General features: G+C 46.0%; 1 protein-coding gene across 2 annotated transcripts; it reads left to right on the top strand.

The window, feature by feature from the left end:
* Nucleotides 1-21,658: 21,658 nt before the first annotated feature.
* Nucleotides 21,659-60,334, top strand: LOC138480810 (G-protein coupled receptor 12-like). Of its 2 annotated transcripts, none has more exons than XM_069612559.1 (2): nucleotides 21,659-22,079; nucleotides 48,251-60,334. In XM_069612559.1, the coding sequence occupies exon 2, from the start codon at nucleotides 48,258-48,260 to the stop codon at nucleotides 49,293-49,295; it is 1,038 nt and encodes a 345-aa protein (XP_069468660.1). In that variant the 5' UTR covers nucleotides 21,659-22,079; nucleotides 48,251-48,257; the 3' UTR covers nucleotides 49,296-60,334. The 2 variants fall into 2 exon arrangements, with proteins under 2 accessions (XP_069468660.1, XP_069468661.1); XM_069612560.1 differs by lacking the exon at nucleotides 21,659-22,079 and adding an exon at nucleotides 46,346-46,588.
* The last annotated feature ends 11,755 nt before the right edge of the window (nucleotides 60,335-72,089 follow it).

Genomic DNA, 72,089 nt, shown 5'->3' on the forward strand with positions numbered 1-72,089 from the left:
GCATGCTCCGGAGGTCTTCGCACTGCATTCCGGCATCTGAAAGACAAAAGCTTACCAGCTCTTCGCACGCTCCGGAGGCCTTCGGCGCTGCATCCCGCATCTGAAAGACAAAAGAAGGTGCGTTTAAAGACATTGGGCAACTTTATTACTCACGTGCCATTACTCCTTCCCACGCAGAATCCAGTGGGTATTCCAGCACCCTTCAGCTTCTCTAAAGCTCCGAACTTGTACCTGCAAGATAAAAGGGACAGTTAGTGCGCATCGTGAAGCAGGCTACAAGCGCTTACTTAGGTGCTTCCAGGCGCTTCTATTCCTCACGCGGGTTCGATCCTCAACTCTCATCAGCCCGCCATCCGCCATCGCCGGAACCCTGCAAAATAAGAGATATCATTACAAAAGACTTTTAAGACATTTGAAGTGCCCAGAACTTACCGTTCGTGCAGTTAACGACGGACAGCAGTCCTCTGAGGTCAAGAGGCCTGCACCCTTATCCAGTGAAGAAACTGGTTACGGCACCCTGCTCCGAGGCAGATGGAGAGCTTGGCGTTCACTTACCTAAGGTGAGGGCGTTAACCTTTGGGGTTCTACAGGAGAAGAAAAAGGGAAGAGGAGAGAGGCACCCAATAACCCCAGTTCATTAATCCCATATTTTCTATCTGCAGACATCTTACTCTTCGAGTCAGACATACAGTGCACAGAGGTCCAGCCCAAAGAGCCAACCGTGTGTTACACATCACCTTTGAAGATACGGCATTCACCCAGTCAAGACCGGCGCCTCTGCGGGAATCAGGTGAGCGTTACAGAACGCAAAGCCTACCGCAAAACTCCCACCCAGGCGCTATGGAAACCTCGGATACCGACCAGCTAGCCCAGTTACTTGGGGAATTAAGAGCAGATGTGCATGCAGCCCGTCAGGAAACGAATGCTCTAAGAAGGGAACTGATTATTTCCAAGGAGCGAACAGACGATCTCGCTAGACAATTGCTACAGTCACAAGCCGGACAAACTCCGTTACCCGCATCAGGGGCAAATCTTCCTTCAACATCCTCTACGAACCCAGTACAGATCAATCTACCTGGGAATGTACCTCTGGCTCCGCCCGAATGATTTTCTGGTGACCCAAAGAGGTTTGCAGTATTTATTAATCAGTGCCGGTTGCACTTCTTATGCCGGCCAGCAGCCTTTCCAACTGATCAAGCTAAGGTAGCTTTCGTGCTTTCGTACCTTAGTGGCAATGCGGCAGACTGGTCGATCCCTCTAGTTAATCAAGATGATCCGGTTCTCCATGATTTTCAAGCTTTTCAGCTCAGTATGGAAAAACTGTTTGCAAGACATTCACAGGGGCAGGCCTTGGACAATGAGCTCCTTTCATTGTGACAGGGTAATCAAGACCTTTTGGCTTATATTGCGTCTTTCAACAGACTGATAGTGGAAACTCGATGGCCTGAGGACAAAAGGATTACGCTGTTTTATAGAGGTCTACGTGGAGAGCTCAAAGATGTGTTAGCCCAAGTAGTGAATCCCCCGCAAGACTGTTCGGACTATATTGACTTAGTCGTTCAAATTGACCACAGACTGCAGACAGGAAGGCCGATCGTTCCAAGTTTGATGCTCGAGTATTTTCCAAACCACCAACTCCTACCAAAGGAGTAGACTCCGGGGAACCCATGCAAATAGGGGGCCTGAAAAGACCACTAACACAAAAGGAGCGGGAAAGGAGAAAACCGCTGCAATTATGCCTCTATTGCGGAAACTCGGGGCACTTTCTTCCAGACTGTCCGGTGAAACCAGCCAAGAAGGCAGTAGGAGCTGCAGTTACCAGGGTCACAAACTCTGAGCAGGGAAACGACCTCGCCCGACAAGAATAGAGGTCCTTTTGCTGAGCGTTAAAACCAGTTCCGTGACCTCGCATTTCGTGATACCTATGGTCCTCATTAGCCCTGAACATCCGGATCGATTACATGCGATTGAAGCTTACGTCGACAGCGGTGCCATCGGCAATTATGTGGATCATGAAATGGTTTTGAGGATGAATGTGACTCTTTGTCCAAAGGCTGTAAAGGACGTCATTACTACTGTGGATGGTACGGAGATAGCCTCCGGACCAGTAACACATACCACCCAAGAAGTGACGCTAGTAAGTCAAGATGGACACCATGAGAAGATCGTGTTCGATGTGATCAAGGCCCCTCAGTTCCAGATTATTCTAGGAATTCCTTGGTTAGAGAAGCACAATCCTCAGATCGATTGGCGAGCAAGAACGGTTCAGTTTCCAGAATGTGTCTCTACTTGTCACACTCGACCTGGTGTTGCACTGGCAGCAATTTCCTCGGAGGCTCCCCAGTTACCTCCTGAATACCTAGAATTCCAAGATGTTTTCCGGAAGGATCAGGCTAACTCTCTACCTCCTCATAGGTTTTATGACTGCCAGATAGACCTGATACCTGGATCTACTCCTCCTTGTAGTAGAATTTATGCCCTCACCGAGCCTGAGAATCTTCACCTCCGACAATACCTGGATCAATACCTAGCGAATGGGTTTATTCGTCCTTCCAAGTCCCCTGCTTCCTCAGCTTTGTTCTTCGTTCCAAAAAAAGAAGGGGACCTTAGAACTTGTATAGATTATCGCGCCCTGAACCAGATCACCGTTAAGAATAGATATCCGTTACCTTTGATCCCTGAACTCCTGGACCAAGTCAGAAAAGCATGCATATATACAAAGCTGGATCTTAGAGGAGCCTACCACTTGGTACGAGTAAAAGAGGGCGATGAATGGAAGACGGCCTTCCGCACCAAGTATGGGCTATTTGAATATCAGGTCATGCCCTTCGGACTTTGCAATGCCCCGGCCGCCTTTCAATATTTTATGAACGATGTCCTCAGAGAGCTCATAGATGTGTGTGTTGTTGTTTACATTGACGACATCCTCGTTTATTCTTCATCGGAAACTGAACATCGGAAACACGTGAAAATGGTCCTCGAGAGATTGCGTCAACACAAACTTTTCGCTAAATTGGAAAAATGTGTTTTCAACGTGACTGAAGTTGAATTCTTGGGATTCATATTATCACCTAGCGGAGTGCGTATGGATTCAAAGAAGGTCGATGCAATTCTCAAATGGCCATCGCCATCCTCCGTAAAAGGTGTTCAAAGCATGTTAGGCTTCGCTAACTTTTACCGCAGGTTTATCCCCGAATTCTCTCGAATAGTCCAGCCCATCACCGCCTTGTTAAAGAAAAACAAACGTTTTGAATGGTCTACCGAGACGGAACAAGCTTTCCAGAATTTGAAGACTAGATTTATCTCTGCACCGATCTTAAAACATCCTCACCCAGAACTCCCATACATCGTTGAAACTGATGCTTCGAGCCTTGCCATGGGGGCAGTTCTATCACAAAAGGACCCAGTAACCAATCAGTTGCATCCTGTGGCATTTTGGTCCCGCAAATTCTCGCCTCCTGAAATCAATTACACTATTACTGATAAGGAACTTCTAGCTATCAAGTCCGCCTTTAAGGCTTGGCGGCATTATCTTCTGGGGGCCCGACACACTGTTAATGTGATTACAGATCACCGAAACCTGCAATATTTGAAAACCGCAAAAGCTCAATCCTCTAGGCAACTCCGTTGGGCCCTATTCTTTGCCGAGTTTGACTTCATAATTACCTATCGACCTGGTACAAAAAACGGTAAAGCTGATGCCCTTTCTCGGATGGGAGTGGAAGAACATTTGATCAATCCTAAACCTATACCTATCATTCCCGAACAAAGAATTCTAGGTGTAATCGCCACACAATCCATAGAGGAAGTTAAGGATAAAGCCAGGCTACTGGTAACTCCAGCAGACATACAGAATTGGCATCTGCAGGGAAAGGACTTTACGGTGAAGGACAACCTATTATATTTCCAAAAACGGTTATACCTGCCCAGCACAGATTTACAGAAAAAGGTAATCTCTTGTTATCACGATTCTTTAATGGAAGGACATCCCGGTATGACCAAGACCTCGGAAAAGATCAAGCGCTACTTCTGGTGGCCGTCTTGGAAAAAAGATATCAGAGACTTTATAATGTCCTGTGGAATATGCGCCCAAAACAAGAGTCAAAAGGAAAAACCAGCCGGCCTCTTACGCCCTATTGACATCCCGCCTCGCCCTTGGCATACGCTTTCTATGGACTTCATCACCGATCTACCTCCATGCTCCGGATACAATACGATCCTAGTAATCGTGGACCTATTCTCCAAGATGGCGCATTTCATTCCACTCAAAGGCTTACCAACAGCAGCAACTCTGGCCCGAGAATTTCTCGAAAACATCGTCCGACTGCACGGTTTTCCTTCAGTTCTAATTTCGGATCGAGGTAGTCAATTTATTTCTCATTTTTGGCGAAGTTGCTGTCGGTCGGCTCAAATTGATGTGAGACTTTCGACCAGCCACCACCCTCAAACCGACGGACAAACCGAGAGGACCAATCAAACTCTGGAACAGTATTTGCGCTGCATGCTACAACAAACTGAAAAAACTTGGAAAGATATCCTTTGGATAGCCGAATATGCCTACAATAACTCTGTCCACTCGGGAACTGGGAAGACCCCGTTTTTTCTTTTATACGGTAGTCACCCTCGAACCTCGGAGTTGGATCCACTCCAAGATCTTGGAACACCAGCAGTAGACCACCTGCATTCTACAATCACCCAAGCCTTTAAGGAAGCCGTTTCTCACCTTCAAAGGGCTAAAGAACAATACAAGAAAGGAGCAGACCAACATCGGAAGGAAGCCCCCCAATATCAAGTAGGAGATCAAGTCTGGTTATCCACCAAATATCTACCTCTAAAAGGACCACGCACATTCAACCCAAGATACCTTGGTCCCTATTCCATCACTACCATAGTAAATCCAGTAGCGGTCAAGTTGGACTTGCCCCCTCACATGAAAATACATCCGGTCTTCTACGTCTCTCTATTATAACCCGTGCAACCTCAAACCCGACTAACTACATCTCCAAAACCTATTCTAGTTGATGGAGAACTCGAGTTTGAAGTCAAAAGCATCCTGGATTCCAAGATCTCCAAATCTAAACTATTTTACCTGATTGACTGGAAAGGCTACGGTCCCCAAGAAAGATCCTGGGAACCTGCAGAATATGTCCACGCGCCTCGTCTAATCAAAAGATTTCATCGAACATTTCCTAACAAGCCCAAACCCCCGGAGAAGCCCGGTTTGGGAGGTGCCTTGAGGGGTGGTGCTGTCATGATCTCTGCTTCCAAAAGATCAGGACTTGCCCGACTCCCTTGGAAGCAGACCCATAACCCCGGTTCCGAGTGCCAGCCAGTCCCAATTGGGACCTTTTGGACCCTGTCCTGGCGCCAGTGGCACCAGGCTCATAAAGATGCCCAGTCCCAGCGCTGGAAGCGCCGGGCTCATAATGCTTGGGTGGACTTACCTGCAGCAGACCATGCTGCTTACTTACCTGCCAGTTGAACCCCTGCTCCTCTTCTGTTTGGGACTACTTTTCCTGTTGGGTGGGGCAGGAGCCACTCCCTAGGTTCAGAACACTGGAACTCTTCTGGAAAGCAGGAACTCTTTTCTTACCTAGGCGTGGCTGTGGAAGGAGACACCTAAGCACTACAGGAGGCTATTAAAACCACACCCGATGGATGAATCTTGCTTTGCGTTACTCTGCATTCTCTGCAGCAGAACGCTCATCGTGTCTTCTGCTTCTGATCCTGGGCCTAAGGGAACAAAGGCTTACCATCCTGGAATCCAGTCTTCAGCAGCACCTGTAAAGACAAAGAAAGAACAGGTTAGCACTACGGTCTTCAGTGGCAGCGCATCTCTTACCTGGTCCATCGGCTGTCACCAACGCCTCGCGCTGCATTCCGGCATCTGAAAGACAAAGGCTTACCTACTCTTCGCATGCTCCGGAGGTCTTCGCACTGCATTCCGGCATCTGAAAGACAAAAGCTTACCAGCTCTTCGCACGCTCCGGAGGCCTTCGGCGCTGCATCCCGCATCTGAAAGACAAAAGAAGGTGCGTTTAAAGACATTGGGCAACTTTATTACTCACGTGCCATTACTCCTTCCCACGCCGAATCCAGTGGGTATTCCAGCACCCTTCAGCTTCTCTAAAGCTCCGAACTTGTACCTGCAAGATAAAAGGGACAGTTAGTGCGCATCGTGAAGCAGGCTACAAGCGCTTACTTACGTGCTTCCAGGCGCTTCTATTCCTCACACGGGTTCGATCCTCAACTCTCATCAGCCCGCCATCCGCCATCGCCGGAACCCTGCAAAACAAGAGATATCATTACAAAAGACTTTTAAGACATTTGAAGTGCCCAGAACTTACCGTTCGTGCAGTTAACGACGGACAGCAGTCCTCTGAGGTCAAGAGGCCTGCACCCTTATCCAGTGAAGAAACTGGTTACGGCACCCTGCCCCGAGGCAGATGGAGAGCTCAGCGTTCACTTACCTAAGGTGAGGGCGTTAACCTTTGGGGTTCTACAGGAGAAGAGAAAGGGAAGAGGAGAGAGGCACCCAATAACCCCAGTTCATTAGTCCCATATTTTCTATCTGCAGACATCTTACTCTTCGAGTCAGACATACAGTGCACAGAGGTCCAGCCCAAAGAGCCAACCGTGTGTTACACATCACCTTTGAAGATACGGCATTCACCGAGTCAAGACCGGCGCCTCAGCGGGAATCAGGTGAGCGTTACAAGAAAGAAGGAAAAATGGAAAAATCAATGAGACATAAACCAAAATAAGGAAATATTTCTCCCAATGTAGAAACATCAACACTGGAAAAAGGTAACAAATACTTTTTTCAACATTATATGATCATAGTAAGTGTCAGTAACACCCCAGTGGGAATATTTGTTCATACACCAATGGGGTGGGGTCTGCCATAATTATAAAATCAATCAAAACCCCATTACATGGGGTGCCCCACCACAATAACAACCAGGGTTTTCCAATAACACATTCAACAACGAAAAAAGCCACACTGTTGTGGCTGTGGTTGTGCCCGTGGGCTAACGTACCAGCAGGAGGGCAAGAGAAACTAATATTAACACAAGGTACTAGTACGTATGTAGGTTGGCCTATAGGAAGGTGTGAATGAATTAAGGTCCTACCCCTGGTCCAAACCTAAGTACCCCTTTGGGGTAATAGCATCTACATATAATTAGTATCCATCATAGTTCAACACATCAATGGTAGTCATGCAAATTAATTTTAAGTTAAAGACAAAACTTTATGTGCAAACATCCGTACAAATACAATCAATAAAACATTTACAAGGTTACATACATATGAAAAACAATCCTTCTTAGTATGAATCAGAATGCAAAATTGCTAAACAGAAATCATGAATGTTAGATAAAAAAGAAAGACGGAAAAATGGAAAAATCAATGAGACATAAACCAAAATAAGGAAATATTTCTCCCAATGTAGAAACATCAACACTGGAAAAAGGTAACAAATACTTTTTTCAACATTATATGATCATAGTAAGTGTCAGTAACACCCCAGTGGGAATATTTGTTCATACACCAATGGGGTGGGGTCTGCCATAATTATAAAATCAATCAAAACCCCATTACATGGGGTGCCCCACCACAATAACAACCAGGGTTGTCCAATAACACATTCAATAACGAAAAAAGCCACACTGTTGTGGCTGTGGTTGTGCCCGTGGGCTAACGTACCAGCAGGAGGGCACGAGAAACTATACACATGTTTAGCAAAGCGCAATAACGCAAGGGAGGGGGAAAAGAGGTGGGACAGAGACAACAAACCTACTAAGCCAGGTGTGACTTAGATCGCCCAAGTGCATGGCTGGGGGGAGCGGAAGGTACAGTACATGGGAAGAAGAATAAATGACAATAAGTAAAAATAAGGGCCGATTGTGCCAAGTGCTAGGATAAGAGCACACATCAGGTGGTGGAGGAACTGTTAGGGATACAGAAAACATTCCCCAAGTGCGGGCATTGCTATAAAGGCAGTGCAGGGGTTCGCCTTGTGGGGGGAGTTGGCATGGGCCCAACATCACAGAGTCTCCAGGTAACCAGTGCAGAATCAGTTTATGCCAGGCAGTCAGCCGGGGAGAGGAGGAGAAAAAGCAGATGTAAAGAGAAAGGCTTTGAGGTGCTTCCGGAACGGCAATGGTTCTCCTCAAGTGCAGGGAGGCAGGGGCTGTTGCAGAGGGAGGCCCAGCCGGAAACAAAACATATACCACCAACTGGTTACTTGCAGAAGCGAATGACCCTGAGGGAGTTAGAGGTGGGTGAGGGAAGAGCTTGAGATATATAGGAAGAGAGAGTTGAAAGTATTGAGGTCCCATGGCCCAGAAGGCCTTGTGCATAATGCAAAGGGTTTTCACCTTATTCCTCGCAGCCAGTGGGAGCTATTGCAGACATTTCAGTGTGGGAGAGATACCATCCCAAGTCGCGCAGTCCTCTTCTGGATGCGTTGCAAAGGGCGGAGAGTAAAATCGGGCAGATTTCAAAAGAGCCTGATGCAATAGTGCAGCCTAGACAGAGGCACAGCTGTGCAGACAGTGACCTTTTAGAAACTTGCTTTAGGTTGGTAATATAGATGCAATGCTGTTTTTGGTGGTATATTTTTACGATTTATGTAGGAGATGGGTTAGTGGGGAAAACATTTCGTAGCATTGTCGGAAGGAAAGCAGAGAGTTGTTTCGATATTACAATGCATGAAATGGGTAAATGAAAACATTGCAAGCACATACCACTGAAGTGCCATTCGATGGTAGGGGATGGTAAAAAAAATCAGTATGCTTTTAAAGAACGTAATGGACGCTCAGTGGCAGATACCGTGCTCGAAAAAATGCTGCAGAAAATATTTTCATACATCCATTTTGTGGTGATGGTTGCTCATGTGGATGAATGTGGATGCACAGATCTTGCGATCTTTTACTGAACTTTCTACTGGATGTGCTTTCGAGGACAGGACACTTGCAGGTTGAATTTGTAACGGTGCCTATGAAGTGTTGTGCAGAACTGACAGTGTTAGATGCTAACCTCTTGGATGGCATTGGTGGAATCTTGTGTGCCTATTTACCTGTACCCAATGAGGTAGCAATGGACAAAAGATAGTCAAAAGGGAAGAAGGACTGCTCCTGCTTTACTGGGGTGTGGCCCTCGCGATACTTTGGGAAGCACACGTGCCACAATATGCACTTCTCAACATGCTGGTCAATGGACATGGGACTGTGGGGATTATCCAATCAGGTACTGTGGGTGTGGTTGACAGGAAGAGGCAGTCATACTGTTGTACATTACTCTGCGTAGTGAGGCTGGATGACATGGTGAAACACATAGTATTGACTTTGGGAGATGCTTTTGTGATAGATCTGCACAAGTAGACACCTTGATGGCAATTTCGGTTTAGAAGGAGTGAACGCATTCTGGAACGCTGTCGATGAGCGCAGTTTCGCCAACATGCATGCACTTTGCATAGACCTGACCACTTTTACTACTGCCAATGTTATCGTCATCTACTACGGCGGCATGCATATGGTTTACGTGTCTTGTTTAGGTTTGTTCCGTCGACTGAAGAGGTTGCTAAATGTAGTGAAGAGGCTTTTTCCCACTGCCAAGCTGCTTTTCTCATCCATAACACCACGAAGAGTATGGGACAATGCTCCTGGATGTTGCTCCAAGCCAGTGGCAGGAAGGTGTCCCATCAACAGAAGCATGCATAATTTTTTGTCCACTGGTGGGATGTTGTTCTGCAACAATGATCTCATTAGTTGTTGAAATGCAGAATTTTTTGCAAGTAAATGGCATTTTGTTTTAGCCCATTGGTAATGCTGTTTTTTTTTGCCCGTCTACAAGATGCGGTGAAGAGTTTACTATAACAATGAAGATACAAAATCAAATAAAAACCGAAAAAAGGTGTTTCTCTAGAAGAATCTAAAAAAGAAAAAAAAGGCTCTTTTCAGAGCCGCCCCTTACAACGAACTCCCCCAACCCTGGTTGCAATGTATTCCCACACACAGCACGAAAGCCACATCTGGGGATTTTGAGGATGGCGGCCATGGAAATGGGACTGCAGAGGCAGAGGGATTGCGCAATAACGTTTCTGGGCGGGGTGTATACGCAGAGGACTGCTGTACAGAACTGATACTGTTCCATGGAGAGCTCTTCAATGTCATTGGTGGATGTGTGTGGAACTTTTCAACAGTACGCAATGACGGCGTGCTGGAAAGAAGAAAGTGGAAAGGGAAGAAGGAATGTTTCTGCTTTACTGTGGCACGGCCCTCGCCGTCCTTGGGGAAACGCACGCGCACATACTCCCATTTTCACCATGCTACCCATGAGATTTGGACTATTGCACCTGCAGGTGTGGGTCACAGGAAGGACCGTTCATAATGTTCTCCATTACTGTGCATACAGAGCCGCACTGACATAGTTGCTATTAGTTGCAAACACAACGAAACACAGCAGATTTGGTCCACCGTCACTTACAAGGCACACCTTGGTGGCCTGCTACTCTGTTCTGAAAAGCTGCAAAGAGATTGCAGAGCAGCTCTGGGGTGTGGCCTTTTGTAGGGTTCCTGTTGCGAACTTGCACCCGGAAAACAGGCCTACATTGTTCAAAAACATACATAAATGTGCAATGGCACATTGTGCTGTGTTTGTAAGCGTGTACTTTCTGAAAAACACTCTGTACATTGCTCAACACTGTACTTTGCCACTGTCCGAGGGTACGGATCGTGTCCCCCAAATAAGGGCCCACGTGCAGCGTGGGTTCGGTCACCACTGTTCTCCTTTAGGACAGCTGTCCACAGGACGCATTTTGGGAAGAATACATTGTGCGCATGTGCATAGGTGTCCTACGCACACCGTTGCCACTTCTCTACTGAATAATAGTGTGCCACACGTGCGCCAACCATTTTGGGAGACAGTGGCTGTTTATAGGGTATAGCAGGTGCAATGTTTATCTGTATAGCTTCCTGTAGGATGTGGGTTGGCAACTCGACCTAATTAACACTCCTTCGCATATGCTGCACAGTGGCAATGTTACCAGGACACAGAGGAACAGATACACATGTGTGTACTTGCACAACTAACAAATGTCCGCTCCTACACGTAATCATAGGTGCTGGAAAACATGCAGACATGCGGAGCGTGCTGGCGTCATACGGATGCCTCCATTGTCACTGTGGATAGGCCGGGCAGTACCTTTTCCTTAATTGCGGTCATTCCAACGAGGACTGTGTGCCGCTGAGTCAGAACGGCATTTTAAAAAAGAACAATACCGCATATACACACAGCAACATTTTAAATATTAACGTTTATTTTTAAACATTCATGCACGCCATTAGGAAAAGGAGGTGGTAGCCGAAGTGGATACTTATTGTGGGGAATTGGGGATTTGCACAAGTTGGTTGTGGGGGGAGGAAGAGATTTCGGTATCACCGTAACACCTCACCTCACACGGATTTTGAGGGGATGTCGGGCTCTGACATGGGGAAGGGGTGCACATACAGATCTGCCAGTGCTGTTTTCCTATGTTCATAATATACCCTTGAACGCAACCTTTAAGGCGGCACAATTGTTCACCAATTTCTCCACTTTGGCATCCAGGCTGTCCGTTTTCCTATGCACAGAGTTTCTTTCCTTTCCTATGCCCGTATGCTGTTGTGGAAGGGGTGCCGCTTGTGCTGCCTTTCTTTCCTTTCAAATATGTTCTCTTATAGAAAAGAAAATGTGTTTGGTGTACATGCAGCTATATATATCTATCACATAATTATTCTTTGTGATGTCATATTTGATGTCATGGGTGTTAGTCCTTGCAGTGCACATTGGTTGTGCGTGTTATGGTTGCTTAGCTTACCATAACTTGCGAATTTCTGAGGGTTTTCGGTTTTACCTGTAACCATACTATCCCTATAACAACGTTTTTCCATTGAATTGCATAGGTTTTTAGTAGCACAACTTAACCATAACCTCCCTTTAACAATGTTTTTCAGTAAATATATATATACATCATCATGTCATTGATGATGTCATTTATGATGTCATCTTTGATGTCCTGGGTGTTAGTTTTAGCAGTGCATGGTGGTGGCGCTAGTTATAGTTGCTTAGCAAACCATAACTGGCATATTTCTTGGGTTTTTCGATTTTACTTTGTAATCATAACATCCCTTTAACAAACGTTTTTTCACTGAATTTCATGGGTTTTTATTAGTAGAACTTGACCATAAAGTCCCTGCAACTATAGTGTTTTCACTGAATTTGATAGGCTTTTACCAGCGCAACTTAACCATAACGTCCCTTTAACAAGGTTTTTTAGTGAATTTCATAGGTTTTTATTAGTGCAACTTAACCATAATGTCCCTTTAACATTGCTTTCTCACTGAATTTCAATGTTTTTTATAAGTGGAAATGTTTCATGATGTTACAACACTATATGAGTTATTAATAATTCCGCTTTTAACATATATCAAAGGATTATGAACCTCCTTTTTTTTTTTTTTTTTTTTTATAAACTTAGTTTATTATTAAACTTTTTGTTTTAGCACATCATCTTGTACTTAGCATCTCCATTATAACCTCAGGATAGCCGCCCCTCCCTTCACATAATTTTTTTTTTTTTTTTTTCTCATAATTGCATGGCATCGATAAAATTTATCACTGAGCATATTAGATGAATGGAACTCCCACTCAGTATTCGATACCACCAGTCCTCCATGTTCTCGTTTCTCGGGGCGTATTTGATCAGATGTACAGATCTTAAGGATCGGAGTTTAGGGCAGGCGACTACCAAATGTTTTACTGTCTCAATGTCCTCCTGGCAGAATCTGCACCGATTGTCTTTGGTCTCTGCATCTTTTCTTATTAGTAAGATTTCCTTGGTTCTTATCGCATTCATTCTCATTCTCAGGAACCAATCACGGTGATGCCTCGAGGGGAATTGTACCAGGTACCTTGGCATCTTGTTCATTTTATTAGCAGTCGGCCCGAGTTTGGGTGCAGATGACTGACTTTCCAGTCTTGCCATGTTACCTGCCCATGACCATTCTCTTAGTTTTCTTTTAGCGACTTGTGGCCACTTTAGCAGCATTTCTTCAGATATGTTGGCAGCTATCATAATGTCATGTCCTTTCTTGGACCATTTTGTGTATGCATCTCCGGCAAGTTTCATCTCTTTGATTGCTAGGATTTCATATGCGGGTTCTTTATTTGGTATTAGCATCTTACGCAATAGTGCCAGTGATTTCCATAACATCGTTGTATAAAGATCATCCAGGGCTAGTTCTTGTCTTATAACAGTAATTGAGAGGCAGTTTGGTAACCTTAATACTCGTTTCCAAAAGTAACCCTCCATTTTAGCCCAGATTTTATAGTCGAGGTTCCATCCTGCTTCGGCTCCGTAAATTATTGAAGGAATAACTTTTTGCAAGTAAAACAAACGAATCGGCGTCAAAGAAAATTTTCCATAAAGGTTATGAATTCGCAAGCCTTGAGCTGCCAGAATCTTTATCCGAAGCCCCACATCGCAGACCCAGCTCTTCTCACATAGCGAGGTATTAACCATGATGCCCAGATATCTGATTTCTGTGACTTCTTCAATTGGGTATGTTCCCACTCTCCAGCTAAATGGATGTTTCTTCTCTCCTTTATAAGACCCAACTCTCATGATCTTTGTTTTTGAAGTGTTTATTTTCAAGTTATTGGACGACATATACTGTTGTAACTTTTGAAGGAGTCGTTGCAATCCGATCTGCGTAGTATCGACCAAGACAAGATCGTCTGCATATGTCAAGCAATTTATTTGGGTCCCGTTTATTTTAGGTGGAAAGCATCGAACATCGCCTAGGGTGGCAGGCATGTCGGCAATGAAAAGCTTGAATAAGCAAGCCGCAATTGGGCAACCCTGCTTGACACCTCTTTTGGTTTTCATTCTGTCCGATAACTGACCTGCTTCGTTCAGCCTTATTTGAATTGTTGTTGCCGTATGTAGTGCTATGATTGGAAGCAAGATGTCGTGGGGACAGTTCCAGTTGTATAGTTTCACCCACAGTAATTCGCGATCAATAGAATCAAATGCCTGGTGAAGGTCTATGAATGCAAACAATAAGTTTGTGTGTCTTGCCAGAGCATTTAATTTTAGGATGTTAAGCAATGTTAGGTTTAATTCGGTTCCAATACCTTTCGTGAAGCCTGTTTGCCTGTGGTCTGTGATTCCGTTTTCATTTGACCACTTTGTTAATTTCTTTTGTAGAAAGTTTGCAAACACCTTGCCAATTGTGTCCAGTAGGGCGATAGGGCGGTAGTTGGCTGGATTTGCCCGATCGCCCTTCTTAAAGATTGGGACAATTATTGCTGTTGTCCAATTAGCAGGAATTGTTCTCATCGTTGCAACGTTAGCAAATAGTATTTCGATAAGTTTGGACCATTTCAGCTTGTTTTCTTTGAGCATTACATTTGTGATGCCATCCGGACCTGCAGCACGCGAGTTTTTCAACTTCGCAATTGCGGTGGCTATGTCATCGGCGGATTCGCAGCAGTCCCACTTTGCAGCTTTTAAGACAAGGTGATTTGGTTCAATTTTAGTGTCTCCTGAGAATACTTGGTTGAAGTGTTTGTTCCAAGCTGCTTCGGTCACCACATTTGCCATCCTAATGGCTTGTTTAGTTGTACAGTTGTTAAGTATCTGCCAAGTGTCTCTACATTTATGCGATTTCAACAGGCTCAACATTACTTCACCGCGTTCTTGGTCCCGCTGGTACTTGAAAGCTTTAACCCAGTTGCGGTATGCTTGTCGTCGTTTTTGAATCAAGTTACTCATGTTCGGGCCGCCATGTGATTTCAACTGGCGGATTTCGCTCTTTACCTTCTTTTTTTCATTATTTAGTTTTGTACTCCATTCATGAGTATGCGTTTTGACAGAGTTTGTCTTCCATAACACACTGTCTTGACGGCAGGGTAGAAGAGACATATAGTCTATGTTACTACTCATCAAGTTCTTTGCTTCATCCAATTCATTTGTGATAATAGCAATCTGACGGGACGATATTCGTAACCTATTTTTCCCATTGTTTACTTCAAGGGTAGATGTTAATCGCTGTCTCGTATCTACAAAGGTTATATTCATATTCATCACTATTATCTCGTGATCGCTGTTTTTTGTTGATGCTACGTGCATATCTCTAATTAGGTCCCATGAGTGTTTGGACACCCAGATATAGTCTAATGTTTTTGCAAGACCCAAATTATGCCACGTATTATTTTGTGGTATGTCGCCCGACACTTGTCCATTTAGCATGTCGCAATCATAAATCTCCATGATGTTATCCCATTGAGATCGCCTAGTTTGATTTTGATGGCATTGCGTACTCTTGTAATTCAGCCGTCCACCATTCGAATCAAACCATGACAAGTTCATGTCACCGCATATGATGACCATGAGATTGCTTATTTCCTGCAGATTTTTGTCGAGGATTGCATTTATTGCCGTTAGAAAGTTTTTAGTTTTAATCATCACCGGGTTCCAGTATACATTAACTATTAGAATGTTCTGCTGTTGCCGTGTGCTGTGATCATTATGTTCGATTAGTGTACATTGGATAAACAGATTAGGATTATCGCTTTTTTTCACTTCCCAATTGCGACCAATTTTAATCATGGTTATTAGCCCTGAAAAGGGTCGTCCAAGTACATTCTTGCCCGCTGGATTTAGCAGGGTCACATAGCCATCTTTCACCGGGGGGGTCCTCAGCCATGTTTCTTGAAGACAAATTATCAGATTATTTTCTAATTCAATTGGAAATTCGTCAAACAGATGTCGAAATCCTCTCGTGTTCCATGAAATCAGGGAGGACACTGTTTGTTCTTTGATATCCGGTAGCTAATGATTTGACAAATTATGCCTAATTTGACTACCATAGTGATTTGAATTAGAAGCTGTTTTCGAGTTGTTTCTTAGCTCGGATTTTTTTCCTTCAAATATGAGTGATCTTTGTTCATATCTACGGCAGGACTCTCCATCGCTTGTACTGACACCCCTATCAGATTTGGGCTTTGGTTCGCTAACGTCGAAGCCAAGCTGCAGTAGATCGTCTTTAGCTGCCAAGATGATTTTTCGGACAGCGCTGGCCTTTATATGTAAATAAACTCGGTCCTCGTGGTCTTCCGACATGTATTCAATGATCGCTATGTCGTCAGTGGACACTGTTCTTAGGGCAGGGACCGAATGTAAGAGGCGCATAACATTTCTTCTGTTCAAATTTACCTCAGAATCGTCATTAAGGATATTGATGATAGCAATTTTTGCATCTTTATCCATTCGATTCTCTTTGAGTTCTGTGCTGGCTTTTGATTTCTCTTTTGCTCGCTGACCAGCTGTTAATTTTGGATTTAAACTCCTTGTTTTATTTAAGAGGCCCTGATGTACCGCACTGGGCCTTTCACCTTTCATGGATTTCTGAGGGAGCTTTGTATCCTGTGTCTTGTGACTGAGGGTGGACAGTTGGCTTTTCATAGTTGACCGGGCCGACTCGTTTGTAGCTGTATTCTTCTTTACGACCCATGGATTTGTTGACGACAATTCCACATCGGAGCTATGCACATTTGAAACAGAGCTACTCATGGTGCTATTCAAGGCACTTTTCTGGGCTCGCTCTGAGTCGTCATCATATGAATACGTGGATAAATCACATAGGTCGATTGATATGGATCCTGCTGTGATTGCCAAATCCTCGGAATCAAGTCTTTGCCGTTTGTTAGGATTTGCCTTTGCTTCTATAGTTATAGGTGCTGCCTTGTCTGTCCTTTTTGCACCTTTGGCAGTCTGTGATGCGATTCCATTTGTAGTTCTCGAAAAAAAATTCAGCTTTGGTGGAGTCGACAGGTTGCGTATAAATTTCTTTGAATTGCTGGTTTGAGGACGAGCCACACTGTGCTTTCGCTTTTCAGTCTGTTTTTTCGGCTGGTTCGTTGTCAAGCGGGTTTTTTGTCCGTTTGACGGGATACCTTTGTCCTTGTTTAAATATAGTGCAGGGCCGTCAAAAATGCCGAACGTTACTCTTTTGCTGGAGCATGCGGATGGATCAAGACTTTTTAGTTCAATATCAGAAGGAGGACGCTCTGACACATTCGAAGATGTCGACGGCTTCTCGACTACATTCGTCGATAACCCTCCAACCGGGTCATCAACCGTCTCGGCTATCGGCAGGACTGGAACAACTGGCAAGGAACAGCCTTCACCGGCCTCATTTGCCTGAGTAACAGGTGCGGGGGCAGCGGGCCCTATCATCGCCATCTCACTCACAGTCACCACCACTGGTACCTTTCCCACCAGTGGACGGCCACTAGGGCTACCGCCCTGCCTGCACTGCTGTTGCAAGGAGATGGTTTGCTTTAAACATGCCGTGGCTGCTACCGCTAACTCTTTAGCATCAGAGGTATCCTTGCACGTGATTTCATGTAGTTGCGTTTGCATTGACTGCAGTGCAAGTTTGTCGATGTCAAGTTTGTTTTGAAGCTGGGCAATGGTTTGATCCTGTTTAGCTAGTGATTCCATGATGTGCAGAAGCATGCCTCCATTCGATTGGATGGCTTCATGTATATTTTCGTATAGTTTAGTGAAAGGAATGAGGGCGACCGATGTTGCGGCTAACACATTGTTGTGTATTTGTAAGGCCGCTGCAGCTGATAGATTGGACTTATAGGCTGCCGCCATATCTTTTGTTGTGTCCATATCATTCTGTTGGTTTTGTATTTCCATAGTCTTATTTGATGTTGCGCCCAGTCGCATAGAAGCAGACTTCTTACTTGTCGTATCAGATAATGATGTCTGATGCAATGGAGTTGAGTGAGTCGACAATGGCCTCAAGTTGTCTTTTGACGGTTTCGCTGGCCAGTGTGACCTGCCATCTGCCACTGTCGATTGGGGGCCGCTACGTAGGAAATTTGCTTCAACAGAGGACTTTGGCATCACTTTGCTCGACTCGAGACCTGATCTTTGATGGTCCTGATCCTGTTCCATACTTGTCCTACTCAAGTCTATCGAATCTGAGTTTACGGCCGACTTGTCGGGCAGGTCGGAGTTAGATCTTACAAGGCTGGCCGACATACGTTGCTTCATTTGCTCAAAGTCAGCCCTCAAGCGTTCCGCTAGTCTTGCTTCACGTCCAGCGAGGTCCAGCAATTGGCCCGATTTGCTGGGCCTCGATTGTTGGCAGTTTGGACTGCTAGGGTCAGGAGTTCTGTGTCCGCTATTTGATGGACACGTTTTTGGTGCACTCTGATTCGCAAGCCGTATTTGGAATGTGCTACTCCCTATCAGAGTATTTACTTCAGATTCTCGCAAAAGAAGTGGCTGATGTAATTCCGCGGCATTTGGTTGATGGCACACCATCAAATTGTCATCATCATTTGCCTCACTGGATAACTCTGCCATTGTGGGTAAGTCGTCGGGTTTGCTGGCTGGATACAGAAATCTGAGCCCTTTAGACTCAATTTGTTCCAATGGTACTTCAAGTTCCATCAATTCAGAGTCAGTAACATCAAAAGGTGATTGCAGCATTACAATGTTTGTTTCCGTCGCCAACTGAGGGGCGTTGATTGCCGCGGTGGGTTCTGCTCGGGCGAGGTTGACTAACGAGCAGCCTGTCTTGTGGCTGCTTGGTACCTCAGAGACGCGGTTCCTGCGGCACTCGTTATGTACCCGGCTGGGCTGCGGGCTCGAAGTTCCTGCATCTGATACACTCAGTGGTCGGCATTCACCATGGTCCACCATAGAGCCTCTCGAAGGGGAATTAATCACTTTAGTGCGAGCGAGCACAGGTGGTTCAGATGGAGCAGGCGCGCTACTGCAAGGAACGTGTGATGGAACTTGCACGGAAAGAATGGGCACCGTTAACACGTTTTCAATGCTCGCGGCCTCTACTGATAACGTTTGACTCTTACTGTGCAGCCCACACTGATTACCCCAGTCGTATCCGGCTAGTGGAGTCGCGGGTGGTGGTGAAATGCCCTGGCTGATGTTTCCGGCAATTTCCACCGGATCCAAAGGTGCAAGGCTAGGCGCGTCTTTATCGCTATTGATATTGCTCTCGGCAGCTGCCTCGGGAATAGATGCAGCGGCGACTATGTGTTCGGACCTCGCTCTGGGAAGGAGCGTTTGCCTAACCATTGCACGTGTCACGGGGCCGGTTTCCGCCATCAAAGGAAACAAAGAAGGGTTTAGTGAAATAGCTTCACTTACCTTCTCACGGCCGTCAGCCGAGTCACCCGCCTCAGCCAGCCTCAGTCCAGCCGCGGACTGCCGCAGACTGAACTCTGCCTGAACTCCGCGCGCGCTCCGCGCTCCAGATAGGTTTTTATAGTCAGTTGGGCTTGTCTTTTCCTTAAAGGGATAGATTGAATCCAGCAAAGACCAGGTCGCTGCAGCTCCTCTCACCACACTCCACCAGGGACTGCCGCAGACTGAACTCTGCCCGAACTCCGCGCGCGCTCCGCGCTCCAGATAGGCTTTTATAGTCAGTTGGGCTTGTCTTTTCCTTAAAGGGATAGATTGAATCCAGCAAAGACCAGGTCGCTGCAGCTCCTCTCACCACACTCCACCAGGGACTGCCGCAGACTGAACTCTGCCCGAACCTCCTTTTACAAACCCATTTTTGGCAACGCATTCTGATTTGTGTCGTTTTCAGCAACACATGCTGGGACTGCAAGTCATGGGTGAATTGCCTAGGGCATGAGGCTCGACTGTAACCCCAGCCCCACCAAACCACCCCGTTATCCACTGCATATGTCCTGCATCCTAGTCCAGTGACCACTATACCCCCATAATGCGACCCATGGCCAGTGCTCATGGCTGGCAGACATGGCCAGTCTCCACAATCCATGGGTCAAGGGCTTCAGCCATGCCACAGACCCCAATAAGAAAATCAGAGTAGGCAACCCCATTGCCGTTCCCAGCATTTATTTCACCATTGAAGCCTATCCCGACTATCCCGATTTTAAAAATGTTACCACGTAGCCAGTCCCTGGTGGCCCATTGCTGTTCTGAGGCGGCCACAGCCAGCGGCCAGATTTAAAGAGAGGTAATAAAATAGGATCAATACAAAAAGAAATTGATTTTTACAGCTACAGAGAGGTGGTGGTGGGAAGTGGACACCGTAAAGGCAGTGGCCACTGGCCCTGGTCAAAGGACATGGCTAGTGACCTGCTAGATTTTAAAATATACAGTGGGCCCTGGCTAGTGGCCTAAGGCCCTGGCAAGTGCTCCCAAAAGATATGCATAGTGGCCACGGCCAAAGAAACATATTGGGGGAACATGTATAGTGGACACGGCCAAAGGTCATGGCTGAAGGCCATGGCTGGTGGCCTGGTAGTGCTGTAAAATGTACAGTGGGCACAGCCGAGGGCCCTGGATACTGGGCCCAAAAAACATTGGCTGCAGCAACCTAGTGGGTGTGAAAGAATCATATTGGGGGAACATATAGAGCAGACAAGGCCGAAGGCACTGGATAGTGACTCGTAAAAAAAAAAAAAAAACTATTGAATAACAAAACCCTTGAAATTCACAGAAAAAAAAAACTAAAGTTTAGTTAAGTTGAGCAGATGTAAGGCAGCAAAACTCTTGAAATTCAGTGGATGTGGGAAGTCACGACCAACGTAACTCGCTGCATTCCCGTTGAAAAGCCCATGAGCACATGCATATTATAAGAGAAGGGATTCACAATGACGTACAAAAATGTCATTCTGGAGGACACAGCATTATGGGGGACATCAACTGGAACATGCTGAGTTCAGCTGGTCATGACTTCCCACATCAGCTGAATTTCAAGGGTTTTGCTCTGTTGAATCTGCACAACTTCAATGCACCTTAACTAAAGTTTTTTTCAGTGAATATATTATATATATATATATGTATACACACACATGTAAAAACAATTTTTGTGTTTAGCTCATAAGAACTCACATCAATATAAAATCCTAATTACAACTCACAAACTACTCATACATTCGTCTATACCATTTTAAAATTCCATTGAAATGTACTAAAAAAAATACTCATACAACCTCATAAATATATTTGTTTGTGTGTGTGTGTATATATATATATATATATATAACACACGCACATATATTATATCACGTTATAAACGGGTGGTGTACTGAATAGCATTTTTATTTCCAAAAACAGATATATCTTCAAATTATTTACAGAAATATACCAGCAATAATTCAAAGAAATCACATGGGGGGTAGGAGGGTCGCAGTGTATGTATACAGATACATATCTATATACAATTATATATATCCAGCACTGAATGGACACGGGGGTACTCGAATGGGATATTAGCATTCTAGATATGCCCTTGAACAGACCTCTGGGTGCGATGGAGACGGCGCTCCGCATTGCACTGCCCAGAAGACCCCCCCAAGAGACTGGCCGCCCGCGGGCCTGCAGTGGGGATCCTGAAACCGTCAGCCACTTGACATGATCTGACGCACGCCTCCAGCGCCTGCATGCTGCGCCCTGCAGCCAGCGCCTGCTGCCTGCCAGGGGCGTGCAGCCACACTGCACCTGCTGCTGCTGCAGCGGCAGCGGCGGCCCCGGCCTCTGCACGGAGCGCCAGAGGCGGCTGGGCCTGGCCAAGGAATTAACCTTGGGAGTGGGTGTGCCCGAGCGAGCGAGCGAGCGAGCTCCTGCGGAAAGCTTGTGAATGGGATTCCGGAGGACGGCCGTACAGTAAGCATGTGCGTGTGCACGCCGTGCGCCCTCCCCCTGTGTACATTATGCGAGTGCGTGTGTAGGGTGGGGGGGGGTGGAGGTGGCTCGTTGGTATTCCGCTCACAGCCCCTCTGATTCACAGACTCGGCGGCCGATCATGAAAATAAGTGAATTCTTTGACGTCAGAGCTGGGATTTATCAGCAGACCCAATGGGGCAGGAATATTAAGTGCAAGTCAACGGCAGCGACGCTGCCAGCCTTACTAGCCACGTTAGGCGAGGAATGAGCCTGGCTCCCCGGGACTGCGAGCACCCGAGGCGGCTCAGCGAGGGAGGCGCAGCTGCCCAACAGGAAGCACCACCAGGTAAGGCGACACCATTCACCGTGTGCGCTGCATGCGGTGGGTGGGATGGGGCTGCAGCGTGCAGCGGGTGGGTTGGCTGTGCCGGTTCGGCATCTTAAAGAATCCCAACCGACACCCATGTAGAAGAAACCATGCATTCTTTCTGCAGCCTGGTGCGTGTCTTTTCTCTACGACACCGGCTGCAAGGGTGCACGCCTGTCAAGGAGAGGGTGGAAGGAGTCAGGGGCTGCTGCCTGCGACCGTGCACGCCTTCCCACCGGAGAGGGCATGGGCACAGGGCGCCCCTGCAGTGCTGCAGTCTTTCCTGGCAGCCACCCCGATCACAAGTGGGAGGGGCTGGAGAGGGGGGACTTCCTCTCATGAGTGGGCAACCTGCAAAGTTAATGTGCACTTTCTTTAAATACTAGCACCGGCGGTGCTGCGCTGCCATTACGATTCAGAGGGGTCGCACCCCACCACCGGGCTTCAGGCCGTGAATGGAGGGGGGGCGGTATGTGGCGGAGGTAGACCCCCTTTCCGCACGTGCAGCAGCCAGACGCATGTCACTGCATCCGCACGCCCCTCGCGGCTATTACGTGCCGAGCAGACGGCGCGGCAGCCTGCGGGAGTGCGATGTGCGTGCTTGCGGCTGGTGAGTGCTAATACGCTGCGTGTGTAATCATCCCTGCGTGCGAAGGGATGCGGATGACGGCGAGGCGGCGAAGCAGCTCCGTATTGGAATACGCCGCCGGTGCAGCTCTGGCCAGCCTTAGGTCCCTCGGGAGAAAGCGAAACGGAGGGGAGGGGCGTTAACGGGGCGCCTGGTGGAACATATACGCAGTTGCGCGCAGTTGGGGTTGGGGTCCTGGAGTTCACTTCCCACGCCTCTGCTAAATAGCCCTCTACACCAGCTATTCCTCGTTTGAATGTGTCTGGCTCGGTGCTTTCATTTTGTGGCAATTTGTGGACTTGGTGTTATGTGTCTGTTGGCTTCTTTTGTGTGGTGATCTCGCTCTCGTGGTTCTTCAGGCTGTGCCTCGTGCCGTGGAAGCTATTGTCCTTTGGTTTATCTTTCGTGCCTCTGTTCTATCGTTCTTCTCTCTCGTTGTGTGGCCATTGTTTTTCATTTTATTGTCAATCATTGGTTCTTTGCTGGTCTTCTGTAGTACTTCACTTCTTGCTTGTCTTTCGGTGGTCCATTGATTGGAATTGGCGGTTCTTGTGGTTATTTGTCTTTTTGTTGTGGTTTTTTGGTGTCATCAGGGATCAAGTGCTAAAAAATAAAGTGGGGGGATTCGTCAGCAGATGCAAAGGGGGGTTTGGGTGACGTCACCCGAAATGAGCATATCAAGGTGAAATATGCACATTTCATTAAATTGGCTTTGCATAACCACCCGAATTGCACAGGATGAATGGCATTTGCCTTTCATAAAATCAACACACACACAAAACCAGAAGCAGATATTTTCTTCTAATAGTGTTTTTGAAAACGTTAAACACTGTGCATGTTTTAAACTCCACGAACCAATACAAATGTTTTCCCTGGAACATACAGTACTGAAATTAGATATTTCACCTTTAGTTGTTTGTTATTTTTCATCAGGTCTAATAGTGCAGATGTGAAGTGTCCGGCCTGCAAACCTGATGACTGTGCTTTGATCCCTGATATCCGCTTTAATCCATAAGTTCAAACAGGACATTCCATGTCTCTCATTTTAGCTGGGGCAGTGGTGGCTGAGCCCACCCAATGAAAAAAGTGGGTGATCTCCGTCCATACACCTGTACCCTCGACTTGACCCCTAGTGTCATCATTTGGCCCTTCCCTCCCACTCTGTTCCGTGGTCCATTCCCCCATCCCACCAGCCCTTCCTCATATTTTGCAGTTCGTGGATATCCTTTGGTGGTTATTTGCCTTGTCTGTTGTTGCTTTCCATTAATTGGGAATTTTCTTCTGTCCTGGGTTGGCTCTTTGCTTTCGTTATGTGGTCCTGGTCTCTCGTCCTCAGATTCGCTGCTGCCGTTCTGTGCTGCTGTCCAGGGGTCTATGCATTCCACTGTTTGCTGCTTTCCCTTTTCTGGTTTTCCCTTATGCCTGCGATTCTGTTCTCTGACAGCTGTTATGCTACGTCACCGTGCCTTTAACTGTTTGCAGCCATGCCTCTGATCCAGCACTCACGTCATTGATGCTTTGCACTCATGCTTCTGATTCCTGACTGCATGGTTTTGATGATTTGCATTCATGTCTCTGATTCCTGACTCCCATGCCTTTGATGATTTGCATTCATGCCTCTGATTCCTGACACCTATGCCTTTGATGATTTGCATTCATGCCTCTGATTCCTGACTCCTGTGCCTTTGATGATTTGCATTCATGCCTCTGATTCCTGACTCCTATGCCTTTGATGATTTGCATTCATGCCTCTGATTCCTGACTCCCATGCCTTTGATGATTTGCATTCATGCCTCTGATTCCTGACACCTATGCCTTTGATGATTCCTGACTCCTATGCCTTTGATGATTTGCATTCATGCCTCTGATTCCTGACTCCTATGCCTTTGATGATTTGCATTCATGCCTCTGATTCCTGACTCCTATGCCTTTGATGATTTGCATTCATGCCTCTGATTCCTGACTCCTATGCCTTTGATGATTTGCATTCATGCCTCTGATTCCTGACTCCTATGCCTTTGATGATTTGCATTCATGCCTCTGATTCCTGACTCCCATGCCTTTGATGATTTGCATTCATGCCTCTGATTCCTGACTCCCATGCCTTTGATGATTTGCATTCATGCCTCTGATTCCTGACTCCCATGCCTTTGATGATTTGCATTAATGCCTCTGATTCCTGACTCCCATGCCTTTGATGATTTGCATTCATGCCTCTGATTCCTGACTCCCATGCCTTTCATTATACCTCGGAAACCTAAGTCTCCCACCTTTAATCTTTTTTGCACTCAAGCCTTTCATTCTTAGCTGTCCTGTCTTTGATGATTTGCACTCATGCCTCTCAATCGTAACTCTCACACCTTTAATGGTGTTTGCACTAAAGTCTCTTATCCTTAGCTATCTTGTCTTTGATGGTTTTCACTCACACCTCTGACTTGATGGTGTGTACACATGCCTCCCATTCCTTGCTCTCACACTTTTCCTGACACGATTTACTCTTAGGCCTCTTATTCCTAGCAGTCTCGCCTATTATCATGTTCACACATGTGTTATACTTCTAGCTCTCATGCTTTTGATGGTTTGCACTCATGACTCTCATTCCTAGCTCTCCTGCCATTGAAGATCTGTGCTCATGCCTTTGATGATTTCCACCCATGCCTCTGATTCTTACCTCTCATTCGTGGCATGATTTACCCTCAGGCCTCTTATTCCTGGCAGTCACGCCATTGATGATTTTCACTCACACTTCTGACTTCTAGCTCCCATGCCTCTGATGATTTGCATTCATGCCTCTGATTCCTAACTCTCACGCATTTAATATTTGTTTGCACTCAGGCCTCTTATTCTTAGCTGTCTTGTCTTTAATGATCTGTACTGAAACCTCTCTGACTTCAAGCTCTCATGTTTTTTCATGATTTACACTCATGCTTCTGACTCCTAGCCTTAATGCTTTTGAGGATGTGCACTTCTAGCTCCCATGCACTTGAGGATGTGCACTCATGCCTCGGATGCCTAGCTCGCACGCCTTTCATGGCATGATTTATTCCCAGGCCTCTTATTCCTAGCAGAAACAGCTTTGATGATTTTCACTCATTGTCTTTTCCTTTTAGCTCTCATGCTTTTGATGGTTTGCACTCACACCTCTCATGGCTAGGTCTCATGCCTCTGATGATGTGTGCTCGTGCCTCTGATGCCTATCTCTTATTCACCTCATGTGATTATTTTCCCTGCATGTATAATGTTGTACTTCTCTGCCTGTGAAGGTCCCATGCCTGGGATCTTTGCTTCACCTGTGAGTAATGCTTACGTGCCTGGTTGCTTATTTCCTGTGACTGTTTTCATGTGTGTGCCTGCTCTTATGCATTCTGTGTCCTTGGAACCAGAGTAAGGCATATTGAATTCTCATTCCTCCCTTTTTCTTTCGCTCCCCTGACTTTTGATGCCATGCTTTCTTTATACCTGCTATTCTTCCCCTCCCCCACCCGCTGTTCTTTGCTCTTATACCTGCAATTCCTTGCTCCCATGCGCCCCCTTCTTTTCAGCCCTCCCTGAGTTTACAGGCTCTGCTGCTTTTCTTTCCATTATCTCTCACCTCTCCTTCTTTGCACCAACGAATGCCATTCTTTGCACACGTCCCTGCCATGCTTTGCTCTTGTTACCACCAGATATCAGTTACAGGTAAAGTGAAAGCTGTTTCAACTCAATTAGCTGTCAACCAGCATGACAACCCTTTAACAATGTGCTGCCGATGCTCCCTTCCTTCCTTCTCTGTCCCCCGCCGGGGTCACAGCCCCACTACTTTTTTGGTACACTTCTAATACTGCTTACAGTATGAAACACATGCAGAAAGAAGGGACCTTTTCTACAAATACATGGTATTCAGAAGAGAGTGCTTAACCCTGACACCGCTCCAGCATGAATGTATGTATGTTGCTTGCGTGCCATTTTTCAGTATATCACCACGTAGCCCTTAGCAAGTGAGATCTACCCCTTCTTCCGAGAGGACATCCTGGACCCTCAAAAAGGCCTCCTTGTGCCGGTGGACCACAGCCTCATGCCCTGGGGAGCAGGAGTGAATAAGGTTATGAGGTACAGATTGGTTTCCTAGGAACAAATGGCAAGGGAGACCACTGCCCTCTTACGGAGACACAATAAACTCAAAATCTAAATATGGTATTCCTCTGGGCAGCTTCCTTTCCATTACTTTTTTAGTTTTTCTGTTCATTGATGTTCCTCTGGACCAACTTACACCCATCTTCGTCCTACAAGCAATGGGAACAGTTAAGTCAACATTGCAAGGCCTCTTGCCCTCTACATAGGAGCACACGCCACACCTGGCATCTTTCAGCTCTGTGAGGCCCCATCGGTGCGATGCCAAATTCACAGCGAACAAGGGGAACCATAGCCGGGCTTACCGCCACCCACCTGGAGCGACTAACTATAAGCCCCAAAAGGTGAAGCTTGGAAACTATGAATTAATCATAAACACTGCCAATTGGTCTTATAAGCAAACATCATTTTTTAGCATTCCCGCATGTCATCATCAAAGTAAAGTATCACAAGCAAATCAGCCTCGAATCCTGCCACCGATCCGAGCCACCAGGGCCGGGCAGCCGGCCATGTCAGCCCTGCATGGGAACACAAGGGACCCTGGACGTGTTTCGGCCTTTCTTGGCCTCATCAGTGAGGTGAACATTTATTCCATTGGTACAGAGGGCAAGGAGACCACGCCTTGGCGAACCCCTGACCACTAAGTGACACTCCTGGCAGATTCAACTACGACTTAAGGACAATCTCTGCAATTGCTCCAGCCAGCTTTCAGCAGCTCAAGCTAGCTCACCTGCACCATGTTTGCTCCCATTTCTTGCTCTCACCCCCACTCTTTCCGCTCATTCTTTGTTGTAATGTCTCTCCTTCCCTGCTCTAAATCCCACAATTCTTTGCTCGTATACCTATTACTTATTCCCATGCTTCTGATTCATTGCTCTCATCTCTGTTATACGTTGCACATATGACCTCCATGCATTGCTCTCATCTATGTTATGCTTTGCACAATTGACCTCCATGCATTGCTGTCATCTCTGTTTCGCTTTGCACAATTGACCTCCATGCATTGCTCGAATCTCTGTTATGCGTTGCACAATTAACCTCCGTGCATTGATATGGTATGCTATGATATGGCATTTATAACGTGCCTATACACAAGTGTTTCAAGGCGCGACAAGGCAAGGGAGGGGGAACAAAGAGAGGACAGGCAACGATCCTACTAAGCCTGGTGTCATTCAGATCTTGCAAGTGCATGGGATGGGGGAAGGAGGAAAGTGCGGGGAGAAGGGGGGAGGGGACAGTACAGTACATGGCATAGAATAATAACAATAGGTAAGGTAATGACCAACAGGTGGCAAATGCAAAGGTAAGTGCAGACATCAGGTATCAAGTGCTGGTATTGGGACTGTAGGGATACAGAAACAGTCCCCAAGTGCGGGGGTTGCCAGGCAGGCAGTGCAGGTTTGTGTGACTGGTGGGGGAGGGACCTGGGCCTGAGAACATAGGGTGGCAAGGTAACCAGTGCAAATTCAGTTTCAGCCAGGATGTCAGCAGGGGAGAGTAGGAGAAAGGCAGAAGCAAAGAGAAAGGTTTTTAGGTGCTTCCGGAATCGGAGATGGTTCTCCTCAAGTTTCAGGGAGGCTGTTCCAGAGGGAGGCCCAGCCGAAGAAAGAGATCTACCACCAACCCGTTACTTGGAGAAGGGACTAACCCTAAGGGAGTTTGAGGCGGAAGAGCAAAGAGCCCGAGAGGGAAGATATTTAGGAAGAGAGAGTTGAAAGTATTGAGGCTCCAGGCCCCAGAAGGCCTTGTGGACGATGCAGAGAGTTTTGAACTTAATCGTCGCAGCCATTGGGAGCCAGTGCAGAGATTTCAGTCCTGGAGAGATACGATCCCTGGGCTTGAGGCCAAGGACAAGTCTCGCAGTCCTGTATTGGATAAGTTGCAGAGGGCGGAGAGTAGAAGCAGGCAGATTTAGAAAGAGGCTGTTGCAATGGTCCAGCCTAGAGAGAACCAGAGCTCTGGAGACAGTAAGCTTCTGGGGGAAGGAGAGGAAAGGTAGAATACTTCTGAGGAGGTGCAGCTGGTAGTGGTAGTGTGACTTCATTGCTCTCATCTCTGTTATGCTTTGCACAATTGACCTCCATGCATTGCTCTCATCTCTGTTATGCGTTGCACAATTGACCTCCATGCATTGCTCTCATCTCTGTTATACGTTGCACAATTGACCTCCATGCATTGCTCTCATCTCTGTTATGCTTTGCACAATTGACCTCCAGGCATTGCTCTCATCTCTGTTATGCGTTGCACAATTGACCTCCATGTATTGCTCTCATCTATGTTGTGCTTTGCACAATTGACCTCCAGGCATTGCTCTCGTGTCATACCATGGTGCAATAGCGGTCATTCTTCCCTCTCATGCCCAGCCTTCCTTTCCCTCATGCTTTGTATTCTTTGCTTTCATGACAGTCATTCGTTAGTTACATGACTGCCACCATCTCTTCGTCTGCCTGCTTTTCTTCCTCATCTAACTGTCAATCTATGCACTGATGCCTGTCACTCCTTGCTCTAAATGTTCTCATTATTTTAGCTCAGCCCATGCTTGTCATATTGCTCTCATGATTATCATTCTTAGCTCTTATGCATGTCATTCAATGCACCGCTCTCATGCCTTTCAGCCCACCTTCCTAGAGCTGGTATTCGTGCTTTGCTTCCATGCTTTCTCATTCTGTATTTTTATGCTTGTCATTCCCTACTGTCATGTCTCTCATTCTTAGCTCTCACGCCTGTCATTCACTGCCCATTTCTCATGCCTATCATACCACCTTCCCAGACCTGGCATTCGTGCTTTGCTTCCATGCTTTCTCATTCTGTATTCGTATGCTTGTCATTCCCTGCTCTCATGGCTCTCATTCTGAGCTCTCATTCCTGCCATTCACTGCCCAGCTCTCATGCCTATCATCTATTCTCCCCATAGCTGGCATTCTTGCTTTTCTTCCATGCTTTCTCGGGCTGTATTTGTATACTTGTCATTCCTTGCTCTCATTCTTTTCTCACTCCTCACTCGTGCACTTTTTACTCTTTGATTTCATCCTCCCATTGTTGTGATTCCTGCCTCATTTGCCTGTCATTATTTGCCCTGATGTCTGCCTTTCTTCGGCATTGGGTATATCATTGTGGCTTCTGGAACCTGTGATTACTATGTTAATATCCACGATTCCCAGCTCTCAATGAGCCGATATGTGTTATTTCTTGCTTTCATGCCTCACATTGCAGGCTTGCCTTTCATTCCTTGCATTCATTTATCTCTTTCTCTCACTCTCTTTTTATTTCTCTTTCTTTCACACTTCCTCTGTCCCAAATAGATGCATTGTACACAGTGGTGAGAGGTTAGGAAATGGGGCTGCCTGGGTACTTTCCCCCCTGCTTGTAGTGCGGCAGGAGCATTGCCATGAGCTTGATTGGATATGGCAAAGCAGGACCCCATCTCTCATTTTGTAATTCAGAAGGGATGGGGGGTGAGTTTGCATGGACCACCCTACCTAGCCAAGGTACCCTACCCATGCATCTTCTCCCCTAACATTCAGTAAAGAGCTCAAGATATAGCTTGTCAATCAGTGGTAGAAGTGAGCGTGAACGGTCAGGAGCGGCGTTCCACTACTTTTTTTAGTACACTTCTACCACTGTTGTCATTTACCCAAATTGTATAAACAACAACAAACCATGATGAATAAACCTGGAAAATACCAGTCCATTATGTTTTGGTGCACACAGTGGTTTAGGGGAGGGATCTTGCTTCCCTCTTAGAAATCCTGACCTTCCTTCACTAGCGGAAGCTGTAAGGGAGACTGTACCTTCATCCAGGGTCCAAATGAGTCCTTCTTCTTACTCATTTCAAAGTCATCGGATGATCAGAAAAATAGGGGCTCAACCCTCTTTTAAAGCCAAATGGGCCCTAGTGATTGGTGCAGGCTAAGCCTACCTTATTTCACCAATCCTGGGTCCCCACCAACAATCTTCTGTTATGCGTGATGTCATAACCAGAGTGCTTTGCAACAGGAAAGGTAAGGGGTGACAACATGCACTACTAAGTCCCACCGATTTTCCTGTCTGTTGTGGATCAAAGTGTCTCTCTGTTTAATTAAGCTCTCTTTGACTCCTGATCAAAGCATAGGTCTCATCTGTTTGTGGCGAGAACAGACTTTCTGTCTCCATCAAATCGCATACTTCTTCCCTCTTAAAGGGAGTTGTCTGCAGGGATTGCTTACTGTAAACAGTTGTCCCAGAGATTACATTCACTGCCCTTCATACAGAGGGGCGGGAGCTAGCTTCCAGTTGACACATTGCATATCACATTGCATATCAAAGAGGTGTTAGTTTCCTGTCCCTTGTGCTAATTCTGTGACCAAGTGTCTTTGCAAGCCTGCTTTTATTTAACTTTCATTAGTATGTGCTGCCACCACACAGGACTTAGACCATATAACAGGGTGGATCCATGAAGCCTTCGGTATTTAATTAGGCTGGCCATGGCAGTAGGAAGGTGTTGCCTTCCTGAGATGCTTTGAGGTACCCATGGCTGTCACATTCCAGCTAAATGTGAAAGGGAGAACTGCGCCTGTAGGCTGTGTGTCCCCGGAGTACACTTGAGTAAGTGTTTGTTGTGCCGCGAGCATAGGAAAATGTGTTCAGATTAGCCCCCCACATTTTCTGAGGTTGATCTAATCTCATTCTATTTCTTACTAAATTTAAAAAAAAAAAGGCGAGCACACACTCTCTGTGCGGATGGTTGAATTCCTCACATGCCTCCAGCCTCAATATGTGAACCACCACCCTACTGAGTGTCTGGTTCATCATCAAGAAGAAAGTACCAGCTGAGGCCATCTGCATTTCCATGCTGGGAGCATGGCTTGTGCTGGGTGTCCATATCTAATCCCTGTAGGGATATTGCCAACGCAAAAGCTTAGGATTCTCCCTTTGTATGGCCATTAACCATCGCAGAGGCCGGTGGTCTGTCTGGATCATAAAGTGAGACTCAAAGATTTAGGGTTTCAGCTCATTATGGCCCACACAGCCGCCTACGCCTCTTTTTCTACAACAGCCCAGTTCCTTTCCCTTTTTGTCAACCGCTTGCTAAGGTAGACGACAGATTGTTCTACCCCTTCAGAGTTCAGCTGCGCTAACACTGCTCCAATACCAAAATCACAGACGTCTGTCTGTATAAGGAACTCCTGACCATAATCTGGCACTTTCAGAACTGGGCCCTGCAGAATCCATCCTTTAAATCCTGAAAGGAGGTTTAAGAGGCGTGGGTCCAAGTTACCTTTTTTGGCATTTTCTTGGAGGTTACATCATTCAAGGGCATGGCAATGGTCCCATACCCTCCGATGAATGACCAGTAGTACCCGGTTTGACCTAAAAAGGCCCTCACCTGCGTCTGTGTGGTGGGGCGTCCCAATCCTTCACAGCCTGTACCTTTGCTTCGAGAGGTTGTTTCTTACCTCCACCGACCAGGTGGCCTAGGTAAGTCATTGTCCCCTATGCTTTCTGGCACTTCGTGGCCTTGATAGTCAGACCTGAATTCTGCAGCACCTGAAGCACTTGTTTCAGGTGGGATAACTGATCCTCCGAGGTGTGGCTGAAGACAGCAATGTCGTCTAAATAGGCGACACTGATGTTTTCCAGACCCAATAAAACCTGGTTAACCATCCGTTGAAAAGTGGCAGGGGCATTCTTCAATCCTAATGTCCTTCCAGGGTTGAGAATGCTGACCTCTCTCTTGCTCTATCTACCTGCCAATAACCTGCCGTGAGGTCAAAGGTACTCATTTACTTGGCAGCGCCGAGCTTGTCAATGAACTCATCTGCCGGAGGAATGTGGTGAGCATCCGTCTTCGTGACAGAATTGAGCCCCCTGTAGTCCACACAAAAGCGAAATTCGATCTTCCCACTACTGGTCTTTTTAGGGTCCAGTACCAGTGGGCTGTGGGATGTCTCTATCCCTCCAAGGGACAGCTTCCTCCTTGATGGTGTCCCTGACCTTATCGGACATCCAGTGAATTCTGCGCTTCACCGGCTTACTGTCTCCAGTGTCCACATCATGGGTGCATCAATGTGCGTGAACGGGGAGTCTGAGAAAACAGACCAGCAAACTGTCCAAGTAAACGGCAACAGTCTGTCAGTTGCTGTTCTGAGAAGGGCTGTTGCAAGGTTGACACCTTCAACTGACTCATCTGTGGATTCAGTGTGCAAGAGGTCTGGAGGGGATCAGTCTCCTCCTCAGTCTCTCCGTCAGTCACTAATGCCATGACCAAGTCATCCCAGCTATAATGCGGTTTGGGCCGGTTGACATGAATGACCCTGCACATCTGTTTATGTCCTTTCATGTCAATGAGATAATTCACCTCACTGACCTTTTCTAGCACACAGTAAGGACCAGTCCACTTGCCCTGAAGGGTACTGGGTTTGACAGGCTCCATAGTCCACACCCACTGGCCTGGATAATTGTCATGATCTCTGCTTCCAAAAGATGAGGACTTGCCCGACTCCCTTGGAAGCAGACCCATAACCCCGGTTCCGAGTGCCAGCCAGTCCCAATTGGGACCTTTTGGACCCTGTCCTGGCGCCAGTGGCACCAGGCTCATAAAGATGCCCAGTCCCAGCACTGGAAGCGCCGGGCTCATAATGCTTGGGTGGACTTACCTGCAGCAGACCATGCTGCTTACTTACCTGCCAGTTGAACCCCTGATCCTCTTCTGTTTGGGACTACTTTTCCTGTTGGGTGGGGCAGGAGCCACTCCCTAGGTTCAGAACACTGGAACTCTTCTGGAAAGCAGGAACTCTTTTCTTACCTAGGCGTGGCTGTGGAAGGAGACATCTAAGCACTACAGGAGGCTATTTAAACCACACCCGATGGATGAATCTTGCTTTGCGTTATTCTGCATTCTCTGCAGCAGAACGCTCATCGTGTCGTCTGCTTCTGATCCTGGGCCTAAGGGAACAAAGGCTTACCATCCTGGAATCCAGTCTTCAGCAGCACCTGTAAAGACAAAGAAAGAACAGGTTAGCACTACGGTCTTCAGTGGCAGCGCATCTCTTACCTGGTCCATCGGCTGTCACCAACGCCTCGCGCTGCATTCCGGCATCTGAAAGACAAAGGCTTACCTACTCTTCGCATACTCCGGAGGTCTTCGCACTGCATTCCGGCATCTGAAATACAAAAGCTTACCAGCTCTTCGCACGCTCCGGAGGCCTTCGGCGCTGCATCCCGCATCTGAAAGACAAAAGAAGGTGCGTTTAAAGACATTGGGCAACTTTATTACTCACGTGCCATTACTCCTTCCCACGCCAAATCCAGTGGGTATTCCAGCACCCTTCAGCTTCTCTGAAGCTCCGAACATGTACCTGCACGATAAAAGGGACAGTTAGTGCGCATCGTGAAGCAGGCTACAAGCGCTTACTTACGTGCTTCCAGGTGCTTCTATTCCTCACGCGGGTTCGATCCTCAACTCTCATCAGCCCGCCATCCGCCATCGCCGGAACCCTGCAAAACAAGGGATATCATTACAAAAGACTTTTAAGACATTTGAAGTGCCCAGAACTTACCGTTCGTGCAGTTAACGACGGACAGCAGTCCTCTGAGGTCAAGAGGCCTGCACCCTTATCCAGTGAAGAAACTGGTTACGGCACCCTGCCCCGAGGCAGATGGAGAGCTCGCCATTCACTTACCTAAGGTGAAGGCGTTAACCTTTGGGGTTCTACAGGAGAAGAGAAAGGGAAGAGGAGAGAGGCACCCAATAACCCCAGTTCATTAATCCCATATTTTCTATCTGCAGACATCTTACTCTTCGAGTCAGACATACAGTGCACAGAGGTCCAGCCCAAAGAGCCAACCGTGTGTTACACATCACCTTTGAAGATACGGCATTCACCCAGTCAAGACCGGCGCCTCTGCGGGAATCAGGTGAGCGTTACAGAACGCAAAGCCTACCGCAAAACTCCTACCCAGGCGCTATGGAAACCTCGGATACCGACCAGCTAGCCCAGTTACTTGGGGAACTAAGAGCAGAAGTGCATGCAGCCCGTCAGGAAACAAATGCTCTAAGAAGGGAACTGATTATTTCCAAGGAGCGAACAGACGATCTCGCTAGACAATTGCTACAGTCACAAGCCGGACAAACTCTGTTACCCACATCAGGGGCAAATCTTCCTTCAACATCCTCTACGAACCCAGTGCAGATCAACCTACCTGGGAATGTACCTCTGGCTCCGCCCGAACGATTTTCTGGTGACCCAAAGAGGTTTGCAGTATTTATTAATCAGTGCCGGTTGCACTTCTTATGCCGGCCAGCAGCCTTTCCAACTGATCAAGCTAAGGTAGCTTTCGTGCTTTCGTACCTTAGTGGCAATGCGGCAGACTGGTCGATCCCTCTAGTTAATCAAGATGATCCGGTTCTCCATGATTTTCAAGCTTTTCAGCTCAGTATGGAAAAACTGTTTGCAAGACATTCACAGGGGCAGGCCTTGGACAATGAGCTCCTTTCATTGCGACAGGGTAATCAAGACCTTTTGGCTTATATTGCGTCTTTCAACAGACTGATAGTGGAAACTCGATGGCCTGAGGACAAAAGGATTACGCTGTTTTATAGAGGTCTACGTGGAGAGCTCAAAGATGTGTTAGCCCAAGTAGTGAATCCCCCGCAAGACTGTTCGGACTATATTGACTTAGTCGTTCAAATTGACCACAGACTGCAGAACAGGAAGGCCGATCGTTCCAAGTTTGATGCTCGAGTATTTTCCAAACCACCAACTCCTACCAAAGGAGTAGACGCCAGGGAACCCATGCAAATAGGGAGCCTCAAAGGACCACTAACACAAAAGGAGCGGGAAAGGAGAAAACAGCTGCAATTATGCCTCTATTGCGGAAACTCGGGGCACTTTCTTCGAGACTGTCCGGTGAAACCAGCCAAGAAGGCAGTAGGAGCTGCAGTTACCAGGGTCACAAACTCTGAGCAGGGAAACAACCTCGCCCGACAAGAATAGAGGTCCTCTTGCCGAGCGTTAAAACCAGTTCCGTGACCTTGCATTTCGTGATACCTATGGTCCTCATTAGCCCTGAACATCCGGATCGATTACATGCGATTGAAGCTTACGTCGACAGCGGTGCCATCGGCAATTATGTGGATCATGAAATGGTTTTGAGGATGAATGTGACTCTTTGTCCAAAGGCTGTAAAGGACGTCATTACTAAGGTGAATGGTACGGAGATAGCCTCCGGACCAGTAACGCATACCACCCAAGAAGTGACGCTAGTAAGTCAAGATGGACACCATGAGAAGATCGTGTTCGATGTGATCAAGGCCCCTAAGTTCCAGATTATTCTAGGAATTCCTTGGTTAGAGAACCACAATCCTCAGATCGATTGGCGAGCAAGAACGGTTCAGTTTCCAGAATGTGTCTCTACTTGTCACCCTCGACCTGGTGTTGCACTGGCAGCAATTTCCTCGGAGGCTCCCCAGTTACCTCCTGAATACCAAGAATTCCAAGATGTTTTCCGGAAGGATCAGGCTAACTCTCTACCTCCTCATAGGTCTTATGACTGCCAGATAGACCTGATACCTGGATCTACTCCTCCTTGTAGTAGAATTTATGCCCTCACCGAGCCTGAGAATCTTCACCTCCGACAATACCTGGATCAATACCTAGCGAATGGGTTTATTCGCCCTTCCAAGTCCCCTGCTTCCTCAGCTTTGTTCTTCGTTCCAAAAAAAGAAGGGGACCTTAGAACTTGTATAGATTATCGCGCCCCGAACCAGATCACCGTTAAAAATAGATATCCGTTACCTTTGATCCCTGAACTCCTGGACCAAGTCAGAAAAGCATGCATATATACAAAGCTGGATCTTAGAGGAGCCTACCACTTGGTACGAGTAAAAGAGGGCGATGAATGGAAGACGGCCTTCTACACCAAGTATGGGCTATTTGAATATCAGGTCATGCCCTTCAGACTTTGCAATGCCCCGGCCGCCTTTCAATATTTTATGAACGATGTCCTCAGAGAGCTCATAGATGTGGTGTTGTTGTTTACATTGACAACATCCTCGTTTATTCTTCATCGGAAACTGAACATCGGAAACACGTGAAAATGGTCCTCGAGAGATTGCGGCAACACAAACTTTTCGCTAAGTTGGAAAAATGTGTTTTCAACGTGACTGAAGTTGAATTCTTGGGATTCATATTATCACCTAGCGGAGTGCGTATGGATTCAAAGAAGGTCGATGCAATTCTCAAATGGCCATCGCCATCCTCCGTAAAAGGTGTTCAAAGCATGTTAGGCTTCGCTAACTTTTACCGCAGGTTTATCCCCGAATTCTCTCGAATAGTCCAGCCCATCACCGCCTTATTAAAGAAAAATAAACATTTTGAATGGTCTACCGAGGCGGACCAGCTTTCCAGGATTTGAAGACTAGATTTATCTCTGCACCGATCTTAAAACATCCTCGCCCAGAACTCCCCTACATCGTTGAAACTGATGCTTCGAGCCTTGCCATGGGGGCAGTTCTATCACAAAAGGACCCAGTAACCAATCAGTTGCATCCCGTGGCCTTTTGGTCCCGCAAATTCTCGCCTCCTGAAATCAATTACACTATTACTGATAAGGAACTTCTAGCTATCAAGTCCGCCTTTAAGGCTTGGCGGCATTATCTTCTGGGGGCCCGACACACCGTTACTGTGATTACAGATCACCGAAACCTGCAATATTTGAAAACCGCAAAAGCTCACTCCTCTAGGCAACTCCGTTGGGCACTATTCTTTTCCGAGTTTGACTTCATAATTACCTATCGACCTGGTACAAAAAACGGTAAAGCTGATGCCCTTTCTCGGATGGGAGTGGAAGAACATTTGATCAATCCTAAACCTGTACCTATCATTCCCGAACAAAGAATTCTAGGTGTAATCGCCACACAATCCATAGAGGAAGTTAAGGATAAAGCCAGGCTACTGGTAACTCCAGCAGACATACAGAATTGGCATCTGCAGGTAAAGGACTTTACGGTGAAGGACAACCTATTATATTTCCAAGAACGGTTATACCTGCCCAGCACAGATTTACAGAAAAAGGTAATCTCTTGTTATCACGATTCTTTAATAGAAGGACATCCCGGTATGACCAAGACCTCGGAAAAGATCAAGCGCTACTTCTGGTGGCCGTCTTGGAAAAAAGATATCAGAGACTTTATAATGTCCTGTGGAGTATGCGCCCAAAACAAGAGTCAAAAGGAAAAACCAGCCGGCCTCTTACGTCCTATTGACATCCCGCCTCGCCCTTGGCATACGCTTTCTATGGACTTCATCACCGATCTACCTCCATGATCCGGATACAATACGATCCTAGTAATCGTGGACCTATTCTCCAAGATGGCGCATTTCATTCCACTCAAAGGCTTACCAACAGCAGCAACTCTGGCCCGAGAATTTCTCGAAAACATCGTCCGACTGCACGGTTTTCCTTCAGTTCTAATTTCGGATCGAGGTAGTCAATTTATTTCTCATTTTTGGCGAAGTTGCTGTCGGTCGGCTCAAATTGATGTGAGACTTTCGACCAGCCACCACCCTCAAACCGACGGACAAACCGAGAGGACCAATCAAACTCTGGAACAATATTTGCGCTGCATGCTACAACAAACTGAAAAAACTTGGAAAGATATCCTTTGGATAGCCGAATATGCCTACAATAACTCTGTCCACTCGGGAACTGGGAAGACCCCGTTTTTTCTGTTATACGGTAGACACCCTCGAACCTCGGAGTTGAATCCACTCCAAGATCTTGGAACACCAGCAGTAGACCACCTGCATTCTACAATCACCCAAGCCTTTAAGGAAGCCGTTTCTCACCTTCAAAGGGCTAAAGAACAATACAAGAAAGGAGCAGACCAACATCGGAAGGAAGCCCCCAGTATCAAGTAGGAGATCAAGTCTGGTTATCCACCAAATATCTACCTCTAAAAGGACCACGCACATTCAACCCAAGATACCTTGGTCCCTATTCCATCACTACCATAGTAAATCCAGTAGCGGTCAAGTTGGACTTGCCCCCTCACATGAAGATACATCCGGTCTTCCACGTCTCTCTATTAAAACCCGTGCAACCTCAAACCCGACTAACTACATCTCCAAAACCTATTCTAGTTGATGGAGAACTCGAGTTTGAAGTCAAAAGCATCCTGGATTCCAAGATCTCCAAATCTAAACTATTTTACCTGATTGACTGGAAAGGCTACGGTCCCCAAGAAAGATCCTGGGAACCTGCAGAATATGTCCACGCGCCTCGTCTAATCAATAGATTTCATCGAACATTTCCTAACAAGCCCAAACCCCCGGAGAAGCCCGGTTTGGGAGGGGCCTTGAGGGGGGGTGCTGTCATGATCTCTGCTTCCAAAAGATCAGGACTTGCCCGACTCCCTTGGAAGCAGACCCATAACCCCGGTTCCGAGTGCCAGCCAGTCCCAATTGGGACCTTTTGGACCCTGTCCTGGCGCCAGTGGCACCAGGCTCATAAAGATGTCCAGTCCCAGCGCTGGAAGCGCCGGGCTCATAATGCTTGGGTGGACTTACCTGCAGCAGACCATGCTGCTTACTTACCTGACAGTTGAACCCCTGATCCTCTTCTGTTTAGGACTACTTTTCCTGTTGGGTGGGGCAGGAGCCACTCCCTAGGTTCAGAACACTGGAACTCTTCTGGAAAGCAGGAACTCTTTTCTTACCTAGGCGTGGCTGTGGAAGGAGACCTCTAAGCACTACAGGAGGCTATTTAAACCACACCCGATGGCTGAATCTTGCTTTGCGTTATTCTGCATTCTCTGCAGCAGAACGCTCATCGTGTCTTCTGCTTCTGATCCTGGGTTTAAGGGAACAAAGGCTTACCATCCTGGAATCCAGTCTTCAGCAGCACCTGTAAAGACAAAGAAAGAACAGGTTAGCACTACGGTCTTCAGTGGCAGCGCATCTCTTACCTGGTCCATCGGCTGTCACCAACGCCTCGCGCTGCATTCCGGCATCTGAAAGACAAAGGCTTACCTACTCTTCGCATACTCCGGAGGTCTTCGCACTGCATTCCGGCATCTGAAATACAAAAGCTTACCAGCTCTTCGCACGCTCCGGAGGCCTTCGGCGCTGCATCCCGCATCTGAAAGACAAAAGAAGGTGCGTTTAAAGACATTGGGCAACTTTATTACTCACGTGCCATTACTCCTTCCCACGCCGAATCCAGTGGGTATTCCAGCACCCTTCAGCTTCTCTAAAGCTCCGAACTTGTACCTGCAAGATAAAAGGGACAGTTAGTGCGCATCGTGAAGCAGGCTACAAGCGCTTACTTACGTGCTTCCAGGCGCTTCTATTCCTCACGCGGGTTCGATCCTCAACTCTCATCAGCCCGCCATCCGCCATCGCCGGAACCCTGCAAAACAAGGGATATCATTACAAAAGACTTTTAAGACATTTGAAGTGCCCAGAACTTACCGTTCGTGCAGTTAACGACGGACAGCAGTCCTCTGAGGTCAAGAAGCCTGCACCCTTATCCAGTGAAGAAACTGGTTACGGCACCCTGCCCCGAGGCAGATGGAGAGCTCGCCGTTCACTTACCTAAGGTGAAGGCGTTAACCTTTGGGGTTCTACAGGAGAAGAGAAAGGGAAGAGGAGAGAGGCACCCAATAACCCCAGTTCATTAATCCCATATTTTCTATCTGCAGACATCTTACTCTTCGAGTCAGACATACAGTGCACAGAGGTCCAGCCCAAAGAGCCAACCGTGTGTTACACATCACCTTTGAAGATACAGCATTCACCCAGTCAAGACCGGCGCCTCTGCGGGAATCAGGTGAGCGTTACAGATAGATTGTCACTGTGGCCTTCTGGTCATGCCATTGCTTCATCAGCTCCTGACTGGCCTTTAGGTTCTTTGTTGACTGTTCCATGTACTTTGCCATTCTAGACAGAAGGCAGAGTACATAGTCCACCACATCTCGTGTAGGGGATGAGGGTTTGCTTTCCCATCCCTCTTTCACTAGACTTAGTGAACCTCATACAGGGTGTCCAAACAGAAGCTCAAAGGGGCTAAACCCTACTCCGTTTTGTGGTAACTCGCTGTAGGAGGACAGAAGGCATGGCAGGAGAATATCCAATTTTCTCCTCAGATGCTCTTCCAAGCCACCTACCATGCCTTTCAGGCTCCTGTTGTACCGCTCAACAAGCCCATTGGTTTGTGAATGGAAGGATGTAGATAACATATATGTGACTCCACACTCTTCCCACATGGCCTTCATATATGCTGAAATTAAGTTTGATCCCCTTTCAGAAATGACATCCTTGCGGAATCCAACAAGGGGGAATATCCCAATCAGATCCTTCGCAACCACATGGGCTTTGATACTCCTCAGAGGGACAGCCTCGTGGTATCTTGTGGCATGGTCTTCCCCCACCAAGATATATCTGTCTCTGAGCTGGTTTGAGGATCCAAAGGACCCACAATATCCATGCCTATTCTCTCAAAGGCCGCCCAGCCACGGGCGGCCCCACCTGACTTGCCAGAAGCTTGACAAGTCAGGCAGGACCGGACAAATTCCTTAGCCTTCACGCCAAATTGCAGCCAGTAAACATGCGCAGACAACCGGTCTGGCGTCTTAGTCACTCCCAAGTAACCAGCTAAAGGAATTTGGTGAGCCAAATCCAAAAGGAACTTTGTGTGACATTGTGGAATCACTAACCGTCCGGTGCCCTCTCCCTCAGAGTCTTTTGGCTCACTGTACAGGAGTCCAACCTCCCAGTACACTTTAAACAGGTTGGGTGCCTCACCCTTAGCCTGTTCCTCCGCCTGCGTCTGCAGCCCCACCAGAGTGTGACACTTTTTCTGGGCTGTGAAGAAGTCAGTCTGACCTGGGCCTCCATCTGATTCAAACTCATTCAGCTTGGGCAGGCCTTTCAGATCTGCGCCCACCTCGTCCTCCACCTCAGGTTCCTGCGCTGTGCCAGTCAACTGTTAAGTCAATGATTCCCCTGCTACCAAAGTAGGGTTGTCAGTGGCTACTAGCTCAGCTCCTACAGGAGTAAGCAACTCAGTAGTCTGTGGAACTGGACTAGGGGCTACCGGCCATGCCGGTCCTTTCAACAAGGCCTCTGGAGCAACTCCAGGCTCTAAGGCTCTCAGAGTGTTCAGCCTGGTGCTCTATTTGGCCCTCGATTGGGTTGCCGCCATGACTATTTCAGGATCAGGAAGGTCATTATCCAACAGACATGTGACAGGGATGGAGTCTTTCACCGCTACACAGTGCAGGGTCATTTCACCTTGCCAGCTGAACTCTAATGTCACCAAGGGGCACTTGCTCTTTCCATATAACCCACTGATGCACAAATCAGGCCCATCAATATACTGGCCTGGCTGTACCCACTGCCGGGTGACAGTAGCGACTCTAGCCACCGTGTCTCGGACCGCAGGAGTTTTGTGTCTGTTGATATACACATATTCTCGATAGAGTTGAGTTCTATTAGGAACTGGGGTCTCTTGTGGAGACCCGGTACCTGGCCTAGTGGGAAGTCCTCCTCTAAGAGGCCCACACTAATGATGGCCACTTCCATGAGTCCAACATTCACTATGGCTTGCTTGTGTAAACCCTTTAAAGCAGAATCCACTTTCCTATGGCCCAGCTCCTTACACACAAAACAACCATTAGGTGGTGAGAAATGCAAGTGTCCCAGTGTTAGGGGTGCATGTGCTCTTATTTTTGGTGTGCAAGCTTAAAAAGAGTTTTGGGATTTCCCTTCATTCTTTTGGGGACCTAACATCGAATAGGATTGGGTTAGACCTTTGTCCTTCCCATCCTTGTTTACTTTTTTGTCCGCTGATTTCTCTTCCTGTTTGGGTGTGCTCACCTGATCCTTTTTCCGGACTCGAGTACCCACAAACCTGTTAGCAGCTTTTGCATGCTACCTAGGGTCTGTGATAGTCTTGTCCACAAGATACTGGTGTAGGTCAACCTCCCAATTGTTCAATACATGCTCACACACAATCAAATTGTACATCTCTTTAAATGTGTCAACTTTGTTACCGGCCAGCCACCCACTCAGATATTTCAATGACAAGTGTGTGAACACTTCAAATGTCTGCATACTTTTCTTTCCAAGCTCTCTGAAGCTCTTGAGATACTGGTCTGGCGTTTTGCAGAACTTCCTGAGGAGGGCTGCCTTCATGCTCTCATAAACAGGCCTTTCCTCAGGAGTTAACTGAAGAATTACATCAGCCCCTGGTGTCTGTAAGCGACTAATAAGGGCTGCACCCCACAGTACCTCATTCACCTCCTGTAGCTGGAAAGCCAGCTCGAGCGCTTCAAACCAGTCACAAATATCCTTCCCCACTTCATACGCCTGCACTAGTTCTTTGGGGATGTGCCATCGGGACTTATCCCGGGCACTTTAGTTTGAGCCACTGCTGCTGCTTTCGCTAGACGTGGATCTGCTGGCGTCCTTCTTCTCTTCAAGGGGCAGCTTGCGCAGCTCTATGGTTGCTCTGTCCCGCTCCATGGTGACCTTATCCCGGGGTTTCTGTTCCTCTAGCGCTAGTCTACTCTCCCCAAGCAGGAGCTTTCTAGCCGATACCTCATTGACAGCTGGAACAATTACTGGGCCACTTAGAGACTGTGCTTAGGCCTGGGACCTGCAGGATGCCACACTAGCCACTGTCCTCGCTGACACTCTTAAGTGTTGAGAAACCACACTTGCTGCCCGGCAGATGACTCGTGAGAAACACTGCTCATGCAGTCATCCTCATCAGTTTACCCCTCTGGAAGGTCTTGTCCGAGCCCGTGCCCTGGGGTCTTCTCCCCAACTGCCCTCGCTTCTAACCAACCTTGGAGGCTGGTCAGTAATTGAGGTTTATTAACCTTAGTGCTGTGGGGAAGTCCCCTCTCTTGACATAAGAGGTGCAGGACATCCTTGGTCCTGCCTTTTACACTCTCCATGTCAAGATCCATGACTATTACTAATATCAAGCAGTGACTAAATGTTGCCTGCAGCAGTACTTTTATTGTTGAGTGACTAAGCGGTGCGCAAGGCTCCAACCGATCCGACCGCTTGCCACCAATGTGACAAATCAACTTCCGGGGCCACCTGTGGTCCAGGAATGAATATCGGTTTCTAAACCATCAATCAGCCCCACACCAGAAGGAATTTGAACAGGTTGGAATAGAAGTAAATTGTAAACGTCCTAGTCCAATTCTGGTAATGTGGACATAAAGGCAGGCTTATCTCCACAAGGTTGTGGATCATTTGTTAGTTGCACCACTGCGAAAATACAATTATTACCCAATAATAAAAGGGACTGTCCAGTCAAGGTTGTATACAACTATCTAATTTATTATTATTACAAGAGACAGTTCTGCGCACTACAAAATACAGCCCACCCTGTAAAGGAACACAGAGGACAGACAGTTTCACGAATGAAAGGGATGCACTGTGGTACTGACAGGAGGGTAGTTGATAAAGCAATCCGTCTTAACTGTTCAGGGTTATTTGGTTTCAGCACCAAGGGAGAAAGGGGTTGTAAATGTCACTAGGGGTCTTTTGAGAAGGACCAGGGGGACAGAACCACAATATACCTGGTGCTGGAGAAGATCCTGATGCTCACATGCGTCGAGTCTGTTCCAGGACACTTCGCAGCTCCTACGACAGAGTTCAAAATGGGAGACAGCTGCGGGGATCAGGCGACAGACATTTCGGCAAGCAAGGCTGGACAGACAGCTGCATGCTGGCCAATACGGCCGCTCAGGGTCAAGAATATTTGTCTCTATAATGGTTGGCGGATCTGGAACACTGTTTGAGGCCTCTCAGATGGCTTTAGTGACTGCAGCGAGACAACAGTCAGTTGTGCAGCTGACGCAGTTTGAGGGCCTGACTGCCTCAAAATGTCCTTAAAAGATGGATGGTAGTTGATGCTTGTTGTGGCACCCCTCCTAGCCTCTTGGCAGGGCTCTTGTTGTCCTTTAAGACAGACAGCCCAAAACTGAGGAGTGTGTTAGCCGGCAACAGCCTTGTCCTTTGTTCAGATACTCTCTGGTACTTCCCACCTAGGAAGCTTGAGGCAGAACCTAGCAGGGCACGCTGTGTGCTTGCTGGGAACTGGTTCTGGAGTTATTGGGTGCGACCTCTGCGGTCGGTATTGCCCTCGGTTGCCTGGGAGATGTCTAGGGGAGGGATCTTGCTTCCCTCTTGGAAATCCTGGCCTTCTTTCACTGGTGGCAGCTGTGAAGGAAGTCCTTCCAAATGAGTCCTTCTTCTTACTCCTTTCAAAGTTGCTCGATGATCTGCCAAAGAGGGGCTCAACACTCTTTTAACGCCAAATGAGCCCCAGTGATTGGTGCAGGCTAAGCCTACCTTAATGAACCAATCCTGGGTCTCCACCAAGAATCTTCTGCTATGTGTGAGGTCATAACCAAAGTGCTTTGCAACAGGAAAGATAAGGGATGACAGCATGTACTACTAAATCCCACCCATCTTGCCGTCTGTTGTGGATCAAAGTGTCTGTCTGGTTAATTGAGCTCTGTGTGACTCCTGATCAAAACGCAGGACTCCCTTGAAGTTTGTGGTGAGAACAGACCTTCTGTCTCCATCAAATCAAATTCTTCTTCCCTCTGAAAGGAGATTCCCTGCAGGGGTTACCTACTGTAAACAGTTGCCAAAGACATGAGATTCACTGCCCTTTATACAGAGGGGTGGCAACTATCTTCAAGTTGACACATTGCATATCAAAGAGGTGTTAGTTTCCTGTCCCTTGTGTTAGTTCTGTGACAAATTCTCTTTGCAGGCCTGCTTCCATTTAACTCTCTTCAGTGTGCGCTGCCACCACACAGAACCCAGACAATAGAACAGGGGCGATGCATGGAGCCTTTGATATTTAAATAGGTCGGCCATGGCAGTGGAATATTTTGCATTCCCCCTTCCTGAGATGCTTTGAGGTGCCTGTGACGGTCACATTCCAGCTAAATGTGGCAGGGAGGACTGCGCATGTAGGCTGTCTGTCCCCGGAGTACACTTGTCTATGTGTTTGTTGTTCGGCGAGCATAGGAAAATGTGTGCCCCACACATTTTCTGGGGTTGATCTCCCATCACTCTATGTCTTACAAAATTTCTAAAAATCCTAAATGAGCTCACTCCCAATGCGGATGGTCCAATACCTCACACCATTCCCCTCACCCCACTCACATGTTGTTGAGGCAGCTCCGTATTTCATGAATTGGGATTCAATTTCTGCAAGATGACAGCAGAACCATGGATCTGTAGAGCCAGAGGCTTTGGCTGTGGTTTTGGTGAGAAGAAGAATGACAGGGAGGTTGATGATGTGACCAGTTGTGCGTGCCTAGTGCATCGGCAGAGAGTACCAAAAGAAGTAGTGGAACTTTGACCCGTGCACGGAGCAACGTGCAACACATTTTTCAAGGGATGCAGTCATGCTGGCTGACAGCCAATTGAGTTGAAACAGCTTTTAGTTTAGTTGTCACTGCTATTGGGTGGTGAAGTGGAGAAATGTGCTTTAACTTCACAAAAAATAGTGCTGGAATGGGGAAAATGGTTGCAAAAGTAGAGGAACTGTTAATACTAGACAATAAAAGTAGTGGCACTTCGCTCGCGACCGTTCCCGCTCACTTCGACCACTGGCCTGGTGATGAGATTAGTGACACTGTAATGATGAAACAAGAAATGGGCCTGGACAGGGTGTGAAAGGAGGACTCTGCAGATGAGAAGAAGCTAGGACATCAATGCTGAAATCAGAGGTATGTAAAGTCGGGGAGGGAGTGGTGGGGAGGTGGTAATGTAAAGAACCTAAGGTGGCTGGGTGAGGAATTGTAGGCTAATTCTCGGAACAGGAAAGGTGACGGTGGGTAAGGGGACTAGGAGTGCCAACAACATGGAAGTGAGAGCTACTGCCACTGGGCAAGCACAGCAACACATGAGCTATGAGTTACAGGGAGCACAGTGGCTCATAGACTGAGTCGAGGCAACTTGGGGACTTGTGGGCTTTCAATGGGGCTCATAAACTGTGAGTTGAAGCAACATGGGGACTCATGGATCATGAGTGGATGGAGCACTGGAAATCATGGACAATGAGTCGAGGGAGCACTAGACCTCCTGACCATTGAGTGTCAGGAGCATAGGGGCTCGTGGACTCTGAGTGGAGGGAGCACTGGAAATCCTGGACTATTAGTTGAGGGAGCACTAGACCTCCAGAGCTTTGAGTGTCAGGAGCATATGGACTCATGGACTCTGAGTGGAGGGAGCACTGAAAACCTGGACTATGAGTTGAGGAAGCACTAGGCCTCCTGAGCTATGAGTATCGGGAGCATATGGACTCATGGACTCTGAGTGGAGGGAGCACTGGAAATCCTGGACTATGAGTTGAGTGAGCACTAGACCTCCTGAGCTATGAGCGTCAGGAGCATAGGGACTCATGGACCCGGAGTGGAGTAAGCATGGAGATTCATGGATCAAGAGTGGAGGGAGAACTGCAAATTCTGGACTATGAGTAGAGGGAGTACTTGGACGCCTGGCCTTTGAGTATCAAAGAAAAGGGACTCATGGACTCTGAGTCTAGGGGGCAGGGAGACTCATGGCCCACGAGATTAGCAATCCAGAGAGACATTTGGTTCGCCACAGTGTGCTTATTTCAGGCATCTTCTGGGTGTGACAATCTGCTTTAATGGCATAAACATGTTGCATGGTCCTTTCTATCTAATCTTGGTACCTGGTATTGTTTATTCTTGCATTCCTTGTTCCTGTTTAGCTGCATATTTGGACTTGCTTACTTGACCCTTGTAAAGCTTGGCTCTATTTTCTTACACCGGTGATTCGTTGATCCTATCCATCATATTCTTTGATCTAATGCACCTCACCTCTTACGTAACCTCCCTTTCCTCTAATGATCTACTCTCAACTCTGGTATCCATTGCTTATATGCCTGCCATTCTTTGCAGTCATGCCTGCAATTCTTTTCTCAAATGACTTCACCCTGTGCTCTCATGACCTCCATTCTTCGCTCTCATGACTGCCATTACTTGCAGTCATGTCTGCCATTCATGGCTCGGTCATGTATTCTGTTTTGCTCTGATAACCAATGAGTTTCCCTTATGCCTGCCATGCATGTTTTTCTCTTATGCCTATTATGCACGTGTTTTCCTTATGCCTGAGATTCCTTGCCCCTGATTGCTATGATTCTGACCTGTGATGCCTCTCATTCCCTATTGCCATGCTTATCATGATTTACCTGTACTTTGCAGCTACTATATCTGGCCTACTCTGCCACAATGTCTTTCTTTTCCGGCTCTCATGCCTGCCATTATTAACATTCATGTATGCCATTCTTTTATCATGCTCGCATCATTCATAGCTCTAATGTCTGCCATTCTTTGAACTTATGCCTTTGGTCTGCTTTTTTGCAGTGTAGCAATGCTTTACAACCCAATGGCAGCTGCAGCTATGGACTCCCTAGAGATGGAGCTGCATAATGCTTCGTCCCCATCGGGCAACAGCCACTTTCCAGGCTGGGATGATGACGGGGACTCCAACTCCTCCACCGTCACATCTTCGGACGCCTTCTTCTCTGACGCGGTGAACCCATGGGACATTGTCCTATGTGTCTCTGGAACCATCATGGCTTGTGAAAATGCCATTGTGATTGCAATTTTGTTCTACACGCCTACTCTGCGGGCACCCATGTTCATTATGATTGGCAGCCTGGCTCTGGCGGATTTCCTGGCCGGCTTGGGATTGGTCTTTAATTTCGTGGTCCTCTACCTCTTCAACACAGAGTATGCAACGCTCAGCTCGGCTGGTGTGCTGCTGACCTCCTTCTCAGCTTCCATTTGCAGCCTCTTAGCCATCACCGTGGACCGCTATCTGTCGCTCTACAATGCCCTCACTTACCACACGGACAGGACCTTGACGTGCACCTACACAATCTTGGTCCTCATCTGGGTGGCCTGCATCTGTATTGGGCTGCTGCCAGTGCTGGGGTGGAACTGCATCCGGGATCAGTCCAACTGCAGCATCCTTAAGCCCGTCACAAAGAACAATGCCTCAGCCTTGGCGGTAATCTTCCTCCTGCTTTTCGCCTCCATGATGCAACTGTACCTCCAGATCTGCAAGATTGCCTTCAGGCATGCCCAGCAAATTGCAGTCCAGCATCAGTTCATGGCCACCTCCCAAGCCTCCAGCACCAGGAAGGGGGTCTCCACTCTCTCTGTCATCCTGGGCACCTTTGCTGTGTGTTGGATTCCCTTTGCGATTTACTCCCTGGTAGCAGACTCCAGTTACCCCATGGTCTACACCTATTCTGTGGTGTTACCCGCAACCTTCAATTCTCTCATCAACCCCATCATTTATGCCTTCCGAAATCCAGACATCCAAAAGTCCCTCTGGCTGGCGTGCTGTGGCTGCATCCCCCCCAGTTTCTCCTTCAGAGCAAGGACCTCAAGCGATGTGTAGAACGTGCATTGGGGCATCAAGAACCAGAACTTATCTTCAGTGTCTTTCTAAAGCCGATGGGAGAACGCCTTCTAACGATGTCAAAACACCCCAAAGTTATTATTTTGTGCATTTTTATTTTACAAAAATGTTCACTTGAATTTGATGTCCTTCTTAATGTGAATGCGGAGCGCGATATTATGAGTTTTCTAATAGAATAATGAGGTTATCCAAAGTGCCAATGAGTATGATGTGTTAGTCCCATAGTGTTAATGCACACAAAGTTGCAGTAACTTTGTATCTGAGCTATACAGCAGAAAGAGATTTAAGGGAAATATGGTGGCCTGACCTAAAGTTGTGCATCCTATCAAAAATATCTTCCAATGATTGTTTGTTGTGTGCTATCTCATGTGATTACAATTGCATGCCAATTGACGCCCCTCAGTTAATCGTCAAGCTGAGGGTATAATTGCATTACCGTATGACTGTGAGTCTGCGTATTTGCTGATTGTAGGACATTCCTTCTCCTAATCTTTACATCCTGACTGGTAACTATATTGTCAACAGTTGTCTTTTGTTCAGAATTACTTCTGATTGGCTCCCCCTTGATCTGTCTGAGATGGCTGTGAATTCCAGTGGAAGCCTGACTATACTAGAGGTCGGCTCATCGGCTCACCAAATTTTAATATAGAGTCAGGGTTGACCATGAATGAGAAGATGCACATGTAATGAAATTCATTGGTGATCTTTTGCATATTTACGTGCCATTACGTGTAAGCCCAACTGGATTTTTCCATTTAGTGGATCGACAAAGCCAGCCATCCATTCTACTAATTTAGCATTTTAGCAGATGCATCTAGGATATTGAGTCCTCAAAGTGTTTAATCCCAAGCGTCTTTTTTTGCCTGATCTCACTACAGTATTATGTTTTATCCACATATAATATACTTTGCAAGCTCAGCCACAATATGTTGGACCAATGGAAAGTATTGATGACACAGACAAGTAGCCCAAGGACCAACTCAGTCTGGCACAAGCACTCTAATTTTATACCAGAGAAGAAAGCCCCCCAACAACAGATTTTTATTTTTGTACTAGAGTAATGCATGAGGCACTCAACTACATCACTGTCAATGTTCAGCAGAATGTGCATTCTTGTGCCATGTATTCTCAATTGTCTATGGGTCTAGACATTTTGGCTTCACTGGTTAAGGTAAGGTAAACATTGGCAAAGAAACATTCAGTCCATATGTTTCCCGCCTGCCCATTTGTCAAAATGATATTTCAAAATCTTACAGCCACCACAATCTTAAGCCACACATCAATGTAGGATTCTTTTAAGACGTTTCAAGCAAAGGTCAAAGAGGCCATTATATGTTTCGGGGCTGTTTTTTTAGTTTTCGAGTTAAATAATGATTAGGGTTCCAGGCATCAATTGCACACCTCTCCCCCAGAAGAAGCAGGCAGTTTGCCACATTGATAACATATTTTTGGTATCATTTTGCAGATGGATATCTAATTTCTTAAGACTGAGCAATAAAGTAAACTCTCAATGACAATATAATAATGACAATTTCAGCAACCCGCATTCCTCGATGGAATTGAACTGCCCAGATATGCTACCTGCCATTCTAAAAAGATGTCTATATGGGCCATAATATCTTTGATGATGTATACAGCTCACAACCACGAACTGAATCGTACGTTTAGGGATGCCTGTTGCAATGCCAACATATCATTTATGTCACGCTACTCCTGAGCCCTCAACAACAGGATACACCGGTTAAAGATCGTAAACTTTCTTGCAGCCCCCCAGTTGCTATTGAGGAGAATGGCGTTTGTGAGATTGGGTACATGAGTTAAGCCATGTTTTAGGATTATTTGTGTTAATGCCAAAAGCCAAGCAAAGAGTATGACTTTGTCAGAAGAGTGTTTCAGAAACAGTGATGATCAGCCAGTGGCTAGTGTAGTTGGTACATGAATAGGGAAACATGGGAAAAGCATTCTCAAGGTGAGACATAAGACAAACAGGTGGGTGGGCTGCAGGGGATGCTGCGGCTGATGTGGCATGCCACCACTTGCGCCAGGATGTTGCCCGTGTTTGTGAAATAGGACTCTGCCAGGAGTGTCTTGTTTTTTAACAACTCTTTCAATCTGGCAGCTTTCGACAGAGCATTATCCAATCTAAATACTGCACTATTTACTTGTTACTGCACATTGAAACTTAGCAAAAGTGGTGACAATATCAAATGCATGGACAAGTTAACTTTAGGTTCAAAAGTCCTACTTGTATGCCACAATACCCCCAAAATATAATGGTTTTCATGATTTTGCTATAAAACCTTCGTTGACATCCCTTCCTGTAGATTTTTACTGGAATGTTGAATTCTGATGACAAAGTTGCAGCAGGCCTGAATTCAAGATTAATCTGATGCATCAGGTGTGACTCATTCTCTTAATTTATATAAGGTGGTGTTTATGGTAAACCTTCACCTGGATAACGAGGTCCGAAAGATCTCCCGGCCCTGTTCAAGTCCAGATGATAAGTTCCCAATCGACTCTCTTCTCTTGGGTCCTTCTTGACATGAGTTTCCTGCCTCTCGTTGTCCTCTGGGAGGAACCCCAGACTAAGCTTGCAGGTAGACACGCTAAGCTCAACAGTGAATGCTTAAGCGTGCGGCTATTGATGTCATGATAGTTCAGGGATGCATAGATCCTAACATTTTGGAGAGTCCTACAAAGTGCAGGGAAATCGTGAGAGATTACTCTAACTGCTAATTTCACTGTGCCACATTCTGTATATGGGGGGTGAGATTTTATGATTCTGTTTCTCAACACACTTAAAGGTTTTTCTTCCCGGGACTTGTAGCCCGAGTTTTATAATGGGAAAAGAGGAACTGCACGTCCCAGAATGCAACAACAAAAACAGGACTCGATAAGCACCTACAGATTGGAATGGGTCATGTTGGCAACCATGCTCGGACCCTCTAAAAGTAGAGAGCAGCAGATCAGGTAGTAGGGAGTTTTAGTGTCATTGAGTCTCTAAGAGCAAAGACTATATCCTCTTAAGAATTATTTTCTTAACAAACAATTTGTAAAATAAACCATCACATTTCCATTAAATATATGAGAATGCAGAACAATCATACGTTTTTTCGGCTCAATTCAAATAAAAGTATGACAGTAACACGCTTAAAAAACATATATAGAATTGTCCATCAGTGGCTACGAGCTATCCGGAAATATTCCACTGAGGGGTTCTGATGGACAACGAGAGTGAATCGCGAGTGGCCTATGATGTGACTCTGAACACTGAGGTGGATTGGTGGATTATTACCCATTGGTTGATAATCAGCCATGTGTAATTTTAGGTGCGTTTCAAACAATTTGGCCTCTTAGAAGAAAGGTAGGGTCCTTTCCTCAAAGAGCCCACCATTTCCTGATTCCCCAGATGACCAGCGTGGGGAATGCTCAGATTACTTACTGGCAACCTTCATCACTCCTAGTCCTACTCTTTTCTTTTTGTTAGCCTCACCCCATCACATCCCGGGGTATAAAGCACCTGACCTGTCCCATAATCGTCCATGGTGGCTTCAGCAGGTTGTGTCCACTGGCATTATTGTGAGGTACATCATGGTGAAGGAAAAGGGAGCTACTGACTCTCTTATGGTTCTTAGCTTGTGCAGCCTTTTCTTTGAAGTGTCATAGTGTGTCATGTTTGGAACATTGTGACATGGTTAACAGGGATCGCTTTGTTTGTCCCCCAAAAGCATTGTGTTGGTTGTGAGGGCAATCGCACACTGGGTATGCTGGAGGATTGTGTCCTGTGTGGTTTTATTTGGAGTGCCTGTTCTCTGAGTTAGTCAATGTTCTCCTTGCCTCCACACATAGGAGCTGTTGGGTGGCACCACCTGGAGGTCTCAGCGCAGCCCCCTCGTAAAGCAGGTGCTTACTCTCTCCGATGACCATTGTTCCCTTTGTAGGGGTCAGGATCTTATGAACCCCAGCCTTATTTTCCGGCCTCTTTTGGGGTTCCCCCTAATCATGCATGGACTACCGCAGGCCAGTAGTCGTGGGGTAATATCCCATAGAGGGATGTTCCTAATCTTCTGGCTCTGGGAATAGAGTTGTGATTATGACTCTTATGCTGAAGGGAGTGCTGGGCTACTGCTCCTCAAGTTAGAATTCCCCTGGTGGTGCATTCTTCCCTGGTTTCCTGGGGCATCTGTGATTCTCTGGCATGTTTTGGTCTCTCTCCAGAATAAGGCCCCTTTGCTGCCCTGAAGTATTCCTATTGTGTTGCCTTGATATCCATAGCGACTACCTTGTTGCCCCTTCCCGGTTGGTGCCAGTGAGGAAGGCCCTTCACACTCCCCTTTCTTTCCTTGGAACCTTGGGAGGGGGTGTTGCTTGGGATTCCCCATGCGGGTGCTAATACTCCTGATGTGCATGGAGGGGGTAATTCCTTTTCGGGTCCAGTATGTGCCGGTCTGATCTTTAATCTTTGGTATACTTCAATAAGCAAGTACTGCAATGAGGAAGAGGAACATGGAGGAAATGCTCAAGTTGCATACCAGTAATCTTCATTACTCTTAGTTCTGCTCTACCTCATCACAGTACTGATGCCCACCTCTCCCTAGGACAGGTCAGGTGCTTTGTACCAGAGGCTGTGTGGGATGGAGCTAATCATGTTTTTATAAAGAAGATTTTTGGGAAAGGATTCTGTTGGAAGGTCGCTACAGGTAATGTAGGTATGCTGGATGCGGCCCTGGGCTGTATTGTAAAGTCGGCCGAAGTGGGGATTGGGGGGATCCCAAGAAGCGTTTTTTGCGGGTGTGTAGCATCACTGCAGTGAAATATGATTTTGATTTTTTTTACATTTCACTTTGGTGACGTCATAGCAGGGAGTTATGACTTTTGGATTTCACCATCGCTAAATAGGTTCTATGGCACCCATATACAACACACTCATTCTGGATAAACAGCACCAGGAGCAACATGAAACACAATTTCAGTGATGCAAGTTTAACGTAGCGTTAATGGATGCATGCTTTCAGCATTATTCACGGGGTAAAAGATCCACAGATGTTTCGGCCCCACTCCGAATTGGGTACCTTCATCAGGGCATAACATCACTGATCACTAATGTACTATCTGATGAGGGAATGCACAAAAAGCAACGAGTTTGCAGGAGTGAAATCTGTCTCGCTGTCTAATTCCGATATATGCAGTGAGGGAAACAATCATTTATGTTTCAGTAGAAAGAGTGAAAGGGGTGCTCGTAGCTTTTGTTGTTTCATTAAATCCAAAGTTTAGCTGTAGACGGTGTACAGAAGTTTTTACAATAGGAAAGGTCCTAATTTTTGCATGCATCTATGTGGCGGCCATTTGGCCCCCTCAAAATAATAGTCACTGTGCAACAGAGCTTCGACTTTACTCGACGTTATTTAACAAGAGCTTTTGTTTAACCTCTCTGGGATGTCAGCGCCTGCAAGCTCAAGCATTAGGCTCGCCAGCTGATGCGTTATTGTCACTAACAATCACGTGACTGATCATGTCACTGGTGATGATTTAATAATAATGTGTTTTTTACATAGCGCTTTAACCTAAAGCGCTTTACATAGGACATATTTATTTATTTGTAATTCCTCAAGCGCCACACTGCCATAGGCCTCAGGCCTTCCATACTTTACTATTATTACCCAACAGAAATGAATGGCACCGGGCACTGGATTCCATTCCAGACTGCTGCCGGAAGGTTCTACCTTTTACCTGCTGCTGATACCACCATTACTTCAAGGACATAGCGGGGCGATCCACCACTGCCCCTGCCCCCTCCCAGCCCCCTCCCATAATATGATCAAAGCCTGAGAAGCAGGTTCCATTCTATTTATAAAAAACACAGAACCGGTTGAATTAATGTGGCCTCGTGCAGACAACACTGCCAGCTGGAGCCTGTGCTGAATTCCCAAGGACAGGAACCGACCCTGGACCCAGTAATCCCATTACCCGCTACCTGGTGTGTCAAAGCTCTTGCAATATGAGGCTTTGATAAACCTCAGGGCTGCCTAGGAAGGGCACACCCTTAAGATGTAAGCACACATCGGACCCCAATGTTCACACACACAGAGGGTGTTGATGACAGCCCATGGTCCATTCTGCAGTGCCCACTGGCTGACCATTGTCTGCAGAGGCTTTGAGATAACAGGGCAGATGGCAAAAAGCACAACCTGCCAAACAGATTCTGTTGTGGCAGGAGCTTTGAGAACAATGCCAACGTGATGCAATCGGCGGCGCGCGCGTTAGCACCTAAAGGTCCGTGTGCATCCAAGCAGCGCCTTGACATCAGTCGAGGGGCTCGGCTTCGCTGCCGCCTCCCACTGTGGACGCTTTGCTAAAACAGTCGCCATGTCCCGGGGATGCAGCGGGCAGCTCTTCACAGCAGAGCTCCAGCCGCCCCCGCCCCAGTCAGTCGCCCCTCCCGCGACTCACGAATAATTCAAACCCTCTCTTGAATTATTCAAATCTTTTTTTATGCCGGCGCAGTCACTTGAAATCCCAGCGTCTTCCCCTTTGAAGCCCGAACAGAGATGTCGAAAAATGGAATTGTGGAACGCGCACCCAGGGATTGTTATTGCGGGCAACTGGACGTGTGGATCCGTTTGAGATTCGTGGATTGAAGAATGCAGCCGCATGGGTGTGTGGTCTTCTACTTGTATCTGTCACATACACAGACCTGCCATCATTCGGGTGCTGCGTATTCAGGCCTGGTTTTCCCTTTGCAATCTGGAACTTGTAGTGTTGCTTTTCCTTTTAAAAATCCCGGAATGAAAATAGCAACAACAACACAACGGAGGGATGAGCAACTCCTGATTACATATAGTCAACATTTCATGTATTCATGATTTGTAATGCTCGACCTTTGTCTGGTGTGTGGTGCACAAATGAATGAACAGGTCTGGCACCAGGTTACCTGATAGATAAACTACATTTCTACCGCCCTGCTCTGGCCTTGAGGTCGGAAAATAAACATCCGCTCATCATTCCAAAGACACACTGGGCCTCATTACACGGATGGCGGTAAGGATTTATCGGTACCGGTAAAATACCGGTACTGGTAAATCCTTACCGCCTTACTACAAGGTCCCTTTGCGGGTTGGGAGATTTAACGCCTGCTTTTTGCAGGTGTTAAAATCCAACCCACAAAGGGACCTCGGAGCTAATTACGGCACCGCAAAATTTTGGCGCCGTAATTAGCGCCTTCCCCATTCCCATAGAGCCCTATGGGGCAGAAATGGGAATGGGGAAGGGCAATGGTGGAAGGGGGATTTGCCGCCCCTCCAACTTTGGAATGGGGCGGTAAATCCCCTTTCCACCAAGGCGGCGCCGGTATTTTACCGGCATGAGCCATGGCGCTAATATCGCCATGGCTCACCGCCTACCGTGTAATGAGGTGTCTCAAGAGGAGACTGTAGATTCTCTGTTGCAGGACCTGGACTGTGGAATAGCCTCCCGCTTAACTTAAGGAGGGCAAATTCCTGTCAGTCTTTTCGAGCAGGGCTAAAGACCCATCTGTTTAAATGAAAACCTATTTTTCCCACTATGACTTGTAATGGCATAAATGCTCGGAGGACTAATACTGTCCAACCCGTCTATTGTTCCATCTGCGCCAGGATGCGATTTAGTTCATTGGGCCTCATTCCGACCCTGGCGTTAACCAAGGCGCTATTAGCGCTTTGGTTGACGCCGTTATTTTTCCGACTCCGCCATGGTGAATGGCGGAATTACCGCCCCATTCCAAGTTTGGCGGGGGGGGTAATTCCCCATTCACCATGGGCCCTTCCCCATTCCCATTTTTGGCCAATAGGGCTCAATGGGAATGGGGAAGGCGCTAATTACGGCACCGTAAATTGCGGTGCCGTAATTAGCTCCTTGGTCCCTTTGCGGGTTGGTTTTTTAACGCAGGCGTTAAGTACCGACCCGCAAAGGGAACTCGGAAAAGGGCGGTAAGGTTTTAATGGCATCCGGTCTCGTTACCGGTGACCATTAACCCTTACCGCACTACTCCGAATGACCCCCATTGTGGGCGCTTTAACAAGTAATTAAAAATTTCAAAATTCTAATTACCTGCAGCGAGATTCGATTCAGAGCACAGAATAAAACTACATACAAACCCAGAATTCCATGGATACAGGGGTTTCTAGAACAGAAAATGAAGGTCAAATTGAGGTCCGCTTTGCGTCTATTGATTGATTACAAATTGAATATTATATTTTATATTTAATGTTAAAATGTTTTTTTTTTTAAAGCGCCTCATCCTAGTGTCACAGCGCAGGTGCTGCCCGGCTGATATATGGGTCCAGTGTAGTACCACATTTATTTATTTATTTTTCCATTTGTAGAAGCGCGCAAAGCCCTCAGGCATCTAGGCGCTGGCTCCCGGCATGATGAGAGCAATAGGTACACACGGTGTAGAGGGTTAGTTAAGCAAATGTGTCCTAAGCTTTTTCCGGAACTAATGGTGGGAGGGTTTGGATCGTAGGTCAAGTGGTAGCTTGTTCCAGAGGTTGGCTGCCACCACCGGGAAGCTGGAAACCCCCAGAACCTTTGCGTCTGAATCCCAGGGTGAGCAGGCAGTGACTGTGGGAGGATCTAAGCAGTCTGGCTGGCACGTGTTTATTGAGTCCAATAATAAATAATGAAAACATGTTTTAAAGTCAGAAGCACCCAACCCAATTAGCAATATAAAGGGGACTACAGATCCCATGATTCAACATTCAGCCAGCTGCAACCAATATAATGGACCAGTGCTTACACATCCACAAACACTCTCCATCCAAAACCTTACACTATAAAATCATTTAACTAGATACATGTGTAAAACTAATCACATAAAACTGAAAAGCTCACCACATTTAGAAATTAAGGGTGTTTATGACTTATGGTAGCATTGAAGACATACAAAATAGACTCTTGGTTTCTATCCAAAACAGACAAATCTAGGTACATGTCCACTTTATTTTTTATATATACATATAGCACTTAACTCTGAGCTGAGACTGTTTTTCAGTGCTCTGAATTTTGCCAGAAAGGGGAACAGAGTGACAGGGTGATGAACCATGTTTAAAAACCAGCATCACAGAACCAAGCAAAGCGTGGAGCCTGGATTAGAGGTCTGCTACTCTGAGCTATCCGTTTAGCCATATCCATGCACATCCGTTGGAAGGTTCTGGATAGATTGCGTGTTGATAATAGTAGCTATTGAGCAGTCTCACTGGCTGGTAGTTTGTAATGTGGAAAAAGCATGCGGTGTAAAGTCAGGGCAATTTCCCCGTTCAGTTTCGTACAATGTGACGTGCCAGGTATCTGCAAATAACAGTGAATGTAGTGGTGCGTTGCGCTGATTGCCGGCTGCACAGGCATGGAGGGATGCCTTCTTCTTTCATCTCATGATCTCGTGAGCCTTCTTATCTTTTTTGACAATATTTCTACAAAGGTACTGTAGAGGAGGGCCCTGCATGGTGTGTGGGACGCCTTCAGCCAGTCCCGGCTCTCCAGCGAACGGAACTTTAAATGATGGTCCATGTAGACCCATAGTCACAATGGGCAGAAGAAAAGATGCAGATCCCAGAATGCAACTTACTATTGGATGAAGGATATCCCACGTGGCAAAGGGCCACTTGGCAAGCTATGCAATGTGCCAATAAGTGCATGGGTTCACTGCACGCCTCTGCACCGTGCAATACTTTCAGTGGTACCCAACGAGCTAATGGGACATTTGCTTTACATTCCGCAACCATATACAGCATATTCCAGAGTGTGGAATGTTGCTAGGTCTGCAAAAGATCCGGGGCTACACTAATGTCAGGGCAGTCGGGACTCGGGGTTTGCTAGCCTTTTGGTTGTAGCCCCCTCGCTTCTATCGACGACTACAACCAAAAGAACCGGGGATATAGACCCCTTAGTCAATTGAAGATTTTCAACACTACAACTACCAAGATGCATTTGTTTATTAAATGAAAGCACAAGATTTGGAAAATGCTGTCTAGGAGGCCTGCAGTGGGTAGCCTTACATCACATTGGAGGCACCTCTGCGTTTTGCTACCCCAGTGTCTAACTCCCTAATGATATCCCATTTCTCTTTTGATCCTTTCTTTCCCGTGCCCTGGACAATTGGTGAGAAATAACTATCCCACAGTTCCATTGATTTGCCTGGCTGATTATAAAGGGATGTGACAGGGTTTTGACAGGTCTTGGTCCGTTCTGAACAGGCACTGTGGCACATTATGATTCATGGGTCAGACAGGCACAGAAAAAAAAAAATTAGAAATCTGTGCAATTGTGGGAAGATTTCAATCCCTTGGGATACGCCATTTTGGATAAGTGGACAATCCTTGCTCATCTCCATTCCTTTTAATGGGATCACGCTCCAATAAAACCCGGTTTGCCCCTTCTTGGAGAGTCGCCGGATCGAGAGTCGGGCAGCAACATTGAGTGGGAACGCGTCTTCGTAATGTGCCAAACCTTCATTGCCCTAACAGTGGAGATACAGTATGTTGTCTATTTCAGTCAATTGTGTTATGGAACTAAGCTTGTCATGTGTGAGTGCAGGCTGGGCAGATTACTGCCCACGCGGCAGTGCGATGGAGAACTCTTCCACATCAGCCTGCATCCAGCCAGGGTGCATGTTATAAACAATGGACATGTTTCATGTTACTTTGAATTTCACTGTTTTCTGTTTGTCGGAACAAGCAATTGACAGCATGTACATATACTAGTCTATTTTTTTACTGTATTATTTCAGATCTATTTATTTGTCTAGTATGTCAATGTAATTTTTCACAAAAAAAGAAAAACTGAAAAAATATTGCAGGGCGCAGTGCAAATGTAAAAATAAAAGGTCACGACAGAGTTTTTAAAAATTATGTTTTATACAATCCTCTACACAATTCAGATTATATGTGCGTTTTCCTGGCAGCTCATTTTGTACCTTTGAAAGAAAATGCAGCTTTAAGACTCCAGCTCTGTACACAAGTGAAATTAAACATCCTACATTCAAAGTGGTTTGCATTTTGTCTGCTCTATTATTTTTTTAATTTGTTACTTTTTCAGGCACTTACGCTGACTTCCGTCTTCTGCAGATCCCTAGTTCAGCGAGGGTACAACCGCGAAAAACAAAACATGTAAACTGAAGGATGTTAAGTACGTGTCATGGACATTTTTAAACTTGGGGGACAGGCAATGTGTCCTTTGTAGCAATACATTACCCTGCATCCAGCTAGCCACTTGCTACCCATTTCTTTTCCCTATTGTGGATATGCCAAGGGAAAGAAAATGCATAAGACTGCTCTGTCCATAATGTGGCGCTAGACACAAATTGCAGTGCCGATGTGCCAATGTTGAGCCAGACCTAACATGTCTCATTCTCGACTGTCTCGCAGCCTAGTTAGAGAATGAAATCTGCAAGACCACGCCTGGCGTGCACAAGTCATGCAAGTTCATGTGTAACTACAGCATTGATAGTGTGGGGGTTGAGAAATTCGACTTTAATGAAGTAAATCAGTCAGTCACAGAAGAAAAAAAAGATTAGAAATCTGTGGAATTGTGGGAAGATTTCCAATCCCTTGGGATACGCCATCTTGGAAAAGTGGACAATCCTTGTTCATTCCCATTGAATTTACTTGGGATCACGCTCCAACAAAACCCGATTTGCCCCTTCTTGGAGAGTCGCCGGATCGAGAATCGGGCAGTAACAGTGAGTGTGAGTGCGTCTTCGTAATGTGCCAAACCTTCATTGTCCTAACAGTGGAGATACAGTATGTTGTCTATTTCAGTCAATTGTGCTATGGAACTAAGCTTGTCTTGTGTGAGTGCGGCCGTGGCTGATTACTGTCCACTGCCAATATGCTAATGTTGAGCCAGACCTAACATGTCTCAGTCTCGACTGTCTCGCACCCTAGGTAGAGAATGAAATCTGCAAGCCGGCTCCTGCCGTTCACAAGTCACGCAAGTTCATGTGTAACTAGAGCATTGATAGTGTAGGGGTTGAGAGACTCGACTTTAATGAAGGAAGCAGCGAGGAAGTTCGGTTTAAGTCTTAGTGAAAGAAAAGAGCTCTGGCAGACAGGGTCAAAGCAAAACCTAAACTGCCCTTTTGTAAGAGAACAAGAATGGTAGAAATATCCTAAAATGAAAACACACAGGGGCAAAAGTGGCACGCGCACCCACATTCCCCTTGTGCCATGGAAAACCTTGAAAACAATTGAAAATTATAGATATGCATGTTAATTTTCAAATATTGTGTTTATTACAAAATTCTCATATTAAATATGAAGACAACAAAATTAATAGTGACCTTTTTCCGTGAGCAAGTTCAAATAATGTCTTATCATAGTTAGGACCCGTTCCCTGATGGCAATTATCAGAGATGTGCAAGCCATTAATTATGCCGGGAGCAATCAAGTGACTCTTGGTGCAGTCTAACATATCCAAGCATGTACAGTACAATCCAGGGGATCGTGATCAATGCTATCAGTGATAATGGGACTGTGCGATGACCTCATAACAAGAAATAGCTGATCACCCTGATACTGTGAGTTATTCAGGGGTCATTTGGCGTCCACTGTTGCAGGTGGGGCCAGAGCAGCGTTGCCCGCCTAAAATGCTGACCCTTATCTTTGATGGCAGACTCTGCATACACTATTTTTGCAGAAACACAGGACTTCTTGCAATGCATAGATTCACACCTTTCAGAAGGGCGATTCTATACTAAGGATTCAAAAGCCAAGTGGTTCCGGTAAGTGATGAAAATGTAAGGTCAAAGTGGTCTTTTAACGGTTCTATGTCATTTCATCGATGGGTGAAATTTCGATGGGTTTTTTTAGGACTATTTTTTACCGAAAAAACTAATCGAAATTGATTTCTTTGTATTTTTGGGGGGTTCCCCCGAGTCTCCATCCTCTATTATTCGTGTATCTATTCCCGACCTCCCCCACCCCATATATAGTTTTCTAAGCACCCCAAAAAATTTTGATGAGTTTTTTCGGTAAAATGTACTCCTAAAAAAAACCATCGAAATGTCACCCATTCATGAAAGAACGCTATACCACTAACAACTGGGTAGTACCTTTAATTTGGGAGAGAAAAGATGGGTCCCCAAGAATAACAGAGCTTCCTGTTCAACACGTTCAAGGAATATTAAAAGAAAATAAAAGAAAAAACGTAGCGCAGTATATTGCAGCAGGCAACACCCACAGATATAAAAAATCTTTCACTTTGGTTAAGGTGAAAACCATCAACACGTGAAACAGTGGGCTGAGCAGCACAGCAGCAAAATAGCGTTGTTTCCCCAGGCTTCTGAAGAGCACTGCTCACTGAAGTTACCCTTAATGAGCTGCATTCTGATTAGACAGGAGACGAGGCCAAGCACCAGCAACCGAATGCTCTAGCACCTTCCTGCTGTCCCACATGCAGTTTACCACCTTTGAACAAAGTCATCCTGGCTTCCATGGCACTGGCAATTGTTCACATCTCTGAGAGAACCACTTCCCAGCTATTGCATGGTATTTGTCAAGCAGTTGTGATTTTCTAGCACTCTGATTGCGTTCATATGGGTCACATTCAATTGGCGTATATGGGCCAGTAACCAAAGAGTGACAGTCATTTGAACTGAATAACCTCAGTCCTTTAAGATGAGTAGCAATTACCCTGGAGATGGATGGGGATGCAGATTGTATTCATACATCAATAATCAAAACAACTCAGTTAGCTGGCAAAAATGATGACTGTTTTATTTTCAAGTGTCCAAAACGGAGTACAACGGAGATCATCCGATGTTGCAAAGCAGGTCTCTCTCCATGCATTAAAAAAAAGTAATCTTATATAGCAAAAAATATTCATAGGTGAAGTTCAACCTGTGTTTTACCAACGTCCTCCTAAGTCGCAAACTACAAAAACCTAGTGGCAACAGTGATTGGGTCTAAGGAACTAAGTATACAATCAATACTAGTATGGAACAATGAATGAAAGTGATAGGCTTCTTAACATCAGGTGGGGCAACTAAGCCCTCCTTTTAAAATGGTCACTATGAACGTCACTAAATACACGACATCCCATTGGCTACACTACCCATAGGACCCTCAATTAGGCAGTCCCCTACAATTGGTTGCCACTTTAACCTTCGTCAGTACTTTTCCTCCTACATTAGTAGCACACATGCTGGCCATCCAGGTGATGGTGAGCTCGTCTTAATCCCAGCTTCCCACCAATTAGCATATCAATCTATCATCACCTCAGTGGTCAGTCATTCAATTAAGCTCTGAAGCTCGGCCTTGAGTTTGTTCTGTACTGTGGAGGATCAGGTTAGTGAAGGCATGCGCAGGTGTGAGCATCTTGCTTGTCCATCTTCTTTCTTCCACATGCCTGAAGACAATGATTTCGAGCTTTCACTGTATTGAAATACTATTTTTTAATAGACCTCTGACATCTTCTTGTCTTTCCCATGTCTTCTAAACAGGAGCTTTGTTCTTTCACATGATTTGTATCCAGTGTTAGTAAACTTCAGGCTGATAAGACCTTGGCTTGTTGGCTTGGCTTCATGATGCCTCCAATCTCGCCTTTCCGAGATTCACTTGGTAATTAATTTATTTTCTTACTGCGACACACTAGACATGAGGCCTTCTTTCTAAAGTCCAGCACTGCTATAGTACATAGAAGAAACATCCATCCTTGACTTTTCATGCATATATGTATATATACGTTTGGCACATGCCGCAATCTATCCACTATAAAGCTAGCCTCAGGATTACTTTGTCTGGTTGCGTTTCTTTTGCTTCTGTACAGATGTAAACTGGCTTAAAATCCTCATCGTATCTGTGGCATAAGCTTCTACACCTTGATCCCAAGATGTCACTTATCCTTGATACTTTCTTGATGCTTTATAGACACTGTGCATTCTCTAGTTCCTGCATCTTTTCAGCACACGTCAGCTCAACTCTGTGTGACGTCACCTTTTACCTTGGTCATTAATCTGCTCTGCTTCTTCCAGAATTTCATTCAAACGACCATCATATTTCCTTGTATGCAGGTATGGTTTTCTCAATGGTAACCGTACCCCCAGGATTCTCCTAGGTATCAATGTCCCCACTGGTAGTGCATGGTTTTTGCACTCGAGCTCCCAATATATAGCACTATAGATGAGGTGGTTGAGGTGGGGGTACTTGGATCCTCCTCTACACTCCCCCCTCTGGGCCATTTATCAACCACACTCTCATCATCCTTCACATCTAGACATCTTGGTCCAAAGAAGAGCTTCATTGGGAACCATATCTTTATGACTCCCTTCAGGCATCCTGCTGATTTCAGGTGCTCATCTTTCTTCCATGTCATGAGGCTGCACTGTCCATTTGGACTGCAATAGATCCATCTTCCCACATACTTCTTATGATTCTTTGGATACAGGAATTTCGTCCCCTCAGGTGCATGGATACTGGCCTTCACAAAGTCTATTATTTCTTCATCTTTCAAATCTTTGGCCTTCCATCCTAGTTCAACATCAATCATAATCTTCATCCCTATGAGTTTCTTGGCTGTTTCTTGCATTGGGAGATGATTATCTCGATACCACAAAATCCAAGCAATATCATTAGTATCAGGGCACCAAGAAATTTAGAAATGTCTGTCATCTATTGTGAAACCCAAGAGAAAAGTGATCCAAACCAGCTATCAGCAATGCCTTCTACTTCCTTGATCATCTGGCCATGGAGTTTTGTCAGCATGCCTATGGCCTCTGTCAAGGTTCCTTTCTCGTCATCATGAGAATGTATGAATGTGCAACATGATGCTCCGATTTTGGCACAAACACCTACACCCGTAGCTGTGATCAGGTCCAGGACGTATCTATTCTGAAGAGTCATTAATCTTATGGCTCTCAGCTCTTCTCTGATAGCATTACATCCCTTTATGGTAGTGTTGATTGTCTGTAGCAATTCCCATCTGGTAATATGCAGCCATTTGATATTTGCTCCAACCTGGACACTTGGTATGAAGATCAATGAAAACACGGACAAAGTCTGGCTGAACAGCCTCTGCTCATAAGGGATGGCATCAAAAGCTTCTATAGATTTTGCTGAGAAATAATTTTCTCTCTTCATTCTTCTTATCAGCTCCACAAATCTCTTCTTTCTCAGGTGAGCATCTGCTTTTGGAAAACTGTCAAGATTTTAATCACTTTTTCGGAATCACCAATGCTGGAACATGAATATTCACCAAGGAACATCGTCCTCCCCAATGCTTGGGTAGCCTCATATATGCTCTTGATCCACAAGCCCAATACTGATCCATCATCACTGCTGTTCCAAGTTTAATTCCTGGTACATCAAAGATTCGACCATAGTTTTGATTTTCTCCAACTTTTCTTGTGCCATTATTTCTGAAGCACAGCTTTGTACTTTCCAAAGGCACTATCGGCAAGGGTCCTCCTCTGTCTTCGACCCAAGTCAGTAGTTTAGCAAATCTTGGCCATAGTGGTTTGCAACCATTCTGCACTATGTCAATGGCTGGTTTATAACAACCAATGACCGCCCAGGCTCTGCAGATAACCACTCCGTCTTCCCATCCATCTGGTGATAGTACTGATCCCCAGATCTGCATTTGGCCTTTGGTCTTCCATCTACGTATTTCTTCTGCAGATTTCCCTGGACTCTCCAGTTTCTTGTTTACTTCCCATCTGATTCCAGCTCCTTTCACTCCAGGTTTCTCGTACCTGATAACATGATTCCTTGTCTTTGTGTCTTGCACATAATCGTCTTCATCTGGATATGTCCATTCAGTTGCCCATTTGAGATAGGCATATCGACCCATGAACTGGCCTCTTATCAGGCAAAGTGCTACATGGTAAAGACAATGTGCTGTCTGGATGTCTATTTCAATAGCTATGAAGATCTTGGACTTCCCAATAATATAAGGCAGGAGGGCACATACAAAGAATTCCTCCTTTGAGGTTCAGCATAACTCCTTCTAACTGGAACGATCATAGGTGCATCTGTCAGTGGACTGGGTGTGTTTGCATGCATTAACTCTGTATGTTCACTTTTCAACACCCATTTCTTTTGTCTCCCTTGTAAAGCCTGTTTACGGTATACAAAAAGAATCTCTAAAACACCTTTAGCATGTAACTATCAGTAACATTTTCCTCAGACTTAGGTGACTCTTTACCATTCTTCGGAACAGGGATAACCACATAGGGTCTCGATTGCCTAGCAGTTGCCACGTTTACACCTTCCTTCTGCTCAGGAATAGTCTCAGGAGTCTTTGCTCCATTCACATCTATGTAATAGGATGTTTGCACAGAGAGTGAGAGCAGTGTTAATGTAAACAAAATGCAAGCATAAATAACACAAAGATACGAGAATGTACAGCATCGAGTCTTTACACAACGTGGACGCCTCTCTGGATCTGGTATGATGATGCTGCTACTAATACTTCCCATTTTTATTGCCTAAGGAAGTAAAAATAAACTTTAATATGATGCCGTTATGCACTACTTCTGGAAACTGCTGATCTCACTCGATAGACCGTTTTTGATCCGCCGACTGCTTACTGGACGATGAACACAAATTCCCAATGAATCCCTCGAATCGGCCCTTCACCAGACGACATGATGATTTTCTTTCAGCATGAAACAAGAGCTCTTTTTGGCCAGCAATCCTTCAATCTGTCCCGCGAAGGAAAAGTCTCATTCAGTTCTTAGAGTTCTCTCAGAAGAAGCATTTACCTGCACTATAATGTCTCTCAGTCAAGGCTGCATTATTTTTTGGATCCCTTAGAAAGGTGCAGACATCTGTGTGTCTATTAACAAGCTGTGGGCATTCTTCAATTAGGTAGTCAAATTACTACCAGTAAGGCTGACCAGTCTGTGCACATTGTCAAGTGAAAGTGACATTTGCACCTTCTTCACTGTATTCAGGAATCTGTAAAACGTTCTCAATAATCGCTGTGAGCAATCTCCTTACGATTGGACCATTCTTAGGATCTTGCAGAAAAACATGTATGTAGTAGTTCTCCCCACAATTGCAGGATATGTGCGTAACATAAACAGAAACACATCAAATATGATCTGTGAAACGTTGTCATTGGGTACCACCATGAGCAAATCCAAACAGGAACTCTGTGAGAAATGAATAAGGGTTCTGTATTCTCTTTCAATTGTTGAAAACAAAATCAAGATCTGGCATATTTATCTTCTTATGAAGACTTAAGCATGCCTCAGTCCAATGTTACAAACTCCTGTGGCTCAAAACAGATATCTTCCCTTAACTCTTCCCCAAATAACTGAAAAAAGTGTTTGAAACTGAGCCACAGTCCAATGAACTCTTTGTCTTTACTCAACAGCTTCTGCATCCTTTTTCTTCGTCATAGACCTAGTCTGCATGTGCTGAGGTTCTTCCCCGATGCTTGCTTCCGAAGGGTCCAGGGGTGAAGGGGTATTTCCAGCATAGATCTTTATGTCTCCTAGAAAAGTCCAAGTACGTCTGTCCTGCACTCTGAGTGCAGATGGTGTGATTTCTTCCACAATAAAAGGACTGTTGAAGCAGGGCTCGTTCCATTTTTTTCTCGTATGGTTGTAGATTAGGATCACATCTCCGGGGAACATTTTAGGAATACATAGATCTTGAAATTCGCTTGTTGAAGTATCTACATCTGTGTTCTGTACTGCCCCACACCATTGTTGCCGTAGCTGATCTGAAATGACAGAGATACTTGAGGACATACAGGTAAGATAGTCACGTAGCTCCATTCCTAACAATTCTGATGTTGGCTGGGCATCACTTCTAACTCTGAGTAGAGGTGTGAGGGGTGTCCTCATTCACCTCCCTGTCACTATTTCATGGGGGTAAGATGGTGGTCCGAACCTGGTTGGTTCCTCAATGCATATAATGCCAGTGGTAGGCAATGCAACCACCCTTTCTTCAAGGTAAGCTTTAACTTGGCTATTCTTTTTTTAAGCAAGCCGTTAACAATAATAAATAATAATTTAGCATTTATATAGCACTGCAAACCCTCAGGTATCTGAGTGCTGCTTATTATTACCCACGGTGTGTGGTGCTCATTTATCGACCTCGGAAGAATGAAAGGCTGAGTTTGGCCCTGCCGGGTTTCTAACCTACGTCAGTAGGCTCTGCACAGATGTCAAAGCGAGCACTCTGTTCGCTGTGCTATCGGACCACAGACCCTCTCATTCAGCCTCTCGCAGATCCCATTTGCTTGTGGATGATAAGCCAAAGAAAATGTGTGCTTTATACCAAGCAACAAGCTAATCTGTTCAAAAACTTGATTCACAAAGTGAGGGCATTTTTCTGATCTTAATACTTCACATACTCCCCATCTGGGAAATACTTCTCGCACTAAGTATTTTGCTACAAAAGTAGAATCTGGGTGTGTACACGGACCAGCCTCAATCCATCGTGAAAAGGGAAACTACTACAATCATGTATCTATACCCATCACATACTTGCAGCATATTGACATAGTCGATATGCAAATGCTGAAAGGGGCCATTGGGTCTCGGATAACTCCTCTAACTGTGGACAATTTGCGCCCAGCCGTGAACTTTTGACAAAAATGCAATTCACTACTTAGATTGCAACATGTTCTAATAAATTTGGTACAAACCAATCCTCTCCAGTGGTTGCAGGGAGGTTTTCTCTATTTGTGTGTGCAGGGTAGTGTAGCTGTGCCAACGCCACCCTTAATAAGTTAATAAGGCTACAAGCATTAAGGGTTTACCAGTGCTGTCTTGTCGCCACAATGTTTCAGAGGGGTTTAAGGAACACCCTCTTTGTTTCCATAGATCCTTCTCATCTTGAGGTGCTTCTCCCTGAACCTCTATTAATTGTGTCTTCGGCAGATTACTATAGGATTCAGACACGCTCATCATCACTACAATTTTCCCATTTACATTAGGTGTATCAAATGACATGATATCTTCTGAACATGCAGCGCGTTTGGCTTCATCATCTGCCTTTTGATTTCCATGTGAGATAAAGTCTGCCTTTTTAGTATGAACTGTGCATTTAACGACTGCAGTGGCTACTGGGAGTTGTAGTGCTTTAATAAGCCTGTCCAATAAGGCGGCATGCTGCACTGGAGTGCCATCCGCTCGGTAGCTCCTCCTTTTCCATCTTGCTAATCCTGCGTGTACCGTTGATGTCACATAGGCGGAGTCACAGTACACTGTTACTTCCTGGTCTGCATGATTCCAGAGCGTGACTATCAGCGCCACTAACTCTGGAGCCTTTGCTGAATAGTGAGACGTAGTCGTGCACTTACCAATGTTTTAAACTCCCCATTGGCCATATATTTTATCACAGTGGCACCTGTATATCTCTGCCCATCATTTTGATATATCCTTGAAGAACCGTCAACAAAAACAATTTCTCCCCCTGCCAAGGCATTTTCATTTACCCTAGGGATTTCATCATAAAACTCTTCATAGTTCAAACAGTCATTCGCATGCTCATCCTCTGACGGTGGTTCAGCTACTACAAACATGGCAGGATTCACTAGTTTACATTAAACTATTTTAATTGATGAATTTGATATGACTACCTCATAGGCAGAAGCCCTTTGAGAAGTCAACGTCCTGTTCAGTTTCTCCAAGATGGCAAGTAATGCATGCTCAACGAACAACATCATAGAGCATCCCATCACTATACTTGCAGCCTTCTCAATGGCGAATGCGGCGGCAGCCAAAGATTGTTTTCACAGGAAATGACCCCTCATCACTGGGTACAAAATCCCATTGTAATATGCAAGGGGCTTGTACCCCACCGTGGTTCTCTGTGTGAGGCGTGCTGTCATAATGGTACCATCCGTATACGAGAATAAAAATAATTCCTCAGCTTAATTAGAAATCCCCAAAACTGGAGCTGTACAAATTGACTTTTTCAATTCCTCAAACCCTTCTTCCATCTCCTCAGTCCAAACAATTTTCTTCTGTGTTGCCTGTGCTTTCTTTAGAGCTTGTAATAAAGGCCTTATATATGAGCTATAGTCAAAGACCCATGCTCTGACATAATTACAGAGTCTGAAAAATCTCTGCATGTGCTTTATTGTGTGTGGCTTTGTGGTTTTCAAAATAGCTTCAGTTCTTTCAGGAGTAATCTTTTTTCCTTCATGCAAAATCAACTGACCTATGTACAACACTTCTTGTTGACAATACTGTAACTTCTGCATGTCAAATTTATATCCTTTATCAGCAAGCGTATTCATCAACTGAATAGAGTCATGTCTGCTCTCTTTCTCTGAAGTGCTGCAAACGAAAATGACATCTACGTATTTCAACTCTACGCTTTCCAGAACAATATTGCTTAAATCCATCTGGAGAACCCTATTGAAAATCGATGGAGACTCACAATACCCTTGAGGTAATCTCGTGCTTTTTAACTTAGTGTGTCTGAACGTAAATGACATCAGATCCTGCAAGTCTTTGTGTAAGGGGACTGAGAAAAACACATTTTTCAAATCAATCACAGTGAAATATCGTGCTTCCACAGGTATATTAGATAAAACTGTAGCTGGATTAGGAACTAGAGGGAACTCGGCCTCTATAATCTGGTTTATCAGGCGAAGGTCTTGAATTAGTCTCCATGCCCCCCCCCCCCCCCTCTTAGATTTCTTGCTAGGGTACACTGATGTGTTACATGGTGACTATGATGTCACCAAGATGCCCTGATCCATCGTGGCGGAAATCGTCATAAAAATACCTTTGTCTACCTCTTGAGACATAGGATACTGTTGTGCTCGAGGTAAAATTGCTCCTGGCTTTAATTTCACCTTTACTTCTCCAACCCTTTTCAATAAGCCTATGTTCTAAGGCCGTGTAGTCTATATTGAGACAGGCACCTTTGCCATGTCTTCATCAAAATATTCGGGACGCCTTTGTGTTATCATCATTTTTTGTGAAACCTCTCATTTCAAACACCACTTCCTCATCAAATGGGTGATCTACAAACATATCATCATCAGTGACGTCAGTCAATCTATAACCTTCCCCAATGGCAATCACTGTGCTCCATCGTCTTCCTTCGTAATCGTTTCTATCAAGCAAAGCCATTTCTCGTCACACTATGGCTGCTTGTAGTTCTAAAGGAAAGATTCATACCTTCCTCTTCATCCATAGGTATCTCTGGCCTGAATAGAAACTCATCAGGTATTCTCGTAGCTCTGCCTACTAGGCCTGGTAGCCATGTCAACAAAATGCATACCCCATAATGAAAAACCTCAGGTTCCAATGGAACTGCTTGTATTGTCACTTGTCCTGCAAACTATGTATTTCTGAAAGACGCAGGAGACCCCCCGCTCTGGGCTAGGGTATTAGTATGGCTAATTTGCTCAGGAAGAAAAGTCCAGAGGAGTTTATTTAATTAACAAACTATCAAAAGGGTTTATTGTGCCTGATACAAAATTGGAATAAACAAATGAATCGTGATTTTAATCTGCACTTAGCATATTAATTAAATTGCAGGAAGATTAAGAACATAGTGATCCAATCAGTTCATACAATTGGCAAAAAATCATTCGCTCATTCGTCCACATCCAACCATTATCCATACACATTCTATACAGTTTATATCCCAACAACACTACAGGTAAAGCCTGTTAAAAATCATGGCTAGAAGCTTAAAACTTTTTAGTAAAGCGCAATCAATGTATATGACCACTATAGTTGTCACGAAAGTGGTCTACTCGAGGGGTGGGTCAATTAGGTATCAAACCATGACCGCATCCCCAATTTTCTTGACCGGTTTTGACGTG

Source organism: Ambystoma mexicanum, chromosome 5p (genome assembly GCF_040938575.1).
Source record: "Ambystoma mexicanum isolate Mex_15411 chromosome 5p, UKY_AmexF1_1, whole genome shotgun sequence".
NCBI lineage: Eukaryota > Metazoa > Chordata > Amphibia > Caudata > Ambystomatidae > Ambystoma > Ambystoma mexicanum.

Bases quoted from the DNA above. Each gene is read 5' to 3' on its own strand.
- LOC138480810 (XM_069612559.1), top strand. From the start codon at position 48,258: ATGCTTTACAACCCAATGGCAGCTGCAGCTATGGACTCCCTAGAGATG.